The sequence below is a fragment of the Vulpes vulpes genome, unplaced genomic scaffold, assembly GCF_048418805.1.
Source record: "Vulpes vulpes isolate BD-2025 unplaced genomic scaffold, VulVul3 u000000899, whole genome shotgun sequence".
NCBI lineage: Eukaryota > Metazoa > Chordata > Mammalia > Carnivora > Canidae > Vulpes > Vulpes vulpes.
In genome coordinates this window covers 1,195,052-1,267,140 of record NW_027325780.1, presented here as the reverse complement: position 1 = coordinate 1,267,140, position 72,089 = coordinate 1,195,052, and the positions used below count along the sequence as shown (strand labels likewise).

Below are 72,089 nucleotides of genomic sequence, written 5' to 3'. Positions count from 1 at the left end.
ATATCTCTTGTCATGTAAATCAAAGAAAAATCTATTGCCTTGACTTGTAAACTTTGTTCTTTACATATTGTGCAATGGTGTTGACAGTGGTTTCCTTGTGAAGAAAACAATCTAAAATATGTATTATACATGACAAAGCAGAAGTTCTCATAGTATACATCTACCCAGTATGACATTATCCTGCCACATTATACTTCATTCATTCATCCTGTGCATTCATCAAGATATTTATTGCCTTCTACCTTATACCAGGTGCCATGCTAGATATAGGTTCTGCCATGTTCCAGAAGTTAAAGTAAGGTCATGTGTCTAGAGCACAGAGAATGAGGGAGCTCTTAGTGGGAGATGAGGCAGAACAGACCATGTGGAGCCATGAAGGTCATGTTGAAGGTTTTGATATTTATCCTTAGAACAGTGCAAAAGAAGACGAGAGACATGATTAAATTTGCATTTTAACATGCAAATCACTCTGGTTCAAAAGTGCAGAAGAACCTGGAGAAGATCAGGAAGGATAAGAGGACCAGAGTTAGGATGCAAGTAAATACATCTGATGAGAAATAGTGGCAATTTGAGAAACAGTAGCAGAACTAGACAAAAATGAATGAATTTAAGAAATGTTAATGATCTAAGATTGGTAGGATTTGGTGAGAATACGTATATGCTCTAGATAGCAATGAGATATGTGGGAGAGACATGTCCAAACAGGACTGTCAGTTTTCTGTATTCCGAAACTGGCTAGTGACACCCTTGACTGATGCAGATTGAAAGCACTGGCACTGCAAGAGGATCATGTTAAGTAAAGCCTTTGGGATGGGTCTAATCTCTTTGTCTTCTTCACATATTCAAAGTTTATAAGAGCTTATTGCTTCTTTCATTTTTTGCTAGATTTTTGCCTTATTATAAAAGTAATCCAGTCCATTGCTTTGTTAAAAAAAAAAAAAAGGAAAGAAAAGAGAATGACAGAAAAAAGACTAGGAAATCATCTATTGGTCTATCAATTTTAACAAAGCAATTATAAACAAAAAACTGGCTAGCTGGTAAATGGATATTTTAGTTTACTTGAGACTTATTACAAGAGTATATTTGTTTCAGTTTAACTTTTTTAAAAAATATTTTTATTTATTTATTCACGAGAGACACACATGGAGAGGCAGAGACACAGGCAGAGGGAGAAGCAGGCTCCATGCAGGGAGCCTGACGTGGGACTCGATCCTGGGACTCCAGGATCACGCCCTGGGCCAAAGGTGGCACTAAACTGCTGAGCCACTCGGGCTGCCCTCAATTTAACTTTTTGACAAGAGTCTAAAATGTAAACCCAAGATAAATTTAAGATGTAATTGCTTAGAGTATATTTTTAAAAACCCGTTAGTTTCTCTTAAAATTGGCTAACACTCATTATATTAGAGTTTTCTTCTCATTTGGAACAAAGATAGACTAACTCGAATTATCTTCAGAGCTTCCCTATTTATTCAAATTCATTGTTCACATCATATATTAATACAGCTGGCATTCTGAGAGCTTGTCATGATTGCCTTAGGAGAATGATGACATATTCAGATATACAAAAATTTTTTCTAGTTTATATAATGAGAGAATTTACACTTTGGGATTTTAAATTACAGACAAGACTCTAACTAATGTCCCACTGTTCAATAGCTCTAACTATATTAGTCAATAATGATTTTTTTTTCCAAGACAGTTTTCCTCTGTTCTCTGAAAGTAGAGCATTTTTTAAAATAAATTTGTTTTGTATTGGTGTTCAATTTGCCAGCATATAGAATAACACCCAGTGCTCATCCCGTCAAGTGCCCCCCTCAGTGTCCGTCACCCAGTCACCCCCACACCCCACCCACCTCCCCTTCCACCACCCCTAGTTCGTGTCCCAGAGTTAGGAGTCTTTCATGTTCTGTCTCCCTTTCTGATATTTCCACGAAGGCAAAAGAAACAAAAGCAAAAATGAACTATTGGGATTTCATCAAGATAAGAAGCTTTTGCAAAGCAAAGGATACAGTCAACAAAACTCAATGACAACCTACAGAATGGGAGAAGATATTTGCAAATGACACATCAGATAAAGGGCTAGTTTCCAAGATCTATAAAGAACTTATTAAACTCAACAGCAAAGAAACAAACAATCCAATCATGAAATGGGCAAAACCACAATGAGATACCACCTCACACCAGTGAGAATGGGGAAAATTAACAAGGCAAGAAACCACAAATGTTGGAGAGGATGTGGAGAAAGGGGAACCCTCTTGCACTGTTGGTGGGAATGTGAACTGGTGCAGCCACTCTGGAAAACTGTGTGGAGGTTCCTCAAAGAGTTAAAAATAGACCTGCCCTACGACCCAGCAATTGCACTGCTGGGGTTTTACCCCAAAGATACAGATGCAATGAAACACCAAGACACCTGCACCCCGATGTTTCTAGCAGCAATGTCCACAATAGCCAAACTGTGGAGGGAGCCTCGGTGTCCATCGAAAGATGAATGGATAAAGAAGATGTGGTTTATGTATACAATGGAATATTACTCAGCCATTAGAAACGACAAATACTCACCATTTGCTTCGACGTGGATGGAACTGGAGGGTGTTATGCTGAGTGAAGCAAGTCAACTGGAGAAGGACAAACATTATATGGTTTCATTCATTTGGGGAATATAAAAAATAGTGAAAGAGAATAAAGGGGAAAGGAGAAAAAATAAGTGAAAGTAGAGTATTTTTATGAAACGTTTTGTAAGCTGAAATGACATAAATCAAAGAATCAATTGCCATTTCATTAAAGCTAAAATGCTTTTGAGTCAGCAAAAACAACTGTTAATGTAGGAATTTCTTAAAAGCAAACTTTCAGATAGTGGGGGAAACCTATATGATATTTCATACACAGTGGTTCTTTAGTATGATCATGAAGTGTGTCACTTAGGAAATGTACTACATATTGAGAAAAGGAAATTCAGCCCCCCCCCCAAAATAGATAAAAGAAAGCATATGATCGACTTTCTTCTGTCTGACAGTTGCCCATGGTTTGAGTAATTTCATTGACCCTTTAGCTTCCAATCAAGAAAGTCTAACAGAAAATTTATTCAGTGATAGATTGAATTCTTCAGAGCACACAGTTTTTACAGTGGATAAACTTTAGTGCCTGGCGAATTCTAGGCTTACATTTTTTTTTTTTTTTTACTATGTCTCATATCTCATACCTTGCTTAAAATACTGCCAACTTTCTGACAGATACTCAGTTCTAGAATGTGGTAAAAGGCCTAAGGGAGACAGGACAACTAAGTGGTGTTTAAGATCTGTTGTCGATGTGCTGAGAAATATTAATACAATTTAAATTAATAAAAAATTAAAACAGAGTTTCTTTAGAGCCAGTTTAGTGTTCTGGACATTATTTCTGTTGAAGAAAGAATATAAAAATTTAAATATGAGGAAAATTCATTTTTACTTATCTGTCATGTTTTTTCTTTTCTTCTTTTTCTTAATTGAATACCTACTTCTGCCAAACTGTACCATAGGAGGAAAAAAGGAAAGAAGAGAGCCTCTACCTTAAAAACGGTTGTAGTTTAGCGGACAAAAATAAAGAATCAAACACAAATGCAATTTAATGTACATTCCTCAAGGAGTGTACCACATTTTATGGACTCTGAATAGGTAGACCACATTTTAGCCCGGGAAGGAGGTTATGTTACCTAAGGAATATTTTCAGTTGCATATATAGAATTCTAATTCTAAGCCAAATCTGGATTTATTTGCTTACATAACTGAGCAACTGCCCTTGTATCTACTTGTGATGGACTACTCTTACCAAGTACAAGAAACTGTGGCAAGATAGGATAATGCATTTTATTTATTTTTTTTAAAGATTTTTATTTATTTATTTATTCATAGGGACAGAGAGAGAGAGAGAGGCAGAAACACAGGCAGAGGGAGAAGCAGGCATCATATAGAGAGCCTGACATGGGACTCGATTCCGTGTTTCCAGGATTGCGCCCTGGGCCAAAGGCAGGCGCTAAACCGCTGCGCCACCAGGGCTGCCCAGGAAAATGCATTTTAGTAGAATTGGGAGATGGTCGAACTTCTCACCTCAGTCTCGTTTCCTGCTCTGTTTAGAAGCAATTTCAAAACCCAGAAGCAAGAGAGGGAATGACCAAAACCAGGGCACCTGGGTGGCTCAGTGGTTGTGCATTTGCCTTTGGATGGGGTCATGATCCTAGGGTTCTGGGATCGAGGGCTCCCCCTGCAGAGAGCCTGCTTCTCCCTCTACCTATGTCTCTGCCTCTCTCTGTGTGTCCCTCATGAATAAATACATAAAATATTAAAAAAGGAAAGTCCATGAATCAAGAGTCCTTTCAGTGATTTGAGGCCCCACCACAGTCAAAAGGCTGTGTTCTTTGATACTGGCTTGGTTGGTTGAGTCAAAGAATTTATTAGAGTTGGAAGTCACTTAGGATAGCAGTTCTAAAACATGCTGCAGGTTAGAATCATTTCCAGAACAACAATAATGACAGCAATAAAGTCAACAATCAAATCAAAATTTCTTTATTTTTTAAAGATTTATTTATTTATTTATTTACTCATGAGAGATAGAGAGAGAGAGAGAGAGAGAGAAGAGAAAGAGAGAGAGAGAGGCAGAGACACAGACAGAGGGAGAAGCAGGCTCCATGCAGGTAGCCTAACGTGGGACTCAATTCTAGGTCTCCAGGATCACACCCTGGGCTGAAGGCAGCACTAAACCACTGAGCCACCTGGGCTGCCTCAAATCAAAATTTCTGATAATGGGGGCTCAGCACGGATATTTTTAAATGTTCTTTGGATATGGCAAGGAAAAGAAACCTTGTGGTTTTTCTAGTCCCAGATATTGTAGAGACTGCCCACTTAAGGGTACAGGTGCAAGATTGTGTAAAAAACAGTGAACAAAGGAAATGGTATTCTTGTGAATATCATGCTCCTCATTGTTTCTGCTCTAAGGTTGTCACCTCAGTGTGAAGGTTGAAGCAACTCTTAATGACAAGAGGTGAAGAGCTTGGAGAGATGGCATTTTACAAGACACCTTATAACACTTGGTATGATCTTACCTTCCATTTTATCCCCAGTATAATGTAGTCAGGGGGAAATAGCTATCAGGGTTGCATATTTGTTTGCTCATACTATGAAAGAGTACATTTTTCAAAAGTAAAATATCTTATCTTTGGATTCCCATTACCTAGCTGACACAATACTGGACATATACTGGACACTCAGTAAATGACAACTGGATGAATGAATCTAATGATGTCATAGCATTATCTCAAGTTTTCTATCCTGTAGTTATATTGGATTTATTAGAAAACCTAGGGAATTTTCAATTTGTGAAAATAGAAGACGTATCAAAGAAGGTACTGCTATAATTTCTGTTTACAGTGGTAGCAACTCGGAAGGAAACTGTATTTCAAGATTGACAAGAAAATTTCTGGGAATGTTAACAGTAACATTCATGTCCATGCTTATTCATTAAAAAATAAAAATAGAGAATCACCAGCTCAAAAAATTTTTCTGTTGTATTTTTTAATGAGCCCTGTGATTTTACCCTAGAAGAGAATAAACAGGAGTTATACCTTTTCATAGAGTTTATATATTCTGCTAAAAACATTCAGGAAACATAGTAACCTCTAAAATACTAGCCTATTAGGAAACGTCAAGTTTAAAATGCCACATTTTGTTGGACATTTGACATGTTTTGTTTCTCCTTGTTTAGTATTCATCTTTAAAATTCATTTTGATAGCAGGTCAAATACCAAATACATTTTTCCTGCTAAGTATTACACATTCTCTCTAGCAATAAAGGTTCTGGATTCAGGCAAGGGCAAGTCTTTTGAGGACACATAAGGCAATAGCTTATAGTGCAGTTTACTTGCCCAAAGAGTTCTTGGCTCTGTAGTGTTGACAATAACAGAAATGTATTTGGACATCCCAAACCCAGTCAGATATGACTAGGAAGATAATGAAAGGAACAGATGGATATCTTTGCAAAGCAGAAATTCCAGAGCCAAACTGGGGTCATACCCATTTTGTTCAGGAGATGTGAGAAAGGGAGCAGAAAAGGGTCAGGGAGAAGGACTTAAGGATCTCTGTGTGAAAGATCCCTCTACAGAGTCTTAAAGATTCTAGGAAACTAAAATGCATATTATTTCAGGTTTATTATGCAGACAATACTGAAATTTGGAACTATTGCCTTATGGATAATAAGGCAAACAAGGTAACCAGCTTTAGAGTCTCTTTCAGCACATAAAATGTCAGTTCTTAACTATTAGAATATGTTTTCCTTGAAAAGAAGACAAGAATAATTGAAACAGCAAGATAAACCTTATATCCTAAGACTTCTTTGGGGACCTTTTTTTCTTCATTCTTTTTTTTTTTTTTTTTTTTTTTTGAGAGAGAGAGAGAGAGAGTGAGAAGCAGCAAACGGGAAAGGGAGAGGAGGATCTTAAGCAGGCTCCATGCCCAGCACAGAGCCTGATGCAAACAAAGTTCAGTCTCATAAACCCGAGATCATGACCTGAACTAAAATCAAGAGTTGGATACTTAACTGAGTTACCCAGGCACCTCTCTCTACTGGAACATTTTAATGAGAAATCTATCATGGATCATTCAATCTTCCTCTTTTGTTTTCTGGTTGTTCATAATCAATGATACCTTCATACCAATGCAATTAAACTAGATGCTCATATAATATAGGAGCAGTGAAAGAATTTCATGTGAACTAATTTTTTAAATTGTAATAAAATATACATTACATAAAAGTTACTCTTTTAACCACTTTTTTAAAAAAAGATTTGTTTATTTATTCATGAGAGACAGACACACAGAGAGAGAGGCAGAGACATAGGCAGAGGGGGAAGCAGGCTTCTCACAGAGAGCCCAATGCAGACTCGATCCCAGAACCCGGGATCACTCCCTGAGCCAAAGGCAGACACTCAACTGCTGAGCCACCCAGGTGTCCCTATTTTATCCACTTTTAAGTATAAAATTCAGTGGCATTGTGTACATTTACATTGTTATACAACTGTCACTATTGTTCATCTCCAGAACTTTTTCATCATCCCAAACTGAAACTCTGTATCCATTAAACAATAATTATTCATTACTCCCTCTCACCAGCTGCTGATAATCACTATTCTGCTGTCTCTAGGAATTTGACTATAAGCAGAATCATACAATATTTGCCTCTAACTTATTTCACTTAAATGATATCTTCAGGGTTCACACATGCTGTAGCATGTTTCAGAATTCCATCCCTTTTTTTGTGGTTGAATAATATTCTACTATATTAGCATACCATAGTTTGTTCATCCTTTTGTCTGTCAATGGGCATTTGGACTATTTCTACCTTTTGACTCCTGTCACTATTGCTGCTATGAATATTGGTGTTCACATATCTGTTTGAATCTCTGTTTTCAATTCTTTAGGGTATCTACCTAGAAGTGGCATTGCTGGATTATATGATAACTCTGCTTAATTTTTTAAGGATGCATCATACTGTCTTACATAGTAGATGAACTATTTTGCATTCCCACCAGCAGTGCATAAGAGTCGCAATTTCTTTGCATCTTTGCCAACCATTTTTTTCACTTTCCTTTCCCCTCTGCTTTCTTTCCCTCCATCCCTCCCTTCTTTCTTTCTTTCTTTCTTTTCTTTCTTTTGATAATAGCCATCCTAATGAGTATGAAATGTTATCTTTTTGTGGCTTTGATTTTCATTTCCTAATGACTAGTGATGTTGAGTATCTTTTCATATGCTTATTGGGTTTTGTACATATATTTCAGAGAAATGTCTATAAAACCCATTTTTTAATTGGGTTGGGTTTTTTTGTTGTTGGTTAATGAGTGGCAGCAATTCTTTATGTATTGTAGATATTAATCCCTTATCAAGTATATTATTTGCAAATATTTTCTTTCATTCTGTGTGTTGACTTTTCATTCTCTTAATAGTGTCCTTTGTTGCACAAAAATTTTTACTTTTGAGAAAGCCCAATCAATTTTTTTTCTGTTGCCTGTGCTTTTGGTGTTATATCCAAGAAATCCTCATAAATCCAATGTAAGAATGTTTTTTTAAATGTGTTTCTCTAGCCCAGAAAAAAAGCTGATTAACTTCTCTTTCCATTCTTTTTAGTTATACTTCTTACATCCTCTTAAACACACAAAGGATATATAGAACTATTATCCAGATTACCAAATAACACCTTAGTTTATAAGCCATGCTTAAAATACAGTAATTAAAACTGTACTGGTCTATGATTATTCTTTCTCTTTTTAATGACTCTTCTGAGATTCAATTTTAAAAGTATAGAAAGCAAAGAATCACCCAACTCTTCTGTCTTTACAGTGATGACAGTTGTAATAATAAGGTATTGATCTAAGTACTTTACATACATTAACTCATTTGACCCTCAGTTGACCCATTTATTTCTTACAGCTATCTTTATTATCATCATTGTATCCTCCTCCTCATCTTTATTTTAGAATTGAGGAAACTAAGGCACAGAGAGGTTAAGTAACTTAGCAGAGGCCACACAGTAAATGGTAGAGGCCAGATCTGAAGCAAGTAGTATATGCTCTTACTGTTAATCCATGCTCTCTTCTCTCAATAATGAAACTAGCAAGCAAAGAGGCACAGACATGAGACTTTTTTTTTTTATATCATATTACTCAACTTCAGCATAAACATTTCACAGAGCTCTAGTCCCTATAGGAAAAAATAAGACCTATGTTCTTAGGTTGACATTCAAGATTCTTCAAAATATGGCTCTAATTTTTATTACCCACTTATTTCTATAGTCATCTGCTCCGTTTAAGCTGATAAGCTTAAACTATAGGACTTGTCTCTGATGCTATTACTCATATCATTTTCTACAACTAAGTTTATTTTCATCTCTCCAACTTCATCAATTGATATCCTATCCATCTTATAAATCTGGTTCATATCTTAAGAGTCTGGCCCTATCATTATAATATTTATCTTCTAAATCCAGATATAGGTGTCCTTTACCTCTGTTTTACTTACTGTATATGAAATCCACTCATTTGCACATGTGTTCTTTCATTCATTCACTAAATAGTACTTTCCAAATACCGGTTTACTTCAAGAACATTTATGTATATGATACATTGTCACTACTAAATTATAAAGTCTTAGAACAAGCACCAAGGAGTCTCCACTTTTATATTTCCCATGATGATTCACATAGGGGGAATTTAATGAATATTATGGATTGATTCATTAATAAGTTGAATTATAGAACCAATAAGGCTGGCAATGTTATTTTCATGAGAGATTATTACTCTGAGGATAAACCCTCTTTCTTTGGAAGCCTGTATCATGATCAATGAGAAACTAAAGACTAGAAAAAAAAACCTCATAAATGAATTGACTACTCTACACTACTATAAGCATCAGTCTAATCAGATGAGAAAAAGATTCAAGTTAAAAAGTCCTGAATTTGGAATAAATGGTGGGCATTTTGGGCATTACAGACTGGATATAAAATCCTTTTTTAATAAAAATATTTGATTAATATGACTGATGTGGTTAGAGTTATTTTTAGAATAATGCAGTAGGGTTAGGTGTAAAGAATAATGAAAAGCAACACAAAAAGCAAGAAATATTAAAAAATGAAGTAACTTGGTTTGATAATATTTTTGGAAAACTATAATGCAATAACTGATTCCTAAAATAGGTTAGTGATCAACCTTTATAAATCTTTAAATCTTTCCAAGAATCCTACTTATTCACCTCTAAATAATGAAGAAAACATCTACTTTTTATGATGAAAGAATGATATTTACCCATGAAAGGGAAAATGCCATCAACAAAGTCTCATTTTATGTCTCTAATTTTGGCTCCTTAGTGAATGTGACTTCTCTTTAATTTGACAACTTCGAGGAAGAGCTAGCTGCATGGGGAATGAAAAGATCACATGACTTTCAGTCATGAGATCTGAGTTTCAATAAGAGAGCAATCAGGAACTCAGATATTTGATTAGAGGACCAGAAAACCTGAAAGGTGTGGTGGAGGCCACGTTGTTGGTGGAAACAGTGGGTGAAGTGAAGCTAGGAAAATCGATTGAAGGCTGACTAAACATACATGGAGCTTAAATGCTATGCTAATTAGCTTATCTGGGAAATGGTGAAATTAGCCCAAACCTTAAAGCTGTAAGATAAAATTATCAGATTTCTGTTTTCAAGGAGGCAGTGGGGCTCTGTCTGGACTCAGATGACAGGGCAGGACCTGAGTAATCCTGTTGGCTGCAGAGGTCACCATGTGGGCTTTGCAGGCTACAAGCCACCAGGCCACCCCCAAGGGCTTAGAGTTCCAGACAGACTCAGGCACTGACCCAGAGTCCGGTCCATTCCACATACCCAGTGAAGAGGATGACCTTCCTCCTGCCGCTGCATCAGGACCACCAGAACATCTCTGGAATAAAGGATTCAAATGTTGGGAGAAGACTCATCATGGAGTTGACATTAGGAAAACATAGCTGAAAATCAGGTATGAGCAACCAATGAACAAGGTCAGGCCAATAAACACCAGCTCCTGGTGGCTCTAATTGTTGCCCTGACCATACAGGATCTTCAATCCAGGATCGTTTTCCCATCCTTCCTCTGAATGGCTCCTGCAGCTGAAAGGCCTGTAAGCCTCTATCTACATGGAGATAAGACCCTGGGACTCCTTTGAGTGGGGCAGGGGAGTACTTCCCAAGCCAGATCTGTGGTGCTGGGAATTAAAAAAAAAAAAAAAGGAATAAATTATGTAAAATTAGAGAAAGACAGAGATGGAGAGGGGATGGAACAGGAAGAGAGGGAGAATCATGGTGGAAATGTAGAGGATAAATTTGAGAAATGTGACAGGAAAAGTTAGATTACTCATTATCAGGAGATAATGGTGATATCTAAATTTCAAGGGTGAATGAAGGGGAAGAAACAGAGATGTTACATTTTGTTTTATTTTGTTTTCTAATTAAATTATTGAGCTAAATTGAACAGTTATCATTGATCCGTGTATTTAAAGCTTATTTTCTTTTTTCCTCATTTTTAATTTTCATCTCGTATTTTCTAAACATTTTTCTTTTCTTTTTCTTAATTCAAGAATAGTTGACACACAATGTTACATTAGTTCCAGGGACATAATATAGTCATTCCACAAGTGTATATATTATGCTATGCTCACAGCAAGCGTAGCTATAGAGAACAGACATTTTATATTCATTTCCCTAAGATCCTTAAGGGGGACTAAAAAACAATTTTTAACTTCAATGTTAAAATATGGGAATATGGGATTTTCCCATATTCCCACTAAATATCTAAATATTATTCTTAGAACTGAAATCCTCAAAGAAAACTTGGTGTATGGTATAGAATAAAGTTCTAGGTTCTAATCCTTAGCATATCCAGGTACAAGGTAGCCATTAAATGTTGGCCCATCATGTCCTTTGAACCCTGGTTTCTAAATATCTGAAATAAGAGGCCTGAAATATAGGATCTCTAATTTCTAGCTGAAATCCATTAGAAATATACTTTAAGTTTGAAGGTCTATTTTTTGAAGTCTTAGGTTATCTTCTGGTAGCAGTCTCTCACATCTGGAAAGTGAGAAGTAAATCCTCAGTTCTCCATGATACACCTATCAATTACATGACAAAAACGAGACATCATGAGAAGTTATAGAAACTATTTTTGTAGAAGGTTTATACCCTTTTTAAACACATTCTTCTTATTTGTAGACATAGCATGATTCTTATTATGTATATCAGGGCTGGTATGAGTAGGGGAAACTGTAGTGGAGTAACATAAAAAGATGGCAGAAAAGCATACCTATAAATGGGCAAAGGATTGACAGTGATAGAGCTGCAGCACAGAAGCTGTGAGGGGATGAATGAAAAATAGATAAATGATAGTCCAAGTACTTATTGAGGCAAACATTTGGTACATAATTTGTTTTTGATACAATTGTAATGAATGTCATTCCTCTCTATGGAACAACACGCCAGATCTTTAGCACATCGCTGCTTGGTGCCCAGTGGGCAGCAAGTGCCCGATTGACAATGCCACTTTTTAGCGCATGTTCATCTGCAGGAAATTAAACAGATTGCCGTCCTTTTGATGTTTGTGAATATGAGTAGTAAATACCGTATGAAAGGACTCAGTGGATTTGTTTCCAGGAAAAGAAAAAGACAAAGAGGAGGACAAAGAATGGAAGGAAGAGGTGAAGGAAAAAGAAAGTTGTATCTCTTTGAAATGAAGGGATCAACTGAGTAAGTCTGAAAGGATATCATTGTCACGGAAGTGAGCAGCAAGATTTTTATCTAGAAAAGAATGGTACATCTACTAGTACACTCCTAAATTTCTTTTTTGCTCCATGACTAAAGAAGTGACTCCTCAAAGAGTCTATAAACATTATATTTTTCAGAAATAGAAAATCATTAGAGAATAGAGAATGGTTTTATTGTAGTTCAGAATCTTCCCAAATGTGCCTACTTTAAGTGGCCATAAAAATTGTATGCATGCATGAGTGAGTGTGTGAGTGTTCACCAAATTATTTGTTGGCCAAGACATAACTCTAACTTTCATAAAAAATTCACAAATTATCTCCTTAGCTTATTAAAGTACATCTTGTTAAAAGTCAGAGTTGTTTGAGGTAGCCAAGATCCAAGAAAAGCTCTGTTGAGTGAAGCTAAAGGAACATTAGAATGTAAAAATTTAGATTTTATTCTTGTTCCCAACATATTTACACTTTACAGTTTCTACTTTTTTCTATTAGACAATATTTGTCTAAAGGTTCTCTCAAGCCCTTTTCAATTCCTGGCTCTTCTGACATTGTTAGAGTAGTCTTGGAGTTTTCTTTGAAAACACTCTTTTTCAAAAACATTAAATTCTATGCAAGTAATCAGGTTCCCCAGATGAATCATCTCTTAAAATTTAAAACTATATCTTTTGGGTCAGGAAGGTGGTTTTCTTGTTGTTTTTTCCTCAATGTTCTTGACTGAGAAACTGAGATGATAGTAGATATCCATGGCCTATTTAAATAGAATTATGGAGAAGTGATTAGTTAATTTAGTGAAATACACTTGAGACCAGACAAAAACTACAACCAGAGAGAGAGAGAGAAAGAACCTAATCACAGCTCCCAGCTCCAGGATGCCTTCCCATACTTTGCTCTGGTCAGCTTACTAAATCTGTATAAAGGTGGCAATGGGAAGGTGCAGATAAGAAGGACGCCTAGTCCATTTCAGAGAAGAAGCTAGACCAATCAGTTATCCTTGTTTGTGATCACTAGAACATTTTTGCCCTGTTTATTCCCTACCTCATTTTTGAAGCTCCTAGTACAGACATATACTAAATAAACGTCTCTGTACGATTTTTGGCTTTGTAAATATTTTCCAAACTTGGAAAACATATTTTAAAAACTGGATATAAGAAAAAATTTTTGGATAGTTTACAATAAAATGAGTTTCATAGTTTAATAAAAGATTAACAGTCTTATCATTCTACTTTTTTCCCACCAAAGGTCAAGGTCTTCTTTTTTTCTTTCTTTTTGTAAAATAAATCGGTTTGTTGAGGGCTGAAATGATAATGAACTGTAATGTATGCTAAACACATAGAGGACAAGGATCACATGCAATTTCTCTGAGGCTCAAATAAATTGGGCTGTAAAGGTTGTTGATGAAAACTCTGGGGGAATATTTAAACATTAAGTTTATTAAGTTTATTCATTTTATTTTGATTGAAACAATCAGAATAGACTAGAGAGCTGTCATTTTAGTGGAGGTTAAAATAGGTGACTGGCTGAGATGATATTGTATTTATTCCAGACTGCTGGAAGATTACACTAGGGGATCTTATTATTTCATATGATTTAAAAAAGGGCATAGAAACAAATTTTCCATATCTAACAGTCATAGAGTTGGTGCATAATGTTCCACCTAAATGGGGATTGTTTAATGTAGTATTTATACATAGGCATTGAGAACAAGGGTTCACCAGTGAGAGAAACAGTAGCTTTCCTATAAGATTATGGATATTAATATCAAAGTGATAATATAAGCACCAGAAATTAAGCACAAACATAATAATCTAGAATTCTCTATGGGGCGAGGAGAGAAAGTTGCTTATCCTTTTAAGTTTGATGTATATGGTTTACCACTCCTGGAGCTAAGCTAGAAATGATTTAGCTGTTTAGTGCATGCTTTGTCTTTAATTAGATTTAATAGTACAGCTTGCTTCTCTTTGGATACCTTTAACATTCCTTTCCCTTCAGGGCCTTCTTTGTTTCTTTTCTTTCTCTTTCTCCATACTTACCTGGCACCTCCACCTTGCATGACTTACTTTAATTCACAAACTGCAATCTTTGGAAAATAGTGTTAGAATTAAATTCTTTTCATTCTCCTGGTTAGTGTTTGAGCTCGTGCCTTCTCACTCACACATATGCCTGACATTAAATGATGACTTGCTGTTTCATAACATGCATGCAATGAGAACTGATCATCATAATTTAACTATGTAGTTCTGCTTACTGGCAATATAGAGAAATTATTAATTAGCTAATTTTGTAATAGAATATACAGAAGCTCCTTTATAGCCTTGGGGCAAAAACATTGTAACTTACCATATCATATAAGTTAAATTATGAAAATGAGACTTATAAAGGCAAAGATAGAAAAAAAGGAAAGCTGGTAATCACAGGATTATAATATTGAAGAGGTGAGAATGAACACTGAATTTGTGAACTTTTAGCCTGATTTTCTTATATCTTTGTTTGTGACTCTTTATAAGGTCATTTCCAATGGGTCCCAGACTGAGAATTATGGCCAGATAAGTGAAATGGGAAATTAATTTGTTTTAAATGACACTAGACATTATCATGTACTTTTCCAGCCTAATCACACAAATGACTTCAAATAAAGCTCATGGACCTTCTAGAGATAAAAATTGGCATACCCCAGGCTAACAGACTGTAGAATCAGTGAGGCTAGATCAGTATGCATAATAGAGAAGAGCAACTTACTTGAATAAACTCTGGGTATATTCCTTCAGAGTTTGAAGATAAATTTTTCTCTTTTTATTTTTTAAATGTTTTATTGAGTGATAATTCACATCTGAAAATTGCACATAAAGCGTTCAATTTGATTAGTTTTGACATATATATTCACCCTGGAAACCATCACCATGATTAATATAATGAACATATCCATCTCCCTCCTGCCCAGATTTTCTTTTTGCCCCTTTGTAATCATGCTTCATATCCCTTCCTGCTGACTCCTCATCCCCCCATTTCCCAGGCAGCCACTGACCTGCTTTCTGTCATTATACAATAGTTTGCATTTTCTAGAATTTTATGTAAGTGGAATCAAACACTATGTATATACTTTTTTCAGTCTGGCTTATTTTACTCAGCTTAAGTACTTTGAAATTTATCTATAGTATAGTGTGTATGAAGAGTTTCTGGGTAGCATTCAATTGTGTGGATATACCATGATTTATTTATCCATTCACCTGTTAGCGGACACTTGAGTTGTGCCTAGTTTTTGGCTGTAATAAGTAAAGGGATGTGAACAAATCTTTGTATAAACATATGTTTTCATGTCTCTTGGATAAATACCTAGGATAATATGATAGATGTATATTTAATTTTAAAAACTGTTAAACTATTTTCTAAAATATTTGCAGAATTTTACATTGCTAGCAGACTCATATGAGAAATTCAGGTTCTGTATCTCTACCAACACTCGCTGTGGTTATTTTTCAATTTTAGGCATTCTAATCAATGGGTAGTTGTATCTCACGTGATCTTTCTTTGCTAATATAGTGAAGTACGTTGAGTTTTCTAATTGCACTTATTATTTTGGCTTTATAATTCCCTAACTTTGTTGTGATCTCTTATTTTTTGTATATATTATTGGAATAATTTTGCTAAAATTTTGCTTAGATTTTTTGCATCTATGTTTATAAAGGGTATTAATCTGCAGTTGTTTTTTTTCTTGTAATATCTCTGGTGTTAGAATCAGAGTAATGTAACCTTGTTTACATAAAATAAGTTTGGAAGGGACCTTTCCTTCTCAGTTTTCTGGAAGAGTTTGTGTAGAATAGGTATTATTTCTCCATTGTTGAAGCCATTTGGGCATGCAGTGTTCTTTGGGGTGGAGGGGGATAAACGAGAAATTCAATCTATTTAATAGGTATAGGGTCATTCAAGTTATTATCTATTTTTTTCTTTTATAGTTTGTGTTTTCCAAAAATTATTTCATCTAAGTTGCCAAATTTATTGACATTAAGTTTCCATAATACTCCTTTATTATCATTAATATCTTTATGGTCTATGATGATATAACTCTCATTCCTGATACTGAAAATTTTTGTCATTTTTTTTTCTTTTTTTTTCTAATCAGGCCAAAAGTTTATTATTTTGTTGACATTCTAAAAGAAACAAATTTTGGTTATATTGAGTTTTGCTATTTTCTATATCATTGATTAGTACTCTCATTTTTTTCTAACTACTTTGCATTTAATTTATATTCTATTTCCACTTTCTTTTTCTTTTTCTTTTTTTATTGGAGTTCAATTTGCCAACATATAGCATAACAGCCAGTGCTCATCCCACCAAGTGCCCCCCTCAGTGCCCATCACCCAGTCACCCAACCCCCCCCCCACCTCCCCTTCTATTACCCCTTGTTCATTTTCCAGAGTTAGGTGTCTTTCATGTTTTGTCACCCTCACTGATATTTCCACTCATTTTCTCTCCTTTCTTTTATTCCCTTTCACTAATTTTTATATTCCCCAAATGAATGAAACCATATAATGTTTGTCCTTCTCCGACTGTCTTATTTCACTCAGCATAATACCCTCCAGGTCCCTCCACGTTGAAGCAAATGGTGGGTATTTGTCGTTTCTAATGGCTGAGTAATATTCCATGGTATACATAAACCACATCTTCTTTATCCATTCATCTGCTGATGGACCCCGAGGCTCCTTCCACAGCTGGGCTATTGTGGACATTGCTGCTAGAAACATCGGGGTGCAGGTGTTCTGCCGTTTCACTGCATCTGTATCTTTGGGGTAAATCCTCAGCAGTCTAATTGCTGGGTTGTAGGGCAGGTCTATTTTTAACTCTTTGAGGAACCTCCACACAGTTTTCCAGAGTGGCTGCAGCAGTTCACATTGCCACCAACAGTGCACATCCTCCTCCAACATTTTTTAAAGATTTTATTTGTTTATTTATTCATGAGAGATACAGAGAGAGAGGCAGAGACACAGGCAGAGGGAGAAGCAGGCTCCATGCAGGGAGCCCGACATGGGACTCGATCCCTGGATAACACCCTGAGCTGAAGGCAGACACTCAAACGCTGAGCCACCCAGGCGCCCCATCCTCTCCAACATTTGTTGTTTCCTGTCTTGTTAATTTTCCTGATTCTCGCTGGTGTGAGGTGGTATCTCATTGTGATTTTGATTTGTATTTCCCTGATGACCAGTGATGTGGAGCATTTTCTCATGTGCTTGTTGGCCATGTCTATCTATGTCTTCCTCTGTGAAATTTCTCTTCATGTATTTTGCCCATTTCATGATTGGATTGTTTGTTTTTTGGATGTTGAGTTTAATAAATTCTTTATAGATCTTGAGTACTAGCCCTTTATCTGATATGTCATTTGCAAATATCTTCTCCCATTCTGTAGGTTGTGTTGTAGTTTTGTTGACTGTTTCTTTTGCTGTGCAGAAGCTTCTTATCAGGATGAAATCCCAATAATTCATTTTTGCTTTTGTTTCTCTTGCCTTCATGGATGTATCTTGCAAGAAGTTGCTGTGGCCAAGTTCAAAAATGGGTGTTGCCTGTGTTCTCCTCTAGGATTTTGATGGAATCTTGTCTCACATTTAGATCTTTCATCCATTTTGAGTTTATCTTTGTGTATGGTGCAAGAGAGTGGTCTAGTTTCATTCTTCTGCATGTGGATGTCCAATTTTCCCAGCACCATTTATTGAAGAGACTGTCTTTCTTCCAGTGGATAGTCTTTCCTCCTTTATCGAATATTAGTTGACCATAAAGGTCAGGGTCCACTTCTGGGTTCTCTGTTCTGTTCCATTGATCTATGTGTCTGTTTTTGTGCCAGTACCACACTGTCTTGATGACCACAGCTTTGTAGTACAACCTGAAATCTGGCATTGTGATGCCCCCAGCTATGGTTTTCTTTTTTAATATTCCTCTGGCTATTCAGGGTCTTCTCTGATTCCACACAAATCTTAAGATGCTTTGTTCCAACTCTCTGAAGAAAGTCCATGGTATTTTGATAGGGATTGCATTCAATGTGTAAATTGCCCTGGGTAACATTGACATTTTCACAATATCAATTTTTCCAATCCATGCTATTTCCACTTTCTTAACATAAAAGCTGAGATTATTAATTTTAAACCTTTTCTTTCTTTTAATATAGGTTTTTAGTCCTATAAATTTCTCCCTAAATATTGCTTTAGTAATCTCTCATAAAATTTGATATATTGATTTTTATTTTCATTGTGTTCCAAATATTTTGTTTTCCTTATTTATCTCTTTAACTCAGGGATTATTTAAAAGTTTGTTATTTAATTTCCAAATATTTGGAGATTTTCTAGAAATCTTTTTTTTTTTAATTTAAATTCAAGTAACATATAGTGTATTATTAGTTTCAGAGGTAGAGTTCAGCAATTCATCAGCTGTATATAACACCCAGTGCTTATTACATCATGTACCCTCCTTAATGTCCATCGTCAGGTTACCCCATCCCTTCACCCTCCTCCCCTCCAGCAACCTGTTAGTTTCCTATGATTAAGAGTCTCTTATAGTTTGTCTCTCTGACTGAATACATCTTGTTTTATTTTTCCCTCCCTTCATCTATGTTCCTCTGTTTTATTCCTCAAATTCCACATACAAGTGAAATCATATAATTGTCTTCCTCTAATTGACTTATTGAATTTAGAATAATACCCACTTGTTCCAGCCACGTCATTGCAAATGGCAAGATTTTATTTTTTGAAGGCTGAGTAATATGCTATCTGAACACACTGGAATTATAAATCAATTAAAAAAATGATTTCTAAGTGATTTATAATTCCAATGTATTTAGACAGCATATTTGTGTATAAAATTCTCTTAAATTCATTAAGGCTTGGTTAATGGCCTGAGTAAGGTCTATTTTGGTAAATGTTTCATATGAACTTGAAAAGAATATATATTCTATTGTTGAGTGGTATGTTCTATGAATGTTAATCTAGTTGTATGATAGTATTGTTCAAATCTTCTATAACTTACTATATACCTACTTGGTCTAGCAAACATTGAAATGATGAAAGATTTTGCTTTCTGTATTTGAAGTTCTGCAATTAGTATATATATTTAAGATTGTTATGTCTTCTTTATAAATTGACCCCTCTGTCATTGCAAATGATCTTTTTTACTGGTAATGTTACTTGCTCTGAAATTTACTTTCTGATATTAATATAGCCACTCTTCCCTTTGATTATTATTAACATGGTATTTTTTATATCCTGTTTCTTTTTAACTATTTTCTCTTTATCTCTAAAATGTGTTTCTTAAAGGCAGTATGTATTTGAGTCTCTTTTATCTAATATAATCTTTCTTTTTAATTGAGTTCATTAGACTACTTATATTAATATGCTTATTGGTATGGTTAAGTTTAAATATATTTTCCTGCTATTGTTTTCTATTTTCTTATCTATTTTTCACCTTTTTCATCCCCTTTCTTCCTTCTTTTGGATCAAATGAATATTTTTATAGTTCTAGCTTATGTGCTTAATTTGCTTATCAATTATGACTTTTTGTTGCATTATTTTAGGATATAGAATATACATCTTTAATTATCAGTATAACTTCAAATGATATTATACCATTCCCATATAGTATGTGAATCTTACAATATTACACTGCCATTTTTCCACTTCCAACTTTGTTGCTATTTTTGGTTTCTTTTACATACACATGCTTAAAATCTATATTACAGTATTATTTTTGTTTGAGCAGTTGATTCTTTTTTTTTTCTGTTTGAAAATAATATTTACTGTAGTATTCCACAGGCCTTTCCCCCCAACATATTAAGGCAATTAAATAAAAAGGTAAGGCATAAGAAATATAGTTGATATCATAAGATACTTCTTTGTGTGTCAACATAAAACATATACCCAAATTTCAAGTACTGCCTCTTTAAGAAAAAGTTTTTCCTGGTAAATAACATGCATTTCACTGCCCCAAATTACATACAAATGTTTATCCTAAAATATGTATGTATCTAATGGTACACTTAAGACTACCCTTCTTATACACTTATTTTGTAAGTGGGTTACTCTATATGAAGCATATAAGAATATATGTTACACATGCCAAATAAAGTAAGTGAAGTGGAGAGATTTTTTAGAAAGGAAAAGTCCTTCTACATATAAGAACTACACAGAAAGTCAGTGTAATTACTGAGATCATGTAAAATGTCTGAAGAATTTTAATTTGGCAAATAATTTCCAGGACAATATCTAAGCCATGAGAATACTAAGTTCCTATTTTAAGAATCTATGTTTCCATTCGACATTCAGCAAGATACTATGGTCTCCCTAATATATACAAAGGAGGATTTGGCAGGGCTACTAAAAACAACAATAACAGCAATTCTCTCAGTTTTAGCAAGCTAGTTATGCCTATTAACCAAGTATGTGTACCACAGAGAACGAAATCTTGGTCCATAAGTGCTAGAAAATATTTGATGAAAGACTTTACAGACAAAATCTGAATATCCAATATTTTAGAGGGCATGCAGCAAGATTTTATGACAACTGAGGGCGTTAGCCCCCAGAGTGCCTGGCCCACCCAGCCTGTTAAAAAACACACCACAGTTTCTAGTGTTTTTTTACTGTAATTTATTTATTTCAAGCCACAGGTCTACCTTTGGGGTTCCCATAAGTCATGCAGCAAGTGGTTTATAAATAAAATCAGTATATGATAGTGCCATCATGTTAAGAGACAGACTTGCTAGATTCTTTATGTAAAAAGCTCACATGTTGGGAATCCATGCTGGGTATTATTATGATATACCTGAAATATATCTTGCTCCAATTAACATTATCATGCTACTCACTATAAAAAAAGCCCAAGTGCAGACAAGAGAAGATAGTAGGATCACCACTTTCAGGATACTGAGTTGTAACCCAACCCACCGACTTCCTCACAGCTTTCTTCCATGTAGAATAATGAATTTCACTTTCTGTGGCCTTGATCTGTGGCTCAAACCGTTCCATAATGACCACTGACAAATCCTCAGGTTTAAGACTCCAAACGCCCACCCCTTCTGCAGCTCCTGCTGCCATGGCAGCTCCCAGTGCAGTTGTTTCAGGCATAGAGGGCTTTATTACTGGAATATGCAGAATGTCTGCTTGTAGTTGCATAAGAATTCCGTTGTTGGTCATTGCTCCATCTACCTGCAAATGACTGAGAGGAATTCCACAGTCATAGTTCATGGCATCCAAAATCTCTCGGGTTTGGAAACAAACAGATTCTAATGCAGCAAAAGCAATATGATTTTTACTGGTAAACTGAGACCACAGATTATTCCTCTTGCACTGGGCTCCCAATAAGGTGCATATAAGCCTGAAAAAGCTGGGACAAAGTAGCAGCCGTAAGAAGTACCTACATCTTTAGCAAGAGTTTCAATTTCCTCTGAGGTGTTTATAATTCCAAGATTTTCTCTTAACCAGCGAATAACAGCACCAGCTATACCAACAGAACCTTCCAAAGCATAACATACTGGCTTGTCTCTGCCTAGTTTATAAGCTACTGTGGTCACAAGGCCATGTTCAGAAAATACACACTTATGACCTGTATTACATAGTAAGAAACAGCCTGTGCTGGACGTGTTTTTGGCTTGTCCCTCTTGGAAGCACATGTCCTACCAATGCAGCAGACTGGTCCCCCAAGCACCCAGATATTGGCACACCTTCCAAAGACCCAGCTTGAATGCGGCCATAGATATCAGAAGAACTCCATACATTCGGAACAATGTCCGTTGGAAGGTCAAAAAAGTCACAAAGCTCTTTATCCCATCCCAAGGAACGGATGTTGAAAAGCATTGTCCTGCTTGCATTTGTTACATCTGTACAGTGGACACCTCCATCTACTCCTCCTGTCAAACTCCAGATTAGCCATGAATCAATGGTACCAAAAAGAGCTCTACCTTCTTCAACAGCCTTTTGAACTTGCCTCACATTGTCAAGAATCCAACGAAGTTTCCCTGCACTGAAGTAAGTGCTAAGTGGAAGGCCTGTCTTGGACTTGACAAAGTTACTATTTCCTGGAATTTTTTTACTAAGGGTTTCGAGGGTAGGCTGGGTTCTTACATCAAGCCACACTACGGCATCGTGGAGCGGCTCTCCAGTTAACTTGTCCCAGATTACAGTGGTTTCCCTCTGACTGCTGGCACCAGTGGCTTTTATGTCGGATACGTCAATGGGCAGTTCAGCAAGTTTCTGGCATGTTCTCTCTAGACACTCATAGACAGACTGAAGAATTCCCGTAGGGTCTCGCTCCACCCATCCTTCTCTTGGGAAATCTTCTGTTAATTCCACCTGATGGTGACTAAGCAGATCTGCTGTTTTTGAACTGAAAACCAGAAAGCGAGTGGAATTCGTCCCCTGGACCACTGCCCCCACCATCGGCCCCGCAACCGTTTTCTTTGGGGCTGCCACGTAACCAGTCAGCGGCTGCCCTGAGGCTCTGGTGCGGTTGCCAAGACCCCGAGGTGTTGGGGGGGAGGAGCACGCAACACCTCGGAACGCCTGGAGCCTACGCGGTGGCTGCCTGCGGCCACCGGAAGCCAGAAGCCGGAAGCCGGAAGCCGGAAGCCGGAAGCCGGCCGGCAACCTTTGCCCTTTGACTGGTACCGCATGGGGTCACCCCGCCTTAGGGCAGAGACCGTGCCCAAGCCGCTCTGCTGTTTAAGGAGTTTTAAGTTAGGAAAAGGTCGTGTGCTTGCCCAGGTAGTCACCAGTGCTGTTCCTTTGATGCTGCGAATTCTTAGTCCTATTACCATTTTCTTTTTGCCTGTAAGATTTCCCTGAACATATCTTCTAATGTGGGCCTGCTGGAAAAAAATTCTTCTGATTGAGAATGTCTGAAAAATATTTCATCTTATTACTTTTTTTTTTTTTTTTTTTTTTGCCCTAGAATTCAGATTATTATTATTATTTTTTTTACTTTCAGGGCCTTGGAACTGTTGCAGCACCACCCTGTCTTGCATGTTTCAGGTGCGAACTTTGCTGTCATCCTATTTTTGACATGTCTGTTTATCTTTTTCTGCCTTTGGTGCTTTTGTTTTTGTTTTTATCAGTAGTTTTGGTCAGTTTCTTGATAATGTTATTTGGTGTCATTCTCTTCTTATTTCCTTTTCCTGTGCCTGGGACACATTGGGCTACTTAGATCTGTGGGTTTATTATAGATCTCATGGAATTTGGAAAACCTTGGGCCATTATTTCTACAAATATGTTTTATTTTCTCTCACTTCTCTGCTTTAGGGACTCCAGTTACACACATTGGAGTTGTCCCACAGCTCATTATTATCTTTCTAGGATTCATTTTAGATAGTTTCTATTGCTACATCTTCAAGTTTACTAATCTTTTCTTCTCTAGTATCTAATTAACCCACTGCATTTTTCACCTCATACATTGTAGTTTTCATCCTTATAAGTTCAGAGTTTTTAAAATATTTACTTAAGGTTAGGATAACTTTTAATTACATTTTCTGCTAAATCTAATGTCGGTATTGGTTCTTGTTCAATTTTGACTGACTGATCTCATTATGGCTTATATTTCCTTGCTTGATAATTTTTCATTAGGTGCCAAACATTGTTGAGTTTAACCTGGGTAGAGTTGCTGGGTATTTCTGTGTTCCTGTAAAGGTTGAGCTTTGTTTTGGGATGCAGGTAGGTTAGTTGGAAATAATTTGATTCTTTGGAGCCTTGCCTCTAAGACTTTGCTGCTAGAACAAGGACAGTGCTCAGTCTGGGGCTAATTATTCTCCTTTACTGTGATGAGATCCGTCAGTATAGTCTACTCAAGACCCATGAAAAATAAGGTTTTAATGGCTGGTGGAGTCAGTTTCTGTTCCCAATCCTGAGTATACACTGTTTATCTTTACTGGACACTGTTATCTTTAATCTTTTCATGTGCCTTTTTCCCAGACTCAAGTAGTTTACTTACCCACATGCACTTTTGAGTACCTGACTGAATTCTCAGGGGCTGCCTTCTGAAGATATCCAGAAGGCTCTTGTGTTACTCTTTTCTTTCTGGTACCATGTCATGTTCACTCTAGATGCCTTTATCTCTCTGGATGCTTAGCTTTATCTCCTCACCATGGGGCCTTTACTCACCCAGAGGTTCCACTTGGGTTTCACCTATGGTGCTGTGGACTCTGACCTCTCTCAAGGAAAAAAGGTGAGGAAATCATAGTACTCATGCCACTTGTTTCTTTGCCCCTTAGGAATCACTACCTTCATTGCCTGATATCCACCATCTCATGAACTATTGTTCAATATTTTTTTATTACATGAACTATTTCATATTTATTTTTCCTTTTTAAAAATTGTTTCAGGTGATTAATAAATGTGGATAAATTTACTCTGTTACTCCATCTTGGCCAGAGTAGACATCCACTGGATAGAAGCTTAAATTTTCAGATTGATTAGAAACTTGGTGAATAAATATTCATTTGCTCACCAATTTAAATTTATTAAATATTCACTCAATAAACGTCAGTTTTCTGTATTAAGCAATAGACTCTGCTTTTGAGGTATCTCAAGGGTGAAACTCATTTATCCCTAATGAAATCAACAGAACAAGATAGAAGATAACATAAAAATCAACAATATTGTTATTTCACTATTTTAATTGGATCATGTTTTCCATTAAATCCTCCAGGAAGTTTTTGAAGTCAGAAAAACAAAATTAGTTATCAGATTTAATTTGAATAATGGGGGATTGAAATCATCAGAAGATGGTACAGATTTTCCTCATCATATCTTTGTTCAGATTTTAAAATTCTACCAGAGATTTTCTTTTTTTTTTTTTAAGATTTTATTTATTTATTCATGAGAGACACAGAGAGAGAGACAGACAGACAGAGACAGAGACACAGGTAGAGAGAGAAGCAGGCTCCATGCAGGGAGCCTGATGTGGGACTTGATCCCAGGACTCCAAGATCATGCCCTGGGCTGAAGGCAGGTGCTAAACTGATAAGTTACCCAGGGATCCCCTACCAGAGATTTTCTAAGCAGAAATTTAAAGACAACACTTACCAGTATGCCAGTTTATCATACTATGCTTGAATTTGCTTGAAACAGATCGTTTTTTTATTTTTTAAATGTTTTTTTTTCTTCCCAAGTATTTGACAGTACTAAACATTATATGTATAGCTTAATCTACACAATAAAAAGATTTGACCCAAGGTTTTTTCTCTACATCCCCTGTCCTCTGCCACACCAATATACACAGATAAATGTTCCTGATCCCATTAGTTTTTTAAGACTAGGAATTCTTTAAGCATTTGTTTGTTTTTTGATGCAAAAAGCTGTTTTTATTAAAGCCTGGGGACAGGACCCATGGGCAGGAAGAGCTACTTTGAGCATTTTGTCTTGAATATAAGTAACTTATTTACAAAGGCATCAGTTTCAGTTTATAAATAACTGGTTTACATATTAGTTTCACTTTACTGACTACTAAATTGTAGCCACTAAATAATCAGGTAAGTGTCTCAGTTTAGTTTAGAACGAAAAGTTGACCAGATTGATTTAATTTTCTTAGAGTAATTGCAAACTATTGATGGATTTAACCAAAGCTGACTAGCAATGCTTTTTTTTTTTAACTAAGAAGCTTAAACTAACTCCACTATTTTTTCATTTCAAAAAAAATTTAAGACGTAAAAACTTTTGATTGTTAGTCTGTAATAGTTCCACATGTTCTAAAATAAACATCTCTGAAAAACCCATTGACACCATCTTATTTGTGAAGACATTCAATTTTACAAGGTAATTGTTACTTTATTTTGTTATAGTCTGTACAAATGCATATGCTTTAATGGTGGACATACTATTCAGAATAGTTCCCCCCAAATCACATATTTTTTAAAAAGTTTTTAAATACAGGATTGTTAAAATTAGAGGTTTCAAACTAGTCGACTTCCTGTTATTATTTATTTACCTTTCAGGCTACTCTTTTAGAGTGCAATTACTTCCTAATATAAAATCTTTTAAATGATATCCATAGTATCAAGTTTAACATTTATTTGTTCATTCAATAATTTGATAAATGTTTTGAGAGGTTGCTACATGTGGGCTCTATTTTAGGCAATAATGTAGTGGTGCATAAAATGTTCTTCCTGCCCTTATTACAACCTCTGAGTTAAGAACAGTCTGAACTAAATTTACTCATCTATATTGACAACTTCCTTTGTACATCATGTTTAGAGAGCCACTTATTTAATTATTGTTTTCCCCTGTCAAGCCCACTAAATTATAACTTCAATAAGGGCAAATATCTTGTTTTATTCAATTTTGTATTTTCAGTACTTAGAACAGTGCTTCAAGCAGAAACTCAAAAAATATTTGTTGAATGAGATAATGAATACCACTATATGTGTTCCTCACTTTATTACCATAAAGTCAAGATAATTTTAATTTTGATTTCTGGATGGGCTATTGGTTATTCATTTTACAATCTAATATAATAAGGAAATTGAGGAATAAAGAGATGGATAAAGGAAAGAATATATGATGAAGTTAATACAGTAAAATATAATTATAGAATCTATGTGGTAGATTTGATGGTGTCAGTGGTAGAGTTCTTTCAATTTTTCTGAATGTTTGCAAATTTTTATAACAAAATATTGGGAAACGTATGCCAATAAAAAGCTGGTCAAGCAGCAAAAAAACAGTTAATAGAGATCTATTTCATACAGGTTCTTTTGTTTGTTTGGAGGGACAGTTAAAAGGAATAAAAGTTGCTGCCAAGTGTATGTTAATTTAAGGGATTCTCTAGTAGAAAAATCTAGTTAAAGTTGTTCATCTCAAGACAACCATTAATTGTGAATCACTTTATTGAGATATTTGCAGTTTTATTATAGGAATTTTCTTTTGTGCTGTATAAACTTTGTAAATCCTAGGAAGCCAGCTGCATGTTTAACTTCAACTTTTAACAAGAAATATCAGGCATTCAAGAATACTGCTACTCTCTTCAACCTATAAAGAGTGGGAATCAGTTTTGAAAGTTTCAATATCACCAAATTTGGACTTATCTTGGTCTTGAATTTGAGAGTTTGTACCCTGATAGAATTATATAGTTTGTGGCTAGGAAATTTAACTTTTTTTTAGATCGTGTCATAACCAATGCATCATCACAGTTGGTAATCTTCAAAACACTGACGCATTTTTCTACATGCTGTTCCCAAATGTGCTGGACCAGCTGTTGAGAGCCATGCCATCCAATTGCCTGGAAGACCTCTTCTTGGACCACAAATCACCTAACGTAGGATCCCTCTTTGTTCTAATAAAGAATGGAAAAATTAAAGCAAGCTACCGTGGTTTATTACTCATGTTTTCTCTGTTAAGCACGGGCTGTGGGAATCATGGCATCCACATTAGGAGGCTTTGGCATTCTAGGTAAGCACTCAGAACAGACAAGTGATTGAGTTTAATATTCACGCCTATGAAAGTGATTTTATGAATGTTTGATTCTTGAAATTTTTGAGTGTGTGTGTGTGTTCTTTGTCATTTTCCCAGTGAAAATTGCCCTGACACTGTTCTCAATGTTAATGTATTCCTGCTTACATTTGACTTCGGAATATGTTATGGCTAATTATCATTACACAGGATGAAAGATCAGAGCCCTGAGTGAGGTGCTTGGGTTTAGGAACAAAGGGAGGCCAATTCAGCATCTTGGCTCTAGGCCCAACAATTGTAATCAAACATCTTGAAAGTGGTGGGGTCTTTGCATCCATTTTTTTTTCTTTTTCTCCCTCACTTTTTGAAAGGGGGTAGGGGAATGGGGTTAAGGGTTTGAAGGGGCTGAAGTTTCCCCTTGAACATGATGTCAATATGTTGGCATGTCTCCTTTTATTAAGATGCCATCCAACTGATAACAAGTCCTGCTGTGTTTTACCAACATAAAAAATTAGACTGGAGACCGAGGAGCGGCAGGTGGCTTTTGGCACCAAGAAATAATCACACTTGATGTGGAAAGTAAAGTAAAAGGAGCCATCTGTTCACTGCAGGAGGACGTGAAAAATCACATTAACATATTGTCACTAACATCATGAAATACACAGTTAATAATAAATTTAGTTATCATGGCAAGTCGCATTGGATACTTACTCTGAAAATGCAGAATGTGAAAGATGCTCTTTCTTGCCCACCCCCATCTCCTTTTTTTTGTAAAAAAAAAAAAAATACAGACGTTAAATTTTTCTTTGATGTGTGTGTGTGGCAGGGTTGGGGGAGGAAAGTGTTTCATTTTAAAGCCTGGCTGTGGTTCATTGTTGCTGACTAAGTGAGCAAAAGAGCCTCTCAGGCAGATGGAATGAATGACTTTTTTGATTCCATCCATCTATCATCCATCATGTTACTCTATAGCTTCTTACCTGGATAGAAAAAAAGAAGTGTAGGAGAGGAAAAGGTTGTTTCAATGGTCTCACTTGTACAAGACCCAGAGCACGCAAACCTTTTCTATGAAAGGCATGGGGGTGGCCGAGTGCAGCCACAGAAAAGAATGGGAGGCCTTTTCTTGAATGTCTAATGGGCATCTAAATTGGCCTTTAGTAAGTGAAGTGTTCCTGCCACACGTTTTCCTAATTGATTTTGTGTGAGATGTCTGTACATAGTCTTCAAGAGAACAAATGTATTAAAGCAATGTGATAGGAATGTTCTCTTGCACTTTGTGTGTGTGTGCATGCATGTATTGTTTATATATGTTTTAAAAAAGAAGTAACAGAGGCTAAAGTCAAACTGAACTTGGAAAAATGGGAGTTATTGTTGCTAAGTCATTATTAGAGCCATTTTTGCACACCTTTTACAATAACCATGTGCTATGTAGTTTCTTATAGTCATTACTATCACTGTAAATTTGTGATTTGAAACACATTGGAATTATGAATATGAAGGTCTCAGTCTCACTATTTACAAAATTACAGTTGTCATAGAATCCTTATTTATTTAGTTTGCTTAAAGTTTTTATTTAAATCTAGTTAATATATAGTGTGATATTAATCTCAGGAGTAGAATTTAGTGATTCATCACTTATATATAACAGCTAGTGTGATACAAGTGCCCTCCTGAATACTCATCCCTATTTAGCCTCCCTCCCCTCCAACAACCCTCCGTTTGTTCTCTACAGGTAAGGGTCTATTTTATGGTTTGACTCTCTCTCTCTCTCTCTCTCTCTCTCTCTCTCTCTCTCCTCCCTCTCTCTCCCTTTCCCTGTGTTCCTATTTTGTTTCTTAAATTCCACATATGAGTGAAATTATATGGCATTTGTCTTTCTCTGACTAATGTATTTCACTTAGCGTAATACACTTTAGCTCCATCCACATTGTTGTATAAATAGCAAGATTTCATTCCTTTTGATGGATGGGTAATATTCCATTATCTATATACACCACCACTTCTTTATCCATTCATGAGTCAGTGGATATTTGGGCTATTTCCATAATTTGGCTATTGTTGATAATGCTGCTGTAAATATCAGGTTGCATCATGTATCCCTTTGAATATATAATTTTGTATCCTTTGGGTAAATACCTAGTAGTGCAATTGCTGGGTCATAGGATAGTACTATAACTTTTTGAGGAACTTCCATGCTGTTTCCAGAGTGGCTGCACCAGTTTGTAGTGTATGAGGGTTCCCCTTTCTCCACAGCCTCAGTTATATCTATTGTTTCCTGTGTTAAATTTAGCCATTCTGACAGGTGTGAGGTGATATCTCATTATAGTTTTGATTTGTATTGCACTGATGATTGATGAGTGATGTTGAGCATCTTTTCATATGTCTGTTAGCTATCTGTATGTCTTCTTTGGAAGAATGTCTCTTCATGTCTTCTGTCCATTTCCTAACTGGATTATTTGTTTTTTGGGGTGTTGAGTATGAGAAGTTCTTTAGATTTTGGATACTAACCCTTTATCAGATATGTCATTTACAAATATCTTGTCCCATTTAAAGGTTGCCTTTTAGTTTTATTGTTTCCTTCACTGAATAACCTGACCAATAGTTATTCCCTATTTATGGTTGTTGGTCTATGTGCAGTCATTATTACATTTGCTAGAGAGCAGCAACATATAGATAACTTTTTAAATATCTATATACAATAATGTAAACATTAGAATAAGAATCAAGATTTTAGTTCCAGCTCTGACTTGCAGTAGCTTTATGATCTTAACAAGTCAAATTACTTTTTAGACCCCTTTTCTCAGGGGTAAAATTTAGGTAATCTCTAAAGAAACTTTCCCCCATCTAAAATCTAAAGTTTTTTTTTTAAATGTTGTCCAGTGAAACTTGGTGTTTGGGGCTGGCAACTTTCATTCAGTCAATGACAAGGCATGTGGTGACAGTATATGAAGAGAGATGTGGTTTGCTGACAGTAAGGTAGTGGCAGACTTTTCTTATGTTACATAATGATATTCTACCACTAAGAATGAATGTTACCATGTATTTCTGACTTGCCTTGTCCTCTGTCACCTCACTCTAGTCATCACTGTGTTCCCATGAACAGAAATGTACATTTTTAATTCCTTAGAAATGTTTATAAAAATGATACAATTTATGTTCTCTAACTTAGATGTTCTGGATGCAGAGCCTACTGTCCCCTGATAGCCACAGACCTATTAATTTTCTCCAGTAGTCTTGGATCATATGCTAGTTCACCTTCCTGGATATCCTTCCCTCTCTACTATGCCATCTCTTTTCCAAGGTAATTTCAGTTTATTTTCCTGAAAAAGATCTTGATCCTTTAACCTTAGATTCCTTAAATCCCTCTACTGTACTCTCCCATTGTACCTTGTATTTCCACTTTTCTAATTAGTTGTTCCGTGTATGACATCTCTGCTGGATGATAAGCCTTATGAGGGCAGCCCCCTGTCTGGCATGGTCACCACCAATGCCAGGCATATAGAGCTTTTCAAAAAATATCATTTTATTGACTGACAGTTGATTACCATAACCAGCTGTCAGGTGTGATCAGTTTCCAGGGCAAATAGAATATGTCTTTGGTATTGGCATCATCCTACAATCATCCCGAAAGTCTCAAGTGAAATTTTGGGGGCAGTTCCAGAGGCTACCATTCCTATTGAAGGCACAGATAGAACTAGACACTATTTTAGGATTCCTCTGGAGCAATTGGAATGTTTAAGTGATGTATAACATGTATATCAAAACATTTCATGACTCTTCCAAGGCTGTTGGGTTCATTTATATAATAGTCTGAAAATATATTATCAAAGAGTGATCAATGTACTTAATAAATCCTCAGATGATCCTGGAACTCATCAATAGTCTGAATCTACCAAAGCATTTAAGTCATACCTAGAGAAACTGTTCTTCAGTAGAACAGAGTCCATCATTTTACCAAATTTTATTTAGCTTGGAGGAAACATATAAGTTTAATTCTGCAGAGATGAAAACTGGCAGAGAAATATGTTTTATAATATCAAGTAGGAACTATATATCTCTTCATGTGTTATTTTGCTATCATGTTTATAATAAAATGAATTAGCCAGTGATTAAGTAGGATTTGAAATGATGAAATGAGTTACCGGTGTCCTCCCAAAAGTTATTGTCAGAGCAGTTATATAGACAGAGTATTATATATATCACACAGAAATATACATGCTTAACTCATTGTATATTTAATATTTTAATACGTATTTACTCAAAAATGTTTATTAATTATAAATAATCCCAATACTAGGAGACATACTCATTTCCCTATTGTATAAACTGAAAATCTAGTAATAAACAACCAAGGGGAATGAAAATGTCTGTTATAATCATCTAAAAAGGTAGGTAAAGCTAGGAAATCATCATAATGAATGATACTCAATTATACTCTGTAAAAAGTTGCCAAATGTTTAGACTTAGGTTGGGAATATTTTGCCACAATGCATAAAAATTACCTCAGACCCTTAGTGGCAGTTGTACAAACTGACAAGCATTTGCAAAATTGACAGTCCCCCTCACCCAGTAGATATTTCATTCCCTGCATGCTGGGCTTCTTTGCAGTTGTTGAAAACCAAGGCAGATGGGCACTCCAGTCAGCCTGAGGGGACAGGAGTAACACACTTCAGAGCACCGGGTGCTACGAGATTCCTTCTTTTCATCAGACAGGCTAATAGACCCATGGAGGCCAGGAATCCAGTGATATCCTGGAGGGTCTTGCAGGTGGTCATCATTGAAGTGCCTGGTAGACTTCCTGCAGACCTGTGGGTTCACAGAGAGTGTTGAAAGTCTAAGACTTTCGCTATGACAGCCAGGCTTTGACATGAAATAGCATATTAGAGAAACTCTGATGGTTTTGCAGTATGGAAAACATTTGGAGGTTGATACTGATGAATCCTAGTGTTTTTCTTCTCTCTCTCTCTCTCTCTCTCTCTCTCTCAAGGGTAAGAACACTTAATATGAGATTGGCTATCTTAATGCATATTTAGGTGTATAATACAGTATTGTTATCTATAAGTAAAATGTTGTGCCTTCCATCTCTAGAACTTATTCCTCTTGCATAACTGATATTATCTGCACGTTGAGTTGATTAGTACCTCCCCATTTTCCTCTCCCCCCAGTTATTCTACTCTTTGCTTCCATGAGTCTGACGATATTTGATACCTCAGATAAGTGGAATCATGCAGTATTTGTCTGTGATTGGCTTATTTTCTCTTATTTTTGGCTATTTCAACATATCCTCAATGATCCCATCTATCAGTAAGCACCCTGTGCTTTTTTTCCTCTGAACTTCTGAGGCATGCAATGGCTCTTTGTTCAGTACTACGAACTTCTTTTTAACATTTGTTATTCTTTTTTTTTTTCTCTGACTATGGTGTAAGATACCTAAAGAGAGAAAATTGCTTTGGGCATTTCATAGTTTTAGTAATGTCTTTTACATAAGAATAAGAGTTCTATACTTCTGCTTTTCTTCTTTTTCCTCCCTTTCTTCAGTCAAGAAATATTTACCTAAGTATCAACTATTTCATAGTTGCTGGGATAGCCTCTGAGACACAATTGTGAACTAACTAGACAGAATTCTTATCTTTGTGAATTTCCAGTGGGTAAGTCAGACAAAAACTGAATAAATAAAAGGAAACTAATTATAAATTCTAATATATGTTAAAAAGGAGGAAACAGCTAAGACTGAATGATTATAATAGAGAGAGGGTGAGGTGACTGGTTTTTCTCTTTTTCTTGCTACTTTTCCCTACTTTTATTTTAGATATCTCCCCTTTCCAAGTCAAATAATCCATGTTTCTTCTTTCAGTTGGGTGTATATCCACAGAATAAAAACTAAGAAAGGCTAACCACTATTGTTATTAATTTTCTTTTCCACTATACCTTAGTTGTGTGTGTATTGAACAGACTGTCCATATATAAGGAAAAATCATGACTTTTCAATAGCTAGATGCAATGTGCCTTAGACTACCATACATTCAACAGATTATGTGTAGAATAATTCTAATTAAATTAGAATGCTGAAAATATACTTTGCTAACACTGAAAAGTTTGACATATTTCCAGATACTTAATGGTATTCTTATTGTTAATATTCCCATAGCATACAGTGTTTATAAGACAAAAGCCATACTTATAAATCCTATAGAAGGTTCATGATGAGTATGTACCAAAGAGCAGAATGATAGGCTCTGGGTGAAAATTATTATTATTCCTTAATTGATTATCTAAGTTCAAGACTGGTTATATAAGCCATTAGGCACCCTCATTGGTTTGTAGTAGTGGTACCTACATGCAGTTTTAGAATGGAAATAAACAGATGCTCAAGCTTACTATGTGAATTAAGCTGAAAACTCTATGTGTGTTACACTGATAAGAAATCAAATATGGAATATGGACTCATGACTGAGTAAGGAAAATGATACTTCAACACACATAAGCACCAGCAAAATCATCAAATAATCTGCTTTTATAGTTGCCAGGTTGCTCAGTTGGTTAAGCATCCAACGCTTGATCTCAGCTGAGGTTTTGACCTCAGGGTCATGAGTTTGAGCCCCAGGTTGGGCTCCATACTGGGCATGGAGCCTACTTAAAAAAAAAAAAAATCTGCTTTTATATTCTGCAAAAGGTAGATCTTCAAGGAGCTATGTTTACAAACTGAACTTCAAAAGTTGAGAGGAATAAAGAATTTAGAAACTATAAGCTATAAGCTTAGAAAATGGAACATCTGTACAGATATGTATTATTTTGCTCAGGCTGCCATAACAGAGTACCACACACTGGGTGGCTTAAGCAACAGAAATTTATTTTCTTACTGTTCTGGGGGTTAAAAGTCTGAGATCAAGGTGTTGGCAGGGTTATTTCTTCTTCACTTGTAAATGGCTGTGTTCTTCTCTTTGTCTTTACCTGAGCTTCTCTATGTGTATGTCTGTGCCTGTGTCCTAATCTCTTCTTGGAAGGACACCAGTCAGATCAGTTAGGACCCACCCATATACTTCATTTTACCTTAATCATCTCTTTAAAGAATGCTGTCTTGAAAAAAAAGAGAGAAAAGGGGGGAAAAGATGCCATCTTTAAATATGGTCTCATTCTGACATTCTATGGGTTACAACTTCCACATATGAATTTGAGGGGAACACGAATGAATCCATAATGGATACTAAAGTAACAATTACTGAATTGTCAGGGTCAGGGTCTAACCAGAAAAATGAAAACCACTTCAATTATTTGCAACAGAAGGAATTTAAAGCAAGAAATTGATTTTATTTCATAGGTGATAGAAGAGTGTTAGAAGATGGTAGAGAAATCAAAGGAAGAAGTAGTATTAGCAGAGACAGGGATGGGATGACCTGGTTGGAAGCCCATCTAAAGGACCTTGAAAAGGGTTCCCCAGGCAGCTCAGTCAGTTGAGCGTCTGACTCTTGGTTTTGGCTCAAGTTGCGATCTCAGGATTGTGAGATCGAGCCCTGTGTGAAGGTCTCTGCTCAACGGAGAGTGTGCTTGGGATTCTCTCTCTCTTCCTCTGTTTCCCCTTCTTCTCTCCCAGCTCTAAATAAATAAACAAACAAACAAACAAACAAATTCTTTAAAAAAAAATAATAAAGGGCATGGAAACACCAAAGCCACACAAGAAACAACTGCTGCCAGAGATGGTTCTGAGAACAATACCTTGTTCTCTCCCTTGCTCCTTCTTCCATTTTTCTGCCAGTGTCCTTTCTTTGCCAAATCTGGACAGAAATCAGCTGAAAAGGGAGTCTGACAGTTACAGCCTCTGGGGAGCTGTCCTTCTGCCTTATGGAGAACAGAAAGAGAGCAAGAAATGAATTTATGCCTAAGCAGGGCACAAGTATTAGAAAGAAGAGAACATTATAAAGTGATTCAAAATGGTCCTCCAAATAAATGAAGGTGGTTTTACATATTTATATCTATGTTTAGTGACTATTATAAATATCTACCCCAAACTGGCCAAACAAGACTTACTTTATTTTATCCTTATAATTTCGTTAAAAATATTTCTCCTCTTATTGCCTAGAAGAACCATGTCCCCCCATTACCCTAGAATCTATGCATTTATAATTCTAATAATTGTTTAAAGCATTGCTTAAATTCTTGAAGTTTCCCAGATTTTTCTTTTCTCCCTTTCTCTTCTTAATTCCTATTACATCATCTATATTGGGCTCAAGGCACTAACAGCTTTCCCATGTATGTTAGCAACTATTAATATATACAGTTATGCAGTATTTAAGATCAGAGCCTGGGGTCTTTATATTTCATTCAGTTTTTAATACTGCAGCTCACACATTATTGACTAATAGCAAGTATATTTAGTGAATAATTATATGTAAGAAAACTCTTATAATATTGACATTATTCCTACTCACTATTTTTAATCTTATTACCCTCCTTACAATTGTCTCATCATTTTTACCATTTTGGATAACAAAGCTAAAAGAACACAAGATTTTTTTTTCCCCTTTTGATTCCTTCTAAAAGAAGATTTATTTCATTTTGTGGTTATACAGATAAGAATCCTTAGGCCAGGATTAAAAAAAATACCCTCTAGTCCTACCTAAATATGTAAAAGCATATGAAATTTTGAATGAGTGGTTGTTTACTTATTTTTTTGAGTGAGTGTTTTAAGCTAATTGCCCCCCCCCCCTTTTTTGTATGTGTGGTCACTTTTGTAGATTTTGAAATAAATCTCCTTCTACTAACATTTATTGAATACTAGCTATGGGCCAGGCATGCTCCAGGCATTTAAAATACATCAAGAAACAAAACAGGCTGTTTTTCCTTTGTATGCTAGTGAGAGTAACAATAAACATAAAAAATAAATTGTAAGTTTGCTTGAGATGATGCATAATATGAGGGAAAAAATAAAATGAAATTAGTAAAATCAGAAGTGCCAGAATGGAGGTGTGGGCTGGTTACCATTTATAAAGGGTGATTAGAGTCAGCCTCATCGTGAAAGTAAAGTTAGCAATACAGGTGTCTGGAAGAGGAGATTTCCTGGCAGACAGAACAGGATGTAAAAGCCCTCAGGTGGTAGGATGGTTAGAACAAATGTTCCCAACCTTTTTAGTTTCAGGGAGTTCACAGTGTCTATTTTTTTTTCCACAATGTGTCTAGACCAAAAGCAATACCTCACAGTTCTGTTCATTAAATAGTTTATCACAAAAAAACTTTATAAGTATTTTGTCCAAATAACTTAGTAGTTGTTTGGAAAAGTAATACACATATATGGCAGAAAACCAGTATTTTTTCATTCTTAAATAACCACAGTTACTTACAAATAGACTGTGTGTGCCTATTGGGACTCAACTTGGTTGAGCCAGTGGGATGTGGTTAAATTTTGGATATATAGTGAAGGCAGGGCTAGTAGGATATGTGGATGGATTTGGTGAAGTATGAGGAAAAGAGAAGAGTCAAGGATGACTGAGGTTTTTGGGCTGAGATACTGAGAGGAAGGAGTTATCAAGAGAGTAAGCAGATGTCAGGAGCTCCATTCTAGACTTATTCAATTTCAAATGTCAGTTAGACATGAAAGTGGAAATGCCAGCTAGGCATCTGGGTATATGAGTGTGATGTTGAGAAGGGAGGCAGGGATCGAGATGTGCTTTGGGGTGGTGAGAGATATATAAGTGGTATTTAAAGCTGTGGAGCTAAACGAGTTGTTGTAGAGAATGAATTCATTAAGGGAGAGAAAAAGTCCAAAGACCGAACCTTGGGACACTCCTGTATGAATGGTTTGAGAAAAAGGGAAAAACTAGAAAGTAGGTTAAAAAGCTAGTGGGAAAAATCAAGAGAGTGTGATATTCTGGAAGTCAAATGAAAAGCAGATCATTTGTACCTGCCTTCAGCTCAGGTTATGATCCTAGGATCCTGGGATGGAGCCCTGCATCAGGCTCCCTGCTCAGCAGAGCTTGCTTCCCCCTTTCCCTTAGTCTGAAGCTCCTCCTGCTTGTGCTCTTTCTCTCCCTCTGTCAAATGGATAAATAAAAATCTTAAAAACAAAACAAAACAAAACAAAAAAACAAAAAAAAAACAGGTCATCTATTTTGCCTAACACTGTGGAGAGAGGTCAATAAAGAAAAAATGCAGTTGGTAAAACATTAAACTCAGAAATGGAGCTTGTTTTAATAAAATAACTGGTGTTACTGTGTCACCTGTCAATCAGTACAAAATTGCCATAAGTTTTCCTATTAAAGTAGAAGAAAATCAGGAGATCTACAGTTGTGATTTTATAATTAGTAGTATCTAGTGGGACCCTACATTGTGTTTAAAAACAAAATAGATAATTGTTAAACCTTAAGAAAGTTAATTAAAAATAATCATAGTAATCTTGATATACAAAATTTGTTTTCAACAAAAAAAAATTGGCAAGCAAAATATGTCTGAGGTCCAATGCTACTTTTGCATAATGACTTAATACCTATCAAGTGATGCTGAATATTTGCAGAACATCTGGCAACAGCAAGTAGCAGTTTTCTTTTCAATATGTTTTAAATGGCAATTTGATAAAGCTGGAAAATTACAATTTTAATTTTCATTTAAAGTTGATTGGCAAAGAAGCTATTTTATTCCTATTTGCTTTAGCTGCTTCACTTGGTTTCCCCATTTTGAAATAAAATTCCCTTAAATAAGTTTGATAGAAAATGTGTTAAATCATATTTTATTCTAAAACAAAAACTCAACTATCTCACTTCTTACTGAAACCTTTTATTGTCCATAGCTTTATTCTTTATTCCCAAGGTGTCAGCATCTGACCCCATGAAGATTATTATTACTGGGATCTCTGTATGTTCTCCTAGTCAAACAGACCTCTTCTTGTCTTTCTGTTTCCTATCCAGGCTGGAACTCAAGATTGTTCACCTGAAGTATACTTTCACTGGCTGTATCAGTCTGGGTTCAGCTAGGAAAACAGAGCCATATTAGGCATTTAAAACACGTGGAATTTAATATAAAGAATTAATAACATGTGACAGATGAGCTGAAAAACAAAGGATGGTGGAAAATTCAGAGATGACCAAAAACGGGAAGTTGCTACCATCCCCAGGATTAAAGAGAAAGCATGAAAGGGTAGCATCCCCAGAATCCAGAAGCTGGGGCTTAGTGAAGAGGACTGGAACTATGTTGAGGGTTATTTGATGGGAGCTGGTGTCCAGGAGGAAGAGTATGTGCAAAGAGTTGGAGGAGATACAGCTACTTCCAGAAAGACCAGTAAAGCAGAGTAAACCCTGTAGTGTCTATCATCGAATCCAGTCAGAAAAGGAAAAACAGGGCAGCCCGGGTGGCTCAGCGGTTTAGTGCTGCCTTCAGCCCAAGGTGTGATCCTGGGGACCCGGGATCGAGTCTCACGTCCGGCTCCCTGTGTGGAGCCTGCTTCTTCCTCTGCCTGTGTCTCTGCCTCTCTCTCTCTCCTTTCTCTCTCTCCTTTCTGTGTATTCTCATGAATAAATAAATAAAAATCTTAAAAGAAAAGGAAAAACACACCTATTTTTATTAGTATTATCGTTATTATTATTATTTAATCAGGTACACAATACTTATTGAAGGAATGAACAGGTAAGTAACTGATGTAGTGAGAAACATCCACTGAGCCCAAGGCAGAGCCCAGAATGAGGAATCTGGAATTCTTCAAATTTCAGTTCTACATAGAATACAATCAGTAGAAATGCAAGAGGGAGGAGGATAATCCCTCACTAATCGCTCAGACACAGACCCATAAGACAACTGGCCCCACTTGTGACTGATTTAGGCCACCAGCTTTTTCAAGTCAATAACACGTCATTCCAAAGACATCACCCCTTTTTTTGAGCAAACCCTTGCTCTTTTTTCCAGTATCATGCTGGAGTGGACCATAGCCTGCTCAATTTACCATGCGCTGCCTAGGACAAATGCAATTCTGTCCTTGAAGTTTGTGTCATAGTTGACCTGGTAAAAGATGGAGGGAGTTGGAGGCTTGATGCATGGCAGCTGGTCAGGGAGGGGCAGCTCTTCTAGCAGGTCTGCACTGGACACGGCATCTTCCAAGATAAAAGTGACAAGAGAGGTCATGACTGAAATTTCCATATATTGCCCTGGGTCTGTGACAGGTCCAGGGGTAGGCCAGAGGCTACAACAGGCTCCCTCAGAGGTGCAGGATCTCTGCCCCATTGGCTCTGCACCTCCAGCCTTGGCACAAGGTCACCTCCTTGACCCTGTCCCTTCCCACTGTGGTTCCTCCCACACCAGTTATTTGTAATAGTGGGAATTTATTATAGGCAATTGGCCACATAGATACTGGAGTACAGAAATACTGAAAGAAGAACACCGAGTCGCACAGAGACAGTAATGAAGAAGCAACCACCACAAATCCTAGGGCTGGGGAAACAAAAGGTTGAGAGTATTGTCAACCTAGGTGCTTGAAGAAAGGGCAGCAGAACGAGGGCCCAGTCTGCTATGGAGTGGGTACTGCCCGGCTGCCGCTAGAACCTGAGGGGCTTAAAAGGGAGTCCCTGTGCACTGGGACCCAGATCTCTGAGGAGACGATTGGAGCCAGCTCTACTCCAGATCTCCTGAGGAGGTGTGGTGAGGCTGGTTCTGGAAGAACAGACACATTACAGAAGAGTGGTCAGGAACTCAGACTTTTAAATTTGGCCAACCAGGCTCTAATTCTACATCCACTACTTACTAATTCTGTAACCATGGACAATTCCTCTTAATCTGATTTACCCTCAGCATGTTCCTTTGTAAAAATTGTTCATAGAATTATTGTAAACGTTGACTAAAATCATACATGTTAACCCTCAGTGTTGTGCCTGGCATATAATGTTTTTATTTTTTATTTTTATTTTTTTAATTTATTTTTTAAGATTTTCTTTATTTATTCATGAGAGATAGAGAGAGAGAGAGAGGCACAGACACAGGCAGAGGGAGAAGCAGGCTCCAGGCAGGGAGCCCAATGTGGGACTTGATCCTGGGTTTCCAGGATCACACCCTGGGCGGAAGGCAGGCGCCAAACCCCTGAGCCACCCGGACTGTTTTTAGTTAAATGTATTAAACTAAACATTTAGTTTAATGTATTAAAAACATATAATGTTTTTAATACATTTTAGCTATTTTCGAAATACTCCTAAATTTTTGTGACTACCACCGCAACTTCTAAAAATACTCAATCCTCTTTCACCTAAAAAGAAACAAAAGAAATCAAAACTGGCCTTCAATCCTATGCTGCCTTCTGTTCTCACTGTCTTCAATTTCCTTTTTTCATTCAAACCAACCCCAGTAGTCTGTCCCTATTGTCTCATCATTATTCACTCTTTAAAGCATTGCAATTTGATCTTTTCCTTTAGTCCTCTAAAATACTCTTGAAAATATCAACAATGATATCCCAATTCACAAATGCACCTATACTTCCCATCTTTATATTATTGAATTCAGTCTTGTGTATCATTCACTTTCTGCAATTTTCTAATCCCTGCCTTTCAAAAAATTACGGTTTTCTGATTTCTCTGCTGTTCCCCCCCAACCCCCTCTCTCAGGCCTTTCCTCATCTGTCCCTGCTGTAGATCTTATCTGTCCTCACTGCTCCTGTCTTGTCATGTATTGATGTGGTGGTTTTTTCAGTTGCAAGGTTTCAAACTGATATCCATATGCATATAAAGCTGTAACTACAACGTTTATTTTTTTCAAGCCTGAGAGTAGTATAGTTAACTGCCTGGTGTACATTTACATTCATATCAGTATGACCCACTTCTAAGTTCAGTATGTCCAAAAACACAGATTTCTTTTTCTATAAACATGATTCTTCTCCTTTATTTTTTTACACCATCCTTGGCTATGATCACTTAACCAATAGAGCTCTGAGTTATTCTTGACTCTTCTCTTTCCCTTACACTCCAAAAGCAGTGAATCTCCAAAGTCCAGCCAATTTTCACTCTTAAATATCTCACACTATTCTCTAATGTGAGGACACTCACCATAGAGGGCTCCTATTTAACTCTCGCCATCTCCAGACTTTGCTGCAATAAAAGCCTCCAACTGAAAGCCTCTATACCTTCAATTTTGTCTACATCAAATCCAAACTCTACACAACGGCCAACAATATCTCTATGTATATCTGAGTATGCTGCCCTTCTTCTGCAAGCCCCTCAAAAAATCCTCAGTGAATGTATGTTAACCTCTAAGGCTTTTTCACTTGCCATAAAACATCCTCCATGTTGGGAAACTGTCTCCCTCTCTAGCCTCACTTTCTGCTCCTCTAAAATAATATTTTGCATTTCTGCAACACTGAACTGATGGTTGAGAAAGAAGGATTATCAAACTCTCTTTCCTCTCTGGGCTTTGCCCATGTTATCTTTTGTGACAGCCTTCCTCCAGCCCTCTACATAACCAGGTCCTTCTGCCTCAGTTAGCATCAGCTAAAGAGCTCTGCCCTGGAGGTCTCCACAGGCTCTCTTCTATGTTGCCTTCAACTATTGGATTTTCGGTTGCATTTTTATATGGCATAGTGTTTGGAAATGAGTTGGCATTTCATATGACTTAATTTGTGTATGTTTGTGTGTGGTGTTAGGGGGTGGGTGGGAGGAATTATCTAAGGGTTTATTCAATACCTCGTTGTTATTTAGGGGTTGCCTACAAGGTAAAGTCCTAAATGCTGGGGTTTACAGGGATCAATAAGACATAAATCTGCCTTTCAAGGACAGATGATCAAGTAGGAGAACTGTGGGAAACACAGAGTTAACTAGTTTACAAGCCAGAGCAAGGTAGAAAGTGCTAAATGCAGATGAGCAGTGAAGATTAAGTATTAAAAGGGCTCATGTGAGTTAGTGATTACTTCCATATAGTGTATTTTGCCAGATACTTGAAACATCCAAATATTTTGACATTATATCAGTTTGATTCAAGAACTATGATTTATAATCTTATTGCAACTAAAACTTCAGTGCAAATACAGCTTCTGCTGTACAACCCCACACCCATTGTTCGACCAGTTGTGTCTTGGACTGGTTTCTTTGCCACCTCTAGTTCCTTCCTGCTCTATAAACCCTTGTCCAGTATGCACTGGCAAATCTTAAGTATTTCTTCAATTTTGCATTTTTCTCCAAGAATTTGAGAAAAGCAATAAGAAAACAAAAACATAAAGGCCATTTTCAACAAAGAGATAGGAAGTGACAGAATGAAAAAGAGAGGATGACTGGCAGTGGCAAAGATGGCCAGGAAAAGAATCACAGTAATATACAGTTCCATAAAATATGTAATGTAGGGACAATTGCCTCCATTTGACAGAAGAAGAAATTGAAGCTCACAGTTGTGGAATAACTTGCCTAAGTTCACATATCCAGTATCTTTAAAGCTAAGCCTCGTACCACAAAGTAGAAAAAGAAAAGGAAGAAGGGGGAAAAAATATAAGAAAAGATTCATCAATGTCTCTAATCATGAGAAATCCTTCTTATGCAAAATGTTTAAAAAGTTTATAGGGGTGTTTAAAATAATTAACTTTATGTCTGATGTGTGTGTGCATATAAAATTAGAAATAGAAAATATAAAGGTTGTTCTAATTTAGGCATGACTTGGCAATATTTCTGAGATTGATATTCAACTGCTCTTCCTCTACACATGTACAGTCTCCAACCTCCCTCACTCCAATCTTGGTCTAGCCCACCTTTACCATTGTCACCAGCATCATACTACCGTAAGCAAAATCTCATCAAGCCAGCTCTCTAGACTACTCCTTGTCTGTGAAGCTATAGTAATCTCCCATCTCTACGCCCTGGTTGCTGCCATTCCTTTGGCATAAAATTCTGTTCTGTACATGGTTCACATTTGGACTCTAAATACCTTTTCCATTCTTGAGATCTAGATTACACATTAGTTTCTACAGAAGGACTTTCCTGATCTCTAACTGGAAATATTTCCTCTTTCCTATACACCTGGACCATAACAACAACAACTAACATTTGAATAGTGTAAAGACTGTAAGTTCAGGTAATGCTATAAAATACGGCTTACAAGTTATCTTGTGAACAGGCATCCTCAGATCAACTTTATGGTAAGAACTTGAGAGTCTAACTGATTAGACATCGCAAGAGATGTGCCTGTCATCTGGCTGTGCTCCCAAGGGGTAAGGAATTATCCAGGCTAACAGGTACACTCTGGAATTCCTTGCCAAGATATCCTGAAGCCCACCCACAGCTCAGGCCTGCTTGGCAAGGTCTGCTTGGGCCCTATTCCCTGGCTCTGTCCTCCTCAGGGCAGACAGGACACTTGGTATGTACAACTATTAGCCAGATGTGGCCCAGTGACAGCTATTTTCAAGGAGGATGAACTGGTCTTGGATATGGACTAGGAGTTCATACCTGTGAGTTGAGGTCTCTTATGTTTTAGATGGGAACGAAAGATGGAAAGTACATGTGCTATTGACTGGTATCCAGAAGTCAATTTTCCCCATGCCTTTGTGCTCTAGAGGGAAATCTGAAGAGTGCAAGAATTCTTAATTTGAACCAGACCTTCCGGGGTATTATAATGTGTATTTGTCAAGGTAGGATAGGGTAGATCATATTTTATTTAATGACTTGTTAATTTGTAATTTTAAATACAGAGATAGAACCAAGAATCAAGTGAGGTGTTTTATGTTCCACTGAGATGTTTCCACTACACCAGTGTTCCCAAATTTAACTTATCATAGGAATCATTAAGGTGCTAGAAGCTGGCTAAAGTGTAGCTTCCAAGTTCCTCCTTCAGAGAGTCCAACTTAGTGGTTTGGGTTAGTGCCCAAGAATTCCACAAAAGACTCCAGGAGAATTTTATGCTCAGGCAAGTCTGGGAAATACCATCCTACTCAATCAACAATCAACCGTTGATAATATTTATATGGTACAATAATCAATGGTTGATTGTTGATAAATAATATTTATATAGTACAATAATCAGCATTGTACTGTAATCAACCATTGTACCATTTAGATGGTGCATATAATAAACCTTAAGTGTAAGCATTTGGATGCATGATTTATATCTCCTAATAGATATTTATCTCCCTGACTGAAGGAGCAATTTCATGTACAACTTTTTATCTTGTATCTCCCATAGTACTTTTTTACACTGTAGGGATAGTAAACATTTGTTGGATAAAAGATTAATGCTTGGAATTCTTTTGTATTGTATCTCTTAATAGTGTATATGAAAGTGGTATAGTTTTTATGTCTTCTCATCTTAGAGAGGCTATGAAAATTAAGAAGGTTGTCCTTCACCTGGGTGGCTCAGTGGCTGAGCATCTGCCTTCAGCTCAGGGCGTGATCCTGGAGTCCTGGGATTGAGTCCCAAATTGGGCTTCCTTCACGGAGTCTGCTTCTCCCTCTGCCTGTGTCTCTGCCTCTCTCTCTGTCTTTCATGAATAAATAAAATCTTTTTTTAAAAAATAAATAAAATCTTTAAAAAAAGAAAGTTGTCCTTATTTATGTTATGTATTCCTTTTACATATTTCTATTAAAGTTTCATATTATATCGAATGCCTTTTCCATTAGCTGTGAATTATTTGAAGTCAGGTGTTCCATTTTGATTTCCTCATGACCTCATGTAATGGCCATGGAGATGCACTGCTGAGATCCCTCTTTCATTAAGGACTTATTTTCCTATCTATTGAACTAATCACAGTCGGAGCATAAAAGTCTGACCATTTCAGCTCATGGTGTAAGAATATCCATGGGCTACATACACTTCAGAGTTTTCCATGATGTTGGCCAAAACTTTGTTAGGCCTGCACTGAAATTCAACTTTTCCCTCTGCCCAATTCTTTTTCTTCCTCCTTCTTTCCAGCTATGTGGAGTCCTAGTAAACCATGTTTCAGCATTTGTCTCCAGAGAATCATGCCTGTGACATCTAGCCTGTTAGAGACTCAATAAATATTCCTAGAATATATGATAGATGCATAATAACAATAATAACCAACATAGAAAATGCTTGCTGTGTGCCAGGCACTATTCTAAGTACCTTGTACATATTATAATACATCACTGAGGCAAGTTCTATTAATATCCCCACTTTTCAGATGAGGAAACTGAGGCACAAATAGGTTACATAACTTGTTTAGGGTCACATACTTGGGAAGTGGAGCCTACATTTAGCCCAGGCAATCTGGTTTCAGAGCCTAAGTTCTTGATCACCAGACTGAAATGATTCTCCAAAGATATTTTATTAATATTCACTGAATAAATGAATAAAAATACATTTCTGTGGTATAAGTAGTCAGTTCATATGCTGATGATTAATTTATGCTTTGGAGTATCTGAAAATAGAGATGTTACTACTAGAGTCTACAAAACTTGTTTTTATTCTACAGAACAAAGTTTAGAAAAATGAATAAGAGGGATTTTTAAATTTACTTATGAGAAGACATTTATTCTTGATTTTTCCTCCCATATTTGGGAGAAAATTTGTGATTATTTTCATGTTCTGGCTTCATCATTTTATTATGTTAGCCAGTCTTTTGTGTAGGTCCCCTTTTTGAGAAATTATTTGGAAAAGACTAAATCATGGCCTGTGAGTTACTATTCTTAGCATGTGGGCTGACTTCTCTGCAGTCCGTGCTTCTCCTGGGCCCATGCTCCAACCTTAACTTGCATTGAAAGGATATAATAAGGTGGCTTTGGCAGTGGCACATGGGTCAAGCTGAAGTTAATTGAAGGGTGAATTTTGTTCCCATTTTCCATGTGTAGGTTGCTACCCAGGGCCACATTTGTGGCTCGCTTGCTACATAACCTCACTACTTCAGGCATGTGGCTCCTGTCTTATCCCAGTTCTTACAGGAATTGTATGTCCTGGTCAGAACATCTGGCTATCACTTGCCATTTGTATGTGGCTGCTGCTGTCTGCTTGGATGGTCACAGTTAAGGGAAACTGTAATTAAATTATTATCAGCTGCCTATCATGCTTGGTGGAGATTGTACCTAGTTTTTACTGTATTTTGGAACTTTTGCTAAAGGTATTCAACAAAGTGCTTTTGCCCCTCTATCTATGAACTGATCTTCTAGTTTCCATCCTGCTTTATATTTTCATTTGTCTGATGCTAAAATGACTGATCCCAGTTTTTCTTCTTTGTTCATATTCTTGTTTGTTAACTGATTCTATAGTCCATTGGGAGAGATTAATTCTGGCCTTATTTTATCTAAACCTATCTCAGTGTCTGAGTCTCATTATATTGATCTTATTGTCACTGATCTTAGAGTGGCCTCTCAAGTTATTGCAAATTCAATCCATGCAGAAAATTGATCTAAAGACAGAAAATTCCTTTCTTGGATGATAATTCACTATTAGGCCTGTATTATTTAAATAATGGTCCTACTGTTTCATTGATGTTGTCAAAACCCATGATAGTAAAACACAGAGGTAATTTCACTTCATTTTTCTCAAACCTTAGTACTAAATTATTTACTGGCAAATATTTATTGAATGGCTGCTATGTGCCAGGCACCCTTCTAGGAAGATCTAGGTTCCAGGTATGAACCTAGCCAAAACTCAGAATTACTCCATGAAGATGCTTACAGAAATATTATTCTTAATCACAAAAATGAATTAACAGAGGCTTAGAGAAGTTCTAATGAATTGTTCAAATTCATACTTCAGAATAGCACTGAGAATAAGATTTCAAACATCCTGTCCATCTTTACACTAAGCACATTAAAGATTAGATACTAAGAGATTAAAACCATAAGGAGGGGGCACCTGGGTGGCTCAATCAGTTAAGTGTGGACTCTTGGTTTCCACTGAGGTCATGATCTCAGGGTCGTGAGATGGAGACCTGCATAGGGCTCCAGGCTCAGCCTGAGTTTGCTTGTCCCTCTCCCTCCCCGCCCACCCCTCCCAGTTGCTTGCACTCACTCTCTCACTCAAATAAATAAGTACATAAAATCTTTAAAAATAACAATAAAATAAAACCCATGGGGAAATGCACATTAGATACATATCATGTGGAGTTTCTTACATGAAACCAATCTGTTAAGAGGAATTCTAACATAACCACAAAGCAAGTGAACGTGTGGATCACTGTATTTTTTTTTAAGAGGTATTCTAAATTCCATCTCTTTTTTTTTCTGAAAATGTGATGAACCCATTGGAAAATTCCCCATTTCTATCATGCATCCATTAGTAGACATGCTGTCATTCAATTCACTTGGAAGGTCGTTTTTTATAATGCTTTCCTTGAAGTACCTTGACAAGTAAAAACTATAAGCTATTTCACATAAGGAGATGTACAGCTGGGAGAATCTAGCCCACTGGTATTTCTGGGATACTTACTTGAATGATACAGTAAATACAGTCAATGCATGGAGAGACACAATGTAAACTGTTACTTTGAAATGCTTGCTTTTGGCACAACTTCATCACAGGCGTTTTACAATTTACAAAGCAGTATGAAGTAATGTTGACAACTTCTGTGTTTACAAATTTACTGGTTCCTCTTTTCCTCAAGGCAGGGTTTTTCATTTTGACACCTTTTCAGATTTTCATCATTTCTTCCCAATATGTTTGCATCTATTACTCTTTACTATATTAGAATAGCTATTATTTTATCCCAAGCTGAATGGGCATAATTGAGGCTATGTGGCTTGCAAGAGGAAATATTTATTATCTAGGTCCTAGCAAGATGCAAGGTCCTAGCAAAATGCCTGGCTTCATTGCATTTAATGCATCAAAAGAAGGATTTTATTTTAGCAATGACTGAAGAGTGTGACAGCATATATTGTGACTTCAAATAATAATCTTCATCATTTTCAATGTGAAGGACCGAAAGAACTTTGCAAAAGAGTTAGTTACCTTTAAGAAAGTAAGAGGTAATGAAAACAGATCTAAAACGGTTGCAGTGTTAAGAAATAACTTCTATGGCAATTTTTAAGATTCCTGAGATAAATATCTCTAGGATGGTTAAGATGTTGCCATACTGATGAAGGATTGAGTATTAACTATTACATAATTATTATCCTTACAATAAAAAATATTAGCAAGAATAAATAGAGCTAACCTTTGTTGTGGGTTTATTCTATGTCAGACAGTATTCTAAAAGCTTCATGTGGGTAGTCTCACTCTTCAAAACAACTTTTATGAGGCCTTCAGTATTCCCATTTTACAGATGTAAAAAGCAGAACACAGGAAGTTTAAGTAATTTGTCCCAAGAGATACAACTAACAAACGGCAAAATTTGGGGTTTAATTCAGCAGTTTGTGCTAAGTAAGTGTTAACCATGGATTATTCATTGTGCTGTTGTTATGAATTGTTGCCCTCAGGGGTTTATATCACACTGCAGAGAAAAGACTGAAGGCAATGTAGAGCAGTGTCGATTGTACAGCAGTCACTAATGATTTCTAAATAAATTGAGAAATGTATCCCATTTGTGTATTGTATTGTCCAAGATTATTATTTTCTCTAAATTTACTGTAGATTCCTGTAGATTATTTTGAAGAAAGACAAGTTAATTCTAAAATGTATATGGAGATGCAAAATATGTAGAATAATCAGTTTTAAAAATTAAAGACTTTCACTATCTCAATTCAAGATTTAATATAAAGTTAGAAGAAAGAATATAGAGTGGTTTTGGAACACAGATTAAATTAGTAAGTGAAATAGAATAGAAGGTTTCAAAATAAATGCACATATAAAGGATCAATCGATTTTTAAAAAAATGCTAAGGGAATTTTAATTGGGAAAGAAAGCATTAACAAATGTTGCTGGAACAAATGGACATTTGTATGGAAAACTCCTGTCAGTCCTTACAGACACAAAAAATCATTTGAAATGGATCATAGACTTAAAAGTAAAATCCAGAATCATAAAGCTTCTAGAAGAAAACATAATATATTTGCAACTCCAGTGTAGACAAAAACTTCTTAGAGAAGACACAAGAAGTATATTTGTACTTCCTTTTCCATAAAAGGAAAAACATGTTATTTATTATTATTTATTTATTATTGAGCTTTACCACAATTAAAAATATTTCTTCATCACAATATGCCACTAAGTAAATGAATGCAAAAGCTGTCCTATTCTGAATGTGTAAAGAACTTCTCTAAATTGACAATAAAAATTTGAATAACCTAATTAAAAAATGAGCAGACTTGAACACACACTTCCCAAAGAAGATATTCGAATAGCCAAAAAAGGCATGCAAAAGTGTTTACCCTCATCATTTGTCAAGGAAACACAAATTCACAATGAGATACCACTTCATCTCCACTAGAATACCAACACTAAATGTTGTCACAGATGTGAGGGGGCTGGAACTTTCATACATTGATAGAGTATAAATTGGCTCAATATGTCTGCCCTATGATATCACAACCTTATACTTATGTACTTACTGAAGAGATATAAAACCATGTCTGCAAAGGATTCATACAAGAATATTCTTGTTCAAAATCGAAGTTCAAAATCAGGAAATAGCACAAATGTTCATCAAAATTCTTAATTTTTTATTACAATGCACTGTGGTTTCATTGAATCCATTACTGCCAAAGAGCTTAGTATAAAATACAAATGAATGCCTGTTTAAAACAAAGAAATACTTGTAGATTTAAACTTACAATAGTTACAAGACTACTATAGCAAAAGAGCATGCTGTATCAACAATGTTCAATAGAAATTTGGCAGTGTTGGAAATTCTATATTCACGCAGTCCAAAACCAGAGGTCATTAGCTAAATATGGCCATTGTACACTTGGAATGGGGCTAGTTAATTAAGAATAAATTTCTAATTTTATTTAATTTTAATTAAAATGTAAATAATAATCATAGCTAATGTCTACCTATTACACATCACAACTCTCAACAACAGGCTTACTCAGCCTCTATTTCTTACACACACTTACAGGCTTCTTACAGGCTAGTTGAATGCACAGCTAACCTGTGTTTTTCCTTTGACCTCACCTACTGATGATCTGAGAGCTTCATGGCTAGGCTATGGTGTGGGCCAAAGAAAAAATGGATAGATCCCTAAGTGGACCTCTGGTACAAGCATGTCAAATACTTTCCCCATTACCATCCGGGATCAGAAGGCATTAGGTGTCCTTGGTTGTTGGAGTTTCAGCTTAAACTCTTTTTCTGAGAGTGCTCAGTATGTTGTCCTTGAAAGGGAGCTATTTGCTATATTGCATGCAGAAAATATTGGAGTTCCTGGTTACTACTGGTCACCCTCTATATTTAACCATGATGTTGCCAAACATGCTTCTCATAAAATATCAGATGAAATCCTAGCACGAGCTAGAACTAGGTGTAGAAGACGTATAAGCCACCTTACTTCATTTTACGCATCTATTAATAACAATACTTACTTTCAAAAATTTAAAATTCAGGAAAAAATGCTAACCTGGGTGTATATCTGGACAATAGAAAGAATCTGGGACTGTCCCAGGAGAATTGAGACGTATAGCTACCTAAGGGATAAGATATCTTGCTTCAAATAAAATTCAATTGTGGAGAAGAATAAATAAAAGCATAAGGAATTTATAGCAGAATAAAATTTCTAGAAAATTTAAAAAGCATGAAAGAGTTGAAAAGCAGTGGGGATGCAAGATAGCAGAAGAGTAAGGGTCCTCAACTCACCTGGTCCCAGCAACTTACCTAGATAACTTTCAAGTCATCCTGAACACCTACGAATTTGACCTGAGATGTAAAGAGAGAACAGCTGGAATGCTACAGAGAGAAGGGTTTTTGCTTCTGACAAGATAGGAAGGTGGGGAAAAAATAAAATAAAATTAAAAATAAATAATAAAAAAATAATAAAATAAAATAAAATAAGATAAAATAAAAAACATGGTGGAGGGGAAAGGAACCATGATAAGCTGGAAGGAACCAAAAGTGGAGCCATGAAAGCCTCTGGGCCACAAAATCCCTGCCCTGGACAAGCGGGAACTTTAAAAATCCCTGGCTGAGTTTCCCTGACTGAAAAGTGCTTAGTAGGGAAATAGATTAGAATTGCAGGAGGGCCAGTGAAGCCTCAAGATTCCCAGAGACACTATATGAGTAGGGGTGCCCGGGAAAAAGCTCACTGCAAACCACAGTCCAATCTAAGTAAAGGTCTGGAACACCGCAACCCTCCAGGGCATTTGGGAGAAGCCATCTGGTTATGTGTGCCAGCTCCAGAGCTCCTTTTATCCTAGAGCCAGGAGCGGGCACTGATCCCTTTGGGAGAGGCGGACCTCTAGAGGGTACAGGACAGTGAGAACTCTCCTGTTGCTGGGCACCCCCAAGCTGTGCAGATCAGTGCACCTGCGCCTGCAACCCAAGAGCATCTAGTCAGTGTGGACTGGGAGATTGCTATTCAGTTCCCGCAGGGAGTTCTGGGCTCCTGAGCTGGAAATCTGGTCACCTCCATTTTTTTTCTCTTCTTTTCGCCTTTCACCTGGGACAGGTGGGGGCCTCTAGGGAACAAGGGCCTCACAGGATAAACAGCTCACACTAAGCTGGGCCACCTGGCAAAGGGGTGGGGCATCTCCGCCCAGGCACAGACACCTGAGCATCAGTGCAGCAGACCCCTCTCCCAGAAAAACTGCTGGAAGAACAAGTTTACTGAACAAGTAGCACTGGAAAGCTCCAGGACTGAGGGAAAATAGTATATAGAACTACAGGTTTTGTTTTTTTTTTCATTACAAACCATTTTTATATTAGGTTAAAAATTGCCAATATTTTTTCTCTTTTCCCCTCTTAACTACAATAGTTTACCAACTTTTTGTTTTTAAGCTTTTTCCTTTCCGACTTTCATATTTCTACAATTATATGTCTTAGATATGTTTTTCACTTTTGGATTCCCTTCAATGTATTCAATTTAATTTTGGTAAATATATGAGATATGGGTTTTTGTTTTTTGTTTTTTTCTTTCTTGTTTTGTTTTACAATGTTGGAAGTTAGTACCTTCTAACACATGGACCAAAACACACCCAGAACCAAGGGAAACACCCTGTTGGTTCATTTTGTAAGATTATATTCTCTCTTCATTCCCATTCTGCCCCCCTCTTCTATCTTGTTTATGTTTTTGTGGTCGATGTTGGGTCTATATATAAGTTATGACAATTTATACAAATTTGGAATTGAGCATCTTCTAACATAGAGAACAAAACAGATTCAGAACCAAAAGGATTACCCTCTAGGTCTCTTCAGGAAGACTGTATTCTCTCTCCGCTACCACTTTCTCACCACCACCACCCCCTTTTTTTCTTCTTTTTATTTTTACTATTTTGTTTTAAAATTTGTTTTTCACAGTAGTAGTCCTTTTGTCTTATTATGTTCTGTTCTTTTTCTTTTATTTTCTGGTGTCTGACCTCTTTGTAATTGTCTAAGGTGTATTTTACTTAGGTCATGCTTGATATTTTTGATTCAGCTCACTCATACACCCACTCTGCACTGTACAAAATGAGTAGAGGGAAGAATTCACCACAAAAGAAAGGACTAGAAACAGTAATCTCTGCCACAGAGTTACTGATGTAGATTTAAATATGAAGTCAGAAATTCAAATCAGAAGTGCAATTAAAAAGTCACTGCTGGCCCTGGAAAAAAAAAAGCATAAAGGACTCTAGAGACTCTGTTGCACACCTGAAATCTAATCAGGCCAAAATTAAAAATACTTTAACTGAGATGCAGTCCAAACTGGGTGCTCTAACTGCTAGGGTTAATGAGGTAGAAGAGAGAGTGAGTGACATAGAAGACAAGTTGATGGAAAGGAAGGAAGCTGAGGATAAAAGAGAAAAACAATTAAGAGCCCATGAGGAAAGGCTTAGGGAAATAAATGAAAGCTTGAGAAGGAAGAATATATGTCTAATTGGGATTCCAGAAGAGGCTGAGAGAGAGGAACACAAAGTATATTTGAACAAATCATAGCTGAGAATTTCACAAATCTGGAGAGGGAAACAGACATATCAGATCCAAGACATAAAGAGGACCCCTCCAAAAAAAAATCAATAAAAAAAATTCAATACCTCAACATTTAATAGTGGAACTTACAAATTTCAAAGATAAAGAGAAAAATCTTAAAGCAGCAAGAGACAAGAGATTCTTAACTTACATGGGGAGAAATATCAGACTAACAGCAGACCTCTCCACAGAGACATGGCAAGCCAACAAGGTCTGGCAGGATATATTCAGGGTCCTAAATGGGAAGAACATGCAGCCAAGAATACTTTATCCAGCTAGGCTCTCATTCAGAATAGAAGGAGAGATAAAGAGCCTCCAGGATAGATGGAAACTGAAAGAATATGTGACCACCAAACCGGCTCTGAAAGAAATATTAAGGGGGACCCTGTAAAAGAAAGAGGGAGCCCAAGAAACAATCCACAAAAATAGGGACTCTATAGGTAATACAATGACACTAAATTCATATCTTTCAATAGTTACTCTGAACATGAATGGGCTAAATGATCCCATCAAAAGACACAGGGTATCGGACTGGATAAAAAAGCAAGACCCATCTATTTGCTGCTACAAGAGACTCATTTTAGAGCTAAGGACACCTACAGCCTGAAAATGAAAGGGTGGAGAACCATTTACCATTCAAATGGTCCTCAAAAGAAAGCTGGGGTAACAATCCTCATAACAGGTAAATTAAAGTTTATACCAAAGACTGTAGTAAGAGATGAAGAGGAACACTATATCATACTTAAAGGGTACATCCAACAAGAAGACCTGACAATTATGAATATTTATGCCCCTGATGTGGGAGCTGCCAAATATATCAAACAATTAATAACCAAAGTAAAGAGATACTTAGATGATAATACACTAATAGTAGGAGATTTCATCATGGCACTTTTAGCAAAAGAACAAAAGAACAAAGAACAAAGAAACAAGGGCCTTGAATGAGACACTGGACCAAATAGATTTCATAGACATATACAGAACTTTCCAACTGAATGCAACTGAATACACATTTTTCTCAAGTACACATGGAACTTTCTCCAGAATAGACCAATACTGGGTCACAAATCAGGTCTCAACTGATACGAAAAGATTGGGACTGTTCCCTTCATATTTTCAGACCACAGTGCTTTGAAACTTGAACTCAATCACAAGAAGAAATCTGGAAGAAATTCAACACATTTCCTAATAGAAGATGAACGGGTCAACCAGGAAATTAGAGAAGAACTAAAAAGGTTCATGGAAAATAATGAAAAATTGAAAATACACCATTCAAAATCTTTGGGATGCAGCAAAAGCAGTCCTGAGAGGGAAATACATCACAATACAAGTATCCCTCAAAAACTGGAAAAAAACTCAAATACACAAACTAACCTCGCACCTAAAGGAACTGTAGAAAGAACAGCAAGGAAGTAAAACCTACAGAAGAAGAGAGATAATAAATGTCTGAGCAGACCTCAATGAAATAGAGACCAGAAGAACTGTAGAACAGATCAACAAAACCAGTTTGTTCTCTGAAAGAATTAATAAGATAGATAAACCCCTTAGCCAGCCTTATTAAAAAGAAAAAAAGACTCAAATTAAGAAAATCATGAACCAAAGAGGAGAGATCACAACCAATACCAATGAAATACAAACGATTTTAAAAATATTATGAGCAACTATATGCCAACAAATTAGGCAATCTAGAAGAAATGGACGCATTTCTGGAAAACCACAAATTACCAAAACTGGAACAGGAAGATATAGAAAACCTGAACAGGCCAATAACCAGGGAGGAAATTGAAGCAGTCATCAAAAACCTCCCAAGACACAAAAGTCCAGGGCCAGGTGGCTTCCCAGGGGAATTCTACCAAATGTTTAAAGAAGAAATAATACCTATTCTACTAAAGCTGTTTCAAATGATAGAAAGGGATGGATGGAATACTTCCAAACTCATTTGATGAGGCCAACATTACCTTGATTCCAAAACCAGACAAAGACCTCACCAAAAAGGAGAATTAGAGACCAATATCCCTGATGAACATGGATGCAAAAATTCTCACCAAGATACTAGCCAATAGGATCCAACAGTACGTTAAGAAGATTATTCACAAGGACAAAGTGGGATTATCCCCGGGATGCAAGGCTGGTTCAACATTTGAAAAACAATGAACATGACATAACACATCAACAAGAGAAAAAACAAGAACCATATGATCTCAATAGATGCAGAGAAAGCATTTGACAAAATACAGCATCCATTCCTGATCAAAACTCTTTAAAGTGTAGGGATAGAGGGAACATTCCTCAATACAATAAAAGCCATCTACGAAAAGCCCACAGCAAATATCTTTCTCAATGCGGAAAAACTGAGAGTCAGGAACATGACAGGAATGTCCACTCTCACCACTGTTATTCAGCATAGTACTAGAAGTCCTAGCCTCAGCAATCAGATGACAAAAAGATATAAAAGGCATCTGAGTCAGAAAAGAAGTCAAATCTCCCTCTTCGCAGATGACATGATACTGTATATTAAAAAACCCAAAGACTTCACCCCAAGATTGCTAGCTAGAACTCATACAGCAATTCAACAATGTGGCAGGATACAAAATCAATGCACAGAAATCAGTGGCATTTATGACAACCTATAGAATGGGAGAAGATATTTGCAAATGACATATCAGATAAAAGGCTAGTATCCAAGATCTATAAAGAACTTATGAAACTCAACAGCAAAGAAACAAACCATCCAATCATGAAATGGGCAAAAGACATGAACAGAAATTTCACAGAGGAAGACATAGACATGGCCAACAAGCACATGAGAAAATGCTCCGCATCACTTGCCATCAGGGAAATACAAATCAAAACCACAATGAGGGCAGCCCGGGTGGCTCAGAGGTTTAGCACCTGCCTTCAGCCCGGGGCATGATCCTGGAGACCCGGGATCGAGTCCCACGTCTGGCTTCCTGCATGGAGCCTGCTTCTCCCTCTGCCTGTGTCTCTGCCTCTCTTTCTCTCTGTGTCTTTCATGAATAAATACAATCTTTAAAAAATATATTAAAAAAAAACCCCACATTGAGATACCACCTCACACCAGTGAGAATGGCAAAAATTAGCAAGACAGGAAACAACAAATTTTGGAGAGGCTATGGAGAAAGGGGAGAACCCTCTTGCACTGTTAGTGGGAATGTGAACTGGTACACCCACTCTGGATAATTGTGTGGAGGTTCCTCAAAAAGTTAAAAAGAAGGACTCCTGGGTGGCTCAGTAGTTCAGTGTCTGCCTTGGCTCAGGGTGTGATCCTGGGGTTCAGGGATCAAATCCCACACTGGCTCTCTCCATGGAATCTGGTTCTCCCTCTGCCTATGTCTCTGCCTCTCTCTTTCTGTGTCATTCATGAATAAATAAATAAAATATTTTTAAAAAAGACTTTAAAAATAGAGCTACCCTATGACCCAGAAATTGCACTACTGGGTATTTACCCCAAAGATACAGATGCAGTGAAATGCTGGGACATCTGCACCCCAATGTTCACAGCAGCAATGTCTATAATAACCAAACTGTGGAAGGAGCCTTGGTGTCTTTCAACAGATGAATGGATTAAGAAGATGTGGTTTATGTATACAATGGAATATTACTTAGTCATCAGAAAGTACCAATACCCACATTTGCTTACTTGGATGGAACTGGAAGGTATTATGCCGAGTTAAGTAAGTCAATTGGAGAAGGATAATCATCATTTGGTTTCACTCATACGAGGAATATAAGAAATAATGAAAGGGATTCTAAGGGAAAGGAGGGGAACTGAGAGGGAAAAATTAGAGAGGGAGACAAACCATGAGAGACTCCTAACTCTGGGAAATGAACAAAGGTTTGTGGAAGGGGAGGTTTTTGGGGGGATGGGTTATATGGGTGACAGGCACTGAGAAGGGCACTTCATGGGATGAGCACTGGGTGTTACATGTTGGCAAATTGAACTTAAATAAAATTCACCTATTTCAGGTGAAATGAACTTAAAATCATTGCATTTTGGGGAGATATCTGCTACTATATCATCTGTTCACTCAAAACAAAGTGAACAATTCAAATTTATGTGGAATTCACAGTTGAAAATAGTTTATATTTTGAAAGACAACAGTTTCTATTAAAGTGTAGCCAAGTCTATTTCATCTGTGATTAAAGGCAAATTTTTGAAGTTTCTGGAAATGAGAGCAAAAAAGAAAGGATAAGAAATATTTCCACTTATAAATTCATAGTTTATTCCTGAAAAGTGTTCAACTTCTAAATTAAATACTTTGGATAAGAAGGAAATCGTTTAAGACATTTTAAGGAGATAAGTGTACCCTCAGCTTCTTCAGTAATATGTAATGAAACAAGAAACTGATCCTGCAATAAAATAATAGCTGTCACATAAAACTGCCAATTAAATTGATATTTTGAGGTTTGGGTTATTTTAATCACACAGTCCAACTTACATAGTTACAAAATGCATCTTCAGCAAGAATATCAGCATAAATTCATTGGCCTACTATGAAGGATCGGGCTTCCAATGGCATCACCAAATCAGTGGAAAATTTGATTGAATTAAAGCAAAAATTAAAAGGGAACGTGACTGAACATTATATATACCTGACCATCTTTTGCATTTAGTAGTGATGAAGCTTTGTAAGGAATTGAACAAACTCTGAAGTGCGGTCACTATTAAGTCAGTAGTCATGTATTTGTGGAAGAATTGGAAGGTTTGTGAACTATGTGGGAAGAGCAAAGATATTAAATACAGGATGCTTGACTTGTCCAAAACATGTTGTGCCCATTGTGTATTACTGGTGGAGATGGCGGAGATCCCAGAGGTTATCAATATATGAGCAACTGTCTTGAAAGCTTCTCAAACACTTAGATGGCCAGGGAATCAATTGGTATGTGGAATACTGATTTCCTAATTTGAATTTATCTTAGTTTAACATTTCTTCATATTAATGTAAGTATTATAGGCAGTGTTTGTGGAAACACTTAAGTAAAGCAAGATGCTTGGCTTTTGTATTCAAAAGCTTCTTGTTTGGGGTGCCTGGCTGGCTCAGTCAGTTGAGCAACCAACTCTTGATTTCAGTTCAGGTCATTATCTCAGGGTTCTGCGATTGAGCCCCTTGTCAGGCTCCATGCCCAGTGGGGAATCTGCTTGAGATGTTCTCTCTCCCTCTTCCTCTGCCCCTCCTCCCCCTTCTCATGCCCTCTCTGTCTCTCTCCAAATAAATAAATAAATAAAATATTTTTTAAAAAAGTTTCTTGTTTGGAAATATGAAGGAAAACTTTCTTGTTTGGCATCTGGCAGAACCAATGACAAATTCAAAACTATTTTTCTGAAAATAAAAAATTAGAAAAATTGATAACATGTTGAGTAATTTTAAATTCATTTTATTAGAATAACAAAACTGTTATATTTAAGTTTTATTCTACTAATTTAATTTATATAAAATTATTATGGTAAAATGAAATGCATTTTGGAACTACCATTTAATTGAGAAAGAAAAATCTATAAATGATTTTCGGGTAAGTATGTACAAGAGTTTTAGTCTTAATATGACTTAATATGATAGTATAAACATAATTTTATCATACCTATGTATATCTTAAATTCATAAAAATCTGTTGCTTAGATTTGGCCAATCCCTTGCCTCACCTTTGTTCCAGCCCTGCTTCATTGCATTCTTATTATTAAGTATAAGACTAAAATCAAAGTTTCTTCTACTCTTAGACTCCTTTAAATGCTAACATGTTATTTTTATTTGAAATTTGAAACTAGTAGTTTTAATTTGAGAGCCTAGTATTTCAAAGAAAATTTTTATACTTTAAATCTTTTTTTCCCATTAATAGGAACAAAAAATGTAGTTATCCTACATCCCTAAAGGAAAAAAAAAAAGCTACAGGTCTATCATACCTTCCCTAAAGTGGAAAAAACAAAACTTTTTTTTGAGATTCAATTAGCAATTTTTAAATTTCTAAATTTGTAAGGATCTCTCATCCTTATTTTTTAAAGATAGAGATAAATGATAGATTAGATAAAAAGCTGATGATGATAGATGGATGGTGATAGGTAGGTTCGTGTTTTGTTTTTTTGATTTCTCTACAAACCTCCCATTCTTCTCCACCAAAATTACCATCCACTTCCTGGTTTGGAGAGTGGTCACTTTCTTCAAGAATTTCCATAAAATGGGAGACTAGTTGTTTTATAGAGAAGGTTGTCATGGTACTTCCACTACAATATTCTTTGAAACCTATTAGAGTGCCTGTTGATAGACATCTTTTATTTATGGAACAAAAGGAGCCACCCAAATGCAGTATCCCAATTGGCGTCACCTTTATAATATTGCCATCATCCTTAACACATTCTTAACTTTTATAAGTTTGTCCTCCTACATCTCGCTTTTAGTTTTCTGGATGAACTTATCTTTTATTAAATGACAATTTTGGTAACATCATCTGGTGTTTGGCCAATAGAGAGAACTTTCATGAATATCTAGTTCTATCCAAGTATTCAGATACACGTTCGGTAATTCTATGAAGGTAGAGACTAAATAGGCTTTTCTCTTATATTCTTGTTTAAAGAAAAGTTATTATCTATACCCTGAGTGATAAGACTGTGATGAAAAAATGTCAAAAGGTTTGATTACCCTAGGAAATGGGTTGCCAGGAGAATTTGCTCATTATAATTTAGCTCAAGAGAGAGAATGCTCTCAATGCATGCTCTTGTGCTCTCAAAACATCCTGTCAAAAGACCTCGCTGAAATTAATGGCTCAGAACTGATGCTAAGCTTTCAAGGATGCTGCCGTGATTTATTGAGTGGTGCCAGTCTCTGTCTTCGTTGGGTGGAGAGCACTTGTCTTCATGTAACAGGGCTAATATTACTTCAAGCTGTTGTCAGTTGACTTGGCAAAATTGCTTAGATACACTCCCCATGCAGTTAGCTGGTGATGATTACCCTTAAGTATTCACAGAGCAGAAGCCCTGGGGAAACACTAATTAGCTCCCTGAAAGGAAGATGATCCAGCCAGCAAACAATCTCCTGAAGTCTCTGGGCTGTAATGAGGACCAAGCCCCAGTGACGAGGCCTTTTCTGTGCTGTGCTGCTGCATCAAGGTTCAGCAATTTTCAAGGAGAAAGTGATTGGAGTCAGGCCCAGGATTGCACGGACTCTACTAATCACCCCACAGAGACTCCGGGTGCTTGGAAGCTGCAGGGGGGAATTGACTCTCAGAAGCTACAGGACACACTGGCATATGTTGCTAGGACTTGAGGAAGGATAAATCTTTTAAAATATTTATTTAGGGTATATTGAGATCCTTTTGGTCCTTGCAAAGTTAACAACTTGTTCTCTTTCTTCGAACTAAAGAAAGCAAGCTAAAAACAAAAAGCATAGCTTCACCCAACCTGGTTAGTGACTCTGTTAAGGTCAGTTGGTAGCTTTTGCCTTTGGCTTTGTTTCTCCTCCATTAACAGAGCAGTAATCAGTTTGACAATAGAGAAAAGATGGAGGTGTGGAAGGGTTTGACACGTGTAGGTCCATTTGTCAAGGCTGTGAATATGACTGGATCTTTGTCAGAGACAAGTACAATTTATCAGGTCACCATGATGGAGAACTTTGAGGAAGCAAAAGTCAATGGGAGCAGAGCTGATAACTCTCCCCTGCTCCCTGATAACCATAGAAAGTAGGAGAAAGAGGAGGAAGAACACGTATTCTGAAAATGGTTGCTGGAGGGGCATTGGGACTTGCTCAGCCTCTCAGTTTTTGGTGGTGGAGGAAAGCAGGAAGGGCTTCCTCTGGCTCAAAACTGAAACCCTGAAGTTTAAAAGCATGAGGAAGGACCATGCATACCCACTAATGTCTAAAATAAACTTGGATCCTTGATTTACAGTAAGTAAAGGGAAATGTTCACATCCACCCCGGGAAACAGTGATTTCCAACTGCTTGGAACATAGTAGCCTTCATCTGTTGATAGCAATTCCTAGCCTGGGCTTTTGTTGGCCTCACAGCATATATGACTCAATTGTTAATTTTTCCTTAAAGTGTCAGGAAAGGCCAGAAAATAAGGCATGTGAAGACTAAATATGAGGAAGATTTTTTTGTTGTTGTTTTTTGGGTTCCACAAATTTTTGAAGATTATATATAATCTGTATCAAACATTGGGAATGACCATGTTTGGGGTAAGTGATGTGTTAGAAGTAGCTGTATTACACATGAAATATTGGTATATTTAAAGAATTTGGGTTATAGTTGCTATAATTTAAGAACAAAATGAAAGCACTCTGTTTTTGGTAACGAAAAATAAAGGAGAAAAAATGATTTCTAGGTAGGTATTTACCCATATCCCAGAGCAAATATTAATATTTTGGTAAGTAAAATCCTTTTGTCTTATTAAGAAAATGAGTAGTTAAAACTTAGGAGTTATCCTCTCTAGCAGCTTTGCAGAAAATAAAGTTATTGGGTGTGTGTGGAAGTTTATACAGAGCATGTGGGACAAACTCCCATAATGCCAAATCTTCTCAGAATATCTTACTCTCACATACATTTTTTTGGTTGTGCTATCTCAGTTCAAAAATTTTTTATATAGTGGAATTATTACTTATAGGTAAAATATTTTCTAATTTTGTTAAATATATTTTATAATAAGGGCAAACCAATTTTAATCAAATAGAGCATTAAAATTTGAGTTTATCACACTTTTGCAAAATATAATTCAAAAAAAGTTTTCCAGGGCACTTTGAAAAAAAAAATTGCACTGCACAGGGTTAAGTAGGCAAGGAAAACTTTATTTAATACTGTTACAGTACGGGTCAAGATTAGTGCAACAGGAGAGAGGGACTGAACTCAACTTCATTGAAACAAAAGGCAGAAGAGTTTTTAAGCACCGAGGTGAATTAGTGGAAAATTCTGGAGAATGTTAAAGGGATGGTGGATCACTTGATTAGGCCATCTGTGCTTATTAAAGTTTGGTTCTTACCCTCCTGCAGAGACTGGGAGATAAGGGATCCTATGTTTATGATTACATTGCAAAAAGATGGTCCCCCCTAAATCCTCAAGAAACACATTTTTGGATTGTAAAACTGCCAAGAGACTGGGAAAAGAACTATGTCTCAAAGGGAAAGAGAAAGCATTTTGAAATGGCAAGTTTTCCAAAGTAAATGTTCTGAGAGAGGCCAGGGATCTATACAGGAAGAAACGTGTCTGGAGTTTAGTATGGGGTATGTTAAGGCTGTCTTATATCACTTGCTGATACAACAAACTATCAACAACCATAAGTATAATTTATTTTCTTCCTAACTTTGCTTTAAGACAATGAGATTTCTCATTTTGAAGATTTATAAATAAAGTAATAAAAGTTGACTTGAAGTATTCAGAGAAATAACTTTTTTTTTCTAGATTTATTTATTTGAGAGAGTGAGAAAGCATGTGTGCTCCAGTTGGGGGAGGGACAAAGAGAGAGGGAGAGAGAGAATCTCAAGCAGACTCCACATGGGGCTCCATCTCACCACCCTGAGATCACAACCTGAACTAAAATCAAGAGCTAGAGACTCAACTAACTGGGGCACCCGGGTGCCTACAGGGAAATAACTTCTGAGAAATCCATTAGATACAAATTTTAGAAGTTATTAGTGAAATAATTATTATTAATTTATTATTGAAGTATGACTTCATGCCAGGCCCAAGTCCTTTTCCCATATTACCTCATCTTATTCTCACACTGATCCCATTGCCACATAGATGAGGAGAATTACATCCCCAGAGGGTGTGACTGCCTTTCTGTCCTGCAGGTAATGAGGGTAGAATGAAAATTATTTTGGACTTTTCACCAGAATGTATGACAAGATACATTTTAAATGAAAGCAATTTTACAATTTTTAGATAATTTTATTCTGATTTTTAACTCTGCTTGTGAAAAGTCTACTTTTCATATCTAATTACAATAAGGCTCTATTAACTCTGTGGATTTATGAAAGTAGTTTGAAAGATCCTACAGCAGGAGCTGAGGAATACTGCAGAATTTTTTCTGAAGGTTTTAAAGAGATGTACATCCCTGATGTGACTTAGGGGGATTCTTATATGAAACAAAGGGAAAAAAAACTCTCTGAATGCATTTCCTTTCAAATTCAGCATTTAATAATTCCATATCAACACTGATTTTCGTTTTACTTGGTAAGTAGGAATAGATATATTATTAGCTCCAACAATAAACTTTCATTTCCAATATTTTGCCTACTTTTTCTATCAATACTGCTAAAAGTACTGTTTTTAGCTAACTGTGATGACTTGGAAACATTTTCAGAAAAGTCTACAAAATTTAGTTTTATTATGTCAAAATATTCCCAGTAGCTTCATTCAATGGGAAACCATAGTTAATAAAAGATTTATAAAAGCAGAAGTCTGTGACTCATTTCACTTCTATCTGTGTAATAGGACTATATACTATCAAAAAATTAGTTGCTTGAACCTCATCTAATATCAAAATCTTCCCTTAAGGAATATAGTGGTGAATAAGATAGACATATTTCTTGCACTAATAAAGACTATAGTCCGGTGATGGAGCAAGGTAGGTTTACAGTTTTTCCAAATCCTATTCTAATTTTCTATTTCAAGTAGAAACTATCCTCCTTTTTTAAAAAAATTAAATCAAGAACTAATTTTTAAATGACACCAAGGCCAATTATTCAATTATTCAAAGGTGATTTTTTTTTAATACAAAGGTGATTATCAAGAAAAACTCTTATGCTTCATCCTTTTTCTAACCATATCCATACAAGATACTGAAGATAACTAAAGGAGTTACCAACCTAAGTGTTTTCTGAATAGGTGATTAGAATCTGAGGCTCTTTTACCATCTTAATACTTTATTGTTTGGAGAAACAGGGAAGCTCTTAGTCACCAACAGCATATTCAGTCTTTACAAGATCTAATAGTAAGAGAATGGGCTACACCCTAGTTACAACGTATAACATCACTTCTTAGTCCTGTGTTTTCCAATAGCAACTAGTGCTCAAGTAGCAGATCTTAGATATTGGAGTGTAAGATGATTGACTCAATTATTATTTACACTTCTATCTTCTTGGTTTTTCATCCCATATCATACCATTTCACTTAACAAAGTGAAACCAAAAGAAGTTATGTGATTTTTTTCAAGGCTTCTTTTCGCAGGAGCTTCAAGTTGGCTGCCATTATTACCATGCTTCTCCCTCTTTCACCAAAGCTCATAAAGAGTAGTAGTGCTTTAACATATCACTAATAACTGTACTTCATTTTATTCAGAATGGCCTCATTTCTGCCTTGTGTTTACATTTAATGACAATAGCAGCAGCTTATGGTATGCATCAAAATCTTGTTTTTGTAGTCTTTGTTATTGTTTTTGAAGATGCTAAAAGATCTTATATTTTATATAGATCCTATGAATGCCTCACACAGTCTGTCAGTGAGGCCTTCTTCACATAACCCTTGGACTTGACTATATTTAATTAGGTACTTTCATTAAGAATATTTAGAAAGCAGAGATAAAAAAGTTTTTTTTTTAGAAGACACTATGCTGAACATCAAATACCTAGATCATATAAATTATTTTAAAATGAAAACAAAAATAGAAAGGATTTAGTTGATATATGTTTTTTAAAAAATGTACAATAGACTGGTGTTAGGTTCTATTTCATCTATTACAACAGAGAGTTATAAGCCAAAATTGTTTTGACTATTTTTTTGAAGCAAGAGCTAGACCCTTACACAAAGTCCTTCCCTCCTATGAAGTACTGGATGTTGTATGGCGGTTGTTAATTTCCTATGTCCTGCCTATGAGTGGGTGAGTTGAATGAGTGAATCAGTGATGGTCCTCAGACTTTCCAGCCTAAGAAGTTCTTAGGCTATTTAACACGTTTCATGTAATCCACTTAATTGCATGCATAAGCTTGTGAGGAGAACTTGCAGCTAAAACAAATCAATAATATATTCAGAGCACTGTTGGAAGGAACTGATAATGGAGTTTTCAGCTTTCCAGAGTAAGCTGGCTAATTCGCCTGTGAGTCTTGGTGGCCTGGTCAATAATTAGGCCAATAGCTTCTGGAGTTTGATGGTCAGGATTTGACATGTGGATTCTGATTAAGTGACAGTGTCACTGAATTAGGAGTCTCACTGCCATATGTTGGAGCCTAAACGTTAATAAGGGTGATCTAGTCTCTTCAGGTAATTTTGATTTTGATACCCATAGCCTTAGTTCCAGAAGTTTATTAATTGTCCAAATGTATAACCTAAAGGCATAAGGTGACTTTATATATCCTGTAAAACAAATGTGTAACTATTTGGGAGTGAACTCCCAAAAGAAAATTAGGTCAGATATTGTTTTATTGCACTTATCGAGACTGATTTTTATGCTCTTTCATTTGTGCCATTTAAAAATGCGAGTTGCTGATAATGTTGTAATGCCTTCTTTCTCTGTTTCTGTTACTTTGTCACTCTCTCTCTCCATTTCTATATTTCACTACATCTAATTCTAGTTTCGGCAGACAGAAAAACAATTTTATCTCTATGTTGATTTATGTTGAAATTATCTCACTTTTTCTAGAAATGTTTAGAAAAAAACACACAAATAGCATCACATTAGGAATATACAAGACCAATTTAATGCAAATTCTATTTGTATATGGCCCTAATGATAACATATATCAAATACACAGGGCAAGACAATAAATTATAAAGTTACTGAATATTCCATATGGACTTGTATACGGAAACAAAACTCTTACAAAAATTGCCTGACCATTCTTAAAATTTTTAGTTCTGCTTACACACATGCAAATTTCAATTTATTTGGGTTTAGATTTTAAAAAGCAACTCAGCTAATCCACAAGTGTTTATGGAGTGTTATAGTGGACAAAACATGAAAGACTGTTGTTCACAAGTGTCATGTAGTAGTGGTGTAGACACATACATGGATACATAAATATATGCATGTTTAAGTAAATAAATAAGAATGTCAGATCAGAAAACGTATTAATATTATAGATAAGTGACAGGAGGGTATGGGGTTGACTTTTGATAGAAAAATCAGAGGAATACTCTCTGAAGAGCTGACATTGTGACCTGAGATTTCAGTGTTGAGAAGCCAACCATGAAAAGTTGCAGAGAAAAAGGAAGTTCCAATATAAATTCTCTGAGGACCAAGCAAGTTGACCCTAAAGATGATGGGGGATGAGTAGAGGGATCACAAAGGCAGGGATATGGATCAGTTTCCCATTTTAAATAAGCTCATGGACTTCTCTGATACATTTCCTGTGCTGAATAATAACAGTACTGGCACATGGTTGGGATTCAATAAGCACTCATTAATGAATAAATGAATAAAAGACCAAATGTCATAAATGAAAAATAGTTCTGATGTTTCTGACAGATATACATTGTTACTACCTGGTGAAGACAAGAATCACAAAGTCTGGCACTGTGATACCTTAATGAATTCTGAGTTCTAGTCTACTACACGAGAAATAGATTACAGAAAATTTGTCGTTGGTTTGAAAATTAAAAAATTTTTAAGTAGGCTCCTCACCCAGCATGGAGCCCAACATAGGGCTTGAGCTCACAACCTTGAGATCAAGACGTGAGCGGAGATCAAGAGTAAGATGCTTAAGCAACTGAGCCACCCAAGCACCCCTAAAAATGAAACTTTAATAAAATGATATGCTACATGTGAAAAAAGAATCATGAAATCAAGTTTAGAAACCTAACAAACACATCACACAAAAATTGTCTTGCTGCTTGAAATTTGGTTCAAGGACCAGCAGCATCAGCATTTCCCTGGAGCTTGCTTGATAGAAATGCAGAATCCCAATTCTCAAGCATACCTCAGAAATGAGTATTCAAATTTGAACAAGATCCTCAGGTGATCCCCAAGGACATTAAGTCTGAGTAGTACAGCTCTGGAACAGTGATTTGCAAACATTATATTTTGTGGCCCTTATGAGGAATCACTTTGAGTAAGGATTTTTGTTTTGTTTTGTTTTGCCTACTGGGCCCCAACTCCTGAAGAGTAAAATTCATGTGTGTTAAACAAACAAAAATTGTCAATTCTTATGCATCCTAATTCTTTCATTTGTAGGATTACTGGAGTTAGTGAATAATGCAACAAACTTACATTAAAAATATTCATTGTTTATCTGAAATTCAAACTTAACGGGGCATCTTCTATTTTGTTTGGCAATTTTATTCATTTGACGTGTTAACATAGCTTCAGAGTATATGAGTTCTTTGTAAAATATAAATGTATAAGAAATGAGGCATTGGTACCTATGTCAATTAAATAATATTTTTATTCATATTCTTAATGTGTTGATTTTCTTACGTAGCTTAACTTGTAAATCAGTTATAGATAGCACATAAAAATTTTCTGTTAAATATGGATAAATTTGAACATATGAAAATATTTAAAAAGCTATATCATAGCTATTTAAATGGGGTGCATCTCTCACTAAAATACAGTGTGAAGCCTGAAGTCTTCATATGATATTACACCAGTTTTTGGAAAATAAAGTGTTTTCCCTATTACATAACATATTTGGAAAATACAGAAATATAGAAAAAGAATAAAATTAATTACTCATAACCATATCACCAGAAGATAATCACAATAATGATTAAGCATATTACTTGCTAATCTTCCCCTCAAAATATTTTTTGTTGTTTTTCACAGTTGTGTTGTTTTTCGCTTTGGGGCCTTACATTATATCAGAAACACCTCTCGTACTATTATAAGTAATGAGTCATTCATCATAAAAATAATAGGTAGATACACCCAAGTTTTATCTTTCCTTAACTCTTTTGAGTTTGGGAATTATATCAATTTCAGCCTCTCATTAATCACACTGCAGAGAACTCATAGCAGAACAGAAGCACCTGTGGCCTCCTCACCATCTCAGCCCTTATATATTCCTCCTCAGTCTTAGGAGAACCAAGAAGCATGCCCCCTTGGAAAGGGGCAGGACTTCACTTGCTGAACAGTTACCCCAGCTTCCTATGTTTGAAAAATAACTGAAATTTCAGCTGGTTCCTATACTCAAGGACTCCATAAGCTCAGAGAAATTGAACCACAGCTGTCACTCCAATGTGAGTAAGACTAAATCTAATTTGTTGGGTGGAAAGAGTTAAATGAACTTTAACTGAAAAGCTCTCTTTCTCTTCCTCTCAGGGTAGAAAATAGCCAAGGGCAACAGCGGATGACTAATGTGTAGAATATTGCAATTAGTATAGCAAGGTACTTACAGGGATCAAATTAAAAAATTCATTAACGTACGCACTTAATTAAGAAACACTTTTCGGTTTACATGATAAATTATGACACCTATTAAATCTTCCAGTACAAGCTGTAATGGCTTCTTTGCTCCCGGGTAGAGAACTATCGCCTTTGAGGTCCTTTGAAACTCCCCAAGGACTGGCAGCATTAGTTACAAGTGTATTAAAAACAATGCTATCCCCCTGCAAGGTGCAAGAGCGTCTTTATTGGAAACTAATTTAAACTTAAAAAAGCACCAGGGAGCAGGAGGCTACCATGCTGCAAGCCAATGATAACAAACGTGAAATGACCTTGAAAAGGAAATACGAGTCTTTGCTCCCCAACATTCCCAAAAGAGAGGTGGCAGGGATGATGTCTGCTTTTTGTTTGCTTTCATGTCTTTTGTTTGGTCTCTGTCTTCCCTTTCTCTCCTTGAAAATAAATGTTACCAGTCGACAGAGAACATATTGGAAATAATTTGCCTATTCGTAGGTTAGTGGTAAATATGCCTTTTTGTTTTCATTCAATGGGAATAGTTAGGAGGGAGAGAAGGAAAGAGAGAGGAAGGGAGTTTGAGAGGGATGCAAAAGTGAAAATAGAAATGAATAAATGCATAAGGAAATCAGGCCTATCCCTCAGAATCTGGTAGTATCTGAGGTCTTTCTGTATTGTTGGAAAGGCGTGGCTCTATAAAGATAATAAAACTTTACATTTCTATTATTTTCTTCAGAGTGTCTTTACTATCTCCTTTAATATTCTTTATAAACCTATAATTATCGGAATGGGCAAGGAAAACTAGAGAATCAGATTGGCTTCCCAGAGTCAAACATATTAGTGATCTCTGGCACAATTCTCTTTTTTTCCAGACTACAAAATTTTTACTGTGACGGTCAATGCTTTAAGGGCCCTCTATACCGCTTGATGGTTCGGAAACATTTGCCTTTCTGCTCTATTCTATCTCATTGTGACTTGCCTGCATTCCTTTAGCTAACAGATCACAGAAGTAGCTCATATCTCTGATAGGACTGAGTAGAAAATCCAGTGGACTCACTTTTCTGGTTTCTGTGAGGTGTTGGAGCCATTGTCCCATGTTGAGAGGAGGATTCCAAGGAGGAACCATGGAGCAGGGGTCCTAAGCATCTGGGGCCAGAGGTGGCAAAATTGACAGAGCAGTACTTTTCCTAGCTCATTTCTCCTTGAGTCTGACCCCATTTGAAATTATGTCATGGGGTTGCATCTTCAGTTCCATAAAGCAATCCCAACTTCTAACTTAAAACATGCAGATGATACTGTTTCTCTGTTCTTCAGCACTGTTTGTCATTCTTCCTTTAATTTTTTGCTGCTCTGCTTATTATAGAGGCAATATGCAAACCACATTGAAGAACATTTTGAAAAATAGTTTTATTTTATTTTTAATTTTGTATTTAAATTCAATTAGCCAACATATAGTACATCATCATTTTCTGATGTAGAGTTCAGTGATTCATCAGTTACATATAACACCCAGTGCTCATCATATTACGTGCCCTCCTTAATGCCCATCTCCCATTTACCCCGTCCCCCCACCCCTCTCCCCTGCAGCAGCCCTCAGTTTGTTTCTTGTAGTTAGGAGCTTCTCATGGTTTGTCTTCCTCTCTAATTTCTTTCCCATTCTGTTTTCCCTCTGCTCCCCTATGATCATGAAAAATAATCTTAAAGTCTAGTGCCAATTATTTTCTATTTCTTAACAAAATCTACTTCACCTGCAATAATCACAACCTGCAACTATTGAGTGCTATAGCAAGAATTTTAATAAATGAGTGGAGTAGAAGACAAGAAGTACATGGGAGGTAGTTTGAAATGGTATAGCCCACAATTCTGAGGCTCCTGTGTTGGTTGAGAACCCTGTGCAACAGAAGAATGGCTTTCAAACTTTGGTAAACTGCAACCCAGAGTAAAAATAAACAAACAATAATTTACTTTGACCTGCATACATAAATACCTATGCTGTGTCCTGAATAAGACACAGTGTACATTTAATCATTATGCCTGCAAACCATCGAAGGGATGGGGGCCAGCCTCCACAGCATAACCCACAGTCTGTGGTTGTGGCAGGGGTGACAGCCATCTGGCTCCAAAACCATGGAATATGTGCGCTGTTCTTAGGACTGCCTCACCCAGAACTCAAGGCCAGTGTGTGAAGCACTGAATCTGGTGCAGTCTGTATTCTGAATCACTCACAGTTGCCTGTCCTCTGATGATACCTGAGTCTTGCCAGAAGCAAAATGACTTCTCTTCTTCCCTGAGTGTGGTTGGATCCTTTCAGATAGTGGTCATGTCCTGTCTCCTCAAAATATTTAAAAAGTTAACAAACCCAATGACATTCTCCACTGTTGCTTCTGAACCTGAACACATAATTCATAGTATCCCTTCTTTCTTCAAGTGCCCATGAAAGACTTTCTTACCCAACACCAGCATTTTCAGTAGGCCCAAGTTACTTGTCCCATGGGATAAACCTGAATCTTTGTTATCAGAGGCCTGGACTTTCAGTAGTATTATCCTTGTCTGGCTATGGTTATGACAGTTACTCATTCACTCATCACTGGGCAGCGAAGCAGAAAAAGGTCATAAAAGCACTTAGGCTTTAGTCATACCCTTTCTTGTCCCCACTGTGAGCAGAAATCTTGGCTTCTTAGGATAACTGGGCTCAATTACTGCACCAGTAAAATGGTCCCTCTTTGCCGCTGGCCCACTACCAGCATATTGACCTTAAAATGGCCCAAATGATTTGAAGCTCCCATTTCAGTGGAACCCTCACTGTGACTCCTAGCAGAAGGAATATTCCCAGGAACCAAATCTCTAAGCAGACAGTGCCTAATTTGGGGGAAAGAAACACAAAGTCTGTGAGTGGGACCCCAAGAATGATAATGAAATAGAGCCAATTCTACTTCCATCTCGTGGTTCCTGGACCAAATATTTAGCATTTAGTATATATTGGTTATTAGAAAAATGCATGTACTGAATCCTGGAGGACAGTACCATTAACACAGTTTCTTTTTTTTTTTTTTTTTTTTGAGATTTTATTTATTTATCCTGGAGAGACAGAGAGAGAGGCAGAGACACAGGCAGAGGGAGAAGCAGGCTCTATGCAGGGAGCCCGACGTGGGACTCGATCCTGGGTCTCCAGGATCAGGCCCTGGGCTGAAGGCGGCAC

At 36.5% G+C, this 72,089-nt stretch overlaps 1 protein-coding gene across 1 annotated transcript; it reads right to left on the bottom strand.

The window, feature by feature from the left end:
- Window positions 1-11,999: 11,999 nt before the first annotated feature.
- GK2 (glycerol kinase 2) lies at window positions 12,000-39,796 on the bottom strand. Its single transcript, XM_025998036.1, is given in 8 exon segments — window positions 12,000-12,097; window positions 21,090-21,141; window positions 21,143-21,591; window positions 21,594-21,937; window positions 21,939-22,923; window positions 32,418-32,500; window positions 35,408-35,530; window positions 39,618-39,796. Coding segments are annotated over 8 exon segments (2,313 nt in total).
- Between the last annotated feature and the right edge of the window lie 32,293 nt (window positions 39,797-72,089).